General features: G+C 46.4%; 2 protein-coding genes across 2 annotated transcripts; one reads left to right on the top strand and one right to left on the bottom strand.

Annotated features, from left to right (window-relative positions):
- The first annotated feature begins 38,865 nt into the window (after positions 1-38,865).
- MNX1 (motor neuron and pancreas homeobox 1) lies at positions 38,866-42,176 on the top strand. Its single transcript, XM_075706255.1, has 4 exons — positions 38,866-39,004; positions 39,036-39,635; positions 41,580-41,740; positions 41,847-42,176. Exons 1-4 carry the CDS (start codon positions 38,866-38,868, stop codon positions 42,174-42,176), a joined length of 1,230 nt encoding a protein of 409 aa, XP_075562370.1.
- Positions 42,177-54,566: 12,390 nt separating this feature from the next.
- Positions 54,567-70,197, bottom strand: NOM1 (nucleolar protein with MIF4G domain 1). The gene is given in 13 exon segments (XM_075706133.1): positions 54,567-54,744; positions 55,769-55,878; positions 56,605-56,736; positions 57,107-57,239; positions 61,722-61,843; positions 62,455-62,622; positions 63,869-63,979; positions 64,507-64,830; positions 66,858-67,053; positions 68,013-68,137; positions 69,295-69,886; positions 69,888-70,170; positions 70,173-70,197. Coding segments are annotated over 13 exon segments (2,499 nt in total).
- Between the last annotated feature and the right edge of the window lie 1,527 nt (positions 70,198-71,724).

Here is a 71,724-nt window from a genome sequence, read left to right as displayed (position 1 = left end):
ATCCAGAAAAACATGCACACATGCACACCTATATGTGTATGTGTATGTATTGATATATTAATATATGGAAGCGTGTTTCTGCAGAAGTTCTCAGAAGAATTTAAAGAGGTCCTTCATAACAAATTACTCATAATTAAAAATGTTTAAGGTCTTGAATGTCTGAAGAATAAGATCCCAGTACATCCCAGCCTATGTTCATTAAGTATGAACACTCAGATGGGTTATTTGGTGTACAGGGCTTTGGCTTTTGTAACAGTGAAAAAAATTAATGAAAACACAGGCCAATGTCATGCCCACTCAGAAGATAAGTTTTCACCAACCAGCTCTTATGAGATGGAAGTGACCTTCAAAACCTACTGGGAACAGTGGAAATTAAAGGCAGCTGGTAAGCTCATACTGTGAAGACTCATCCAAAAATTATTTAAGGGGCACAAATTATGATCTTGTGAAACATGATTAAGAGAAAACAAGAAAAAAAAAAACATAAACCAATTCAGATAATTAAGAGGAAACAATAGTATTGTGATATTTTAAATTACTCTGAAAAATTTACTACAGTTACACCATGGGATCCTAGAAGATTTTTCTGACTTACCTCTGTGCATCATTCAAGTTATTCAGGTTAGTTTTCTGCATGGGTGTATTAGCTTAGTCCTAAATGAGCTGTATAGGTTCTTCTATAAACTTAGATTTTGCATGGCTCAGATCCATTAATTTAGCTTTGCAGTTGATAAAAATCAGTGTGGTTACACAGAATTCAGTAGGTGTGAAGACAGTTTATGCTGCCTTAGAATCAAGTTCCTGAATTTTACTCCTACCTACTCTTGTATTTCTTTATGAGTGAGGTCAGTGTCATTAATTTTAGCTGTCTAAATATTAGGCATCTAGTCTAACGTCTGCATCTAGACCTCTCAACACAGAGGCACTTCCTCTTCTAAACTTCTCTCTTATAATGTGTTCAGCTCACTGGATGTGTTTATTGACTGAAAGTTCATGATGAGAGTAGGCACTTGCCATGTGCATGGCTGAAGTTAGCTGGGGGGAGTTCACCTTCCATGTGACTGAAGACAAGCCACACAATAAAGAAGAAATTTATCCTTCATCCATAAAGAAGGAGCAATGATGCTTAGATACTTCTGAACAGACTTTAAGACCTAAATGATAAATGAGCAATAACATTGTTCAGGATTATTGTTAATGACACAGAGGGAGGTTGAGAAAAGTGCCAGAGACTGTTGAATAATTCCCATTTTACTTTGGTACTGATTTTAAAGGCTGTAGTTAACATCTGCTGTGGAAAAAAACACAGAAACAACATTTGTCTTTTGATGTCTGCCAGTAAATTTTGGATTTTCAAAATACCATTAAGAAGAGATGAAGATGCCACAGCCAGGATTCAGGAGATGTAGTTTAAATGCCCAGCACTTCCACAAAACTTCTATGTTATCGTGATCAAGTCAGCTAGCTGGAAAGCATCTTTTTTGCAGAGAAGGACCTGGGGTCCTCCTAGGCAAGAAGTTGAACATGAGTCAGCAGTATACCCTTGCAGCAAAGAAAGCCAACCGTGTCGCAGGCTATATTGACTAGAGCGTAGCCAGCAGGTTGATGGAAGTGACTCTTCCCTTTGGCGCTTATGAGACCGTATCTGGAAAGCTGTGTGCAATTTTGGGCTCCTCGGGGCAAGAAAGACATTGAAATACTGGAGCAGATCCATCAGAGGACCAACACGATGATGAGGGGCTGGACTGTATGATACAAAGAGAGGCTGAAAGAACTGGGTTTGTTCAGCCTTGAGATAAGAAGCTGAAGGAAAGACCTTACTGCAGTTTATAACTGTAACTAGTGCATAGAGAAGGTGGAACCAGACTTCTCTTGAGGCAATGGACACAAGTTTCAACAAGGGAAATCAGGGTATTTTCAACTAGATATTAGGAAGAAAATTTTCATGGTAGAGGTGGTCAAACACTGGAACAGGACCCAGATAGATACCTTGTGAAACCTCCATCCTTGGGGATATTCAAACCTACACTGCACAGGGTGCTGAGCAATCTGTTGCTCTGCTCTGCAGAGGGGGGTTGGACTAAGTCCACAGGTCCCTTCCAACCTCAACTGTTCTCTGATTCTGTGATTCAGGTCACCTAACTAATAGCTATCATGTGGTCATTTACATCTGAGCTGGTTGCTCTGGGTTCCCTTTGTTACCAGTGTTGTGACTCATCCAGCATTGACTTAGATAAGACATACCAGCCCATGCTCAGTATTGTTGTTCAATTGCTGAGACAGAGGGGGGGCCCTTCTAGGCCACAAAGACTTAATCATATCAGTTCCACACTTTTTACCTCTCTTTCACATTTGTAAAGCAGAGATACTCCTAACCTCAGTATTTTTTTGGAGGAACACATTTGTTAATATTTGAGCCTCACTCAGAGACTGTGATGTTGGCTGCTATATATGGAAAGAGAAAAAAGAAATAAAGTCTTCCAGATGATGACAGCTCTGTGGCTCCCTCCTCTCCTAAGCAATGCCAACAATAATTTTAAAAAAGCCTTTTATCTTCGCACGTATTTCAGAGCCACTTCAGAGTGAGAAGAGCTGCTTAACTTATGAACTTTCAGATGGCTGGGTTGAAGAAAATATGGAGCTTTCCTTTAAACAATTAGAGCCCATTTTCCTAATCAATTTTTTTCAGGCGCCTAGAAACATTTTTCATGATCAGATTCCAAATTGTCTTGAACAGTATGAACTAATGACCTTTTATCAGTCCAGTTTGGGGCACTCTGATACACCCCTGCTCAAATTAAATAAATCACAAGCCTTAATTAACAAAGACTGGCATGACTGCAAAAGCAATGAATTAGTTTGTACGCTATCTGAAAGATCACAAACGTACAGTAGTTACAATTAATGGATTTAATTTTAAATGCTGGGGCTCCTGCATGAAAGTGCCTGAGAAGTCCATCCTGGCATTCTTATTACTCTTTAATTATAATTGATGTACCTGGGAAAGATGTCAGCACTGTACATTTTAATACAGGTGCTAGTCTCCCTTAAGAGCTCATAGTCCTTGCTTGAAATAGTCAATGATATGCAACAAGGTTTTGATGAAATCCAAATTTATTAGGGTTATTAAAAGTCATTAATTATTTGGCACTGTAGAGATGTAATCTGGTAGTATTTTTTTAATAGACAGCTTTATATATTTAAGTTTGAGAATTGAGGTTTATTTTTACTTTAAAATACTTCTGTCCCTTTTGGCCCCCTTCTGCCATTCCTGTTTCTGGCAGATTTCTCTCTTTTTTTCCCTCCTTAGGCTGACCTCTTGTCTTCCAAGCAGATATTCCAGCTATTTTCCATGCTTTTTTCCAGCCTCAAGAGAGGTCTTCACTGCTCCACTATTACTATTCTTGTATGAAGCAGCAACCAGGAGGTTCAACCAGCAATGGACTGTTAGTCAAGTCTAAAAAATAAAGTCAGCTAACATCAGCAGAAGATAAATCCGTCTTCTGTAAAATGACATTAAGACCACTCACATTGTTTGAGGTGTCAAGCTTGATCTGAACGTGAGTGGCCTGATAAATATTTTCCAAGGATAGTCCTCTGCTTCCCTCCATCCCACGTGCAGCCCAGCAAGCCAGGTTGACCCCAGGCACAGATGAAGTCAACAGCTGCGTAGGGCAGACGGCTGTCAAGGGCAGGACAACAGCTCTGCTCTCACTGCTCACTTGCCTCTGCCATCTGGAGAACCAGGCCAGCAGCTCCTGTCTCTGCAGGAGAAAACGGGCTATAAAAAGTGGCAGGAACAAGGAATGGGGTGGACAGTCCCAAAAGTAGACAGCATTGCCCCAACCCGTCTGTCCCCTGAGAAGCAATGGCAAGGTCAGCTCAGCCGGGATCTGTGTCCCGCTCTCCCTCCCAGCTTGGTCCTTCCACCTTCTCAGAGCTGGCTGGACCACACTCCCAGCCCTTCATCCTGAGGGTGCTCCTGCTCAATTCGTCAAATCTCCTGTAAGACACTCTGCCCTCTTCCTGCAGAATGAGTTTAAAATATTTGCACTGCAGCTGACTCTTATAATTACAGCACAAACCTCATGATAACTTGTCCTCTTACTGCTTCAACTTCTGGAGTTATTAGACTATAGGAGAACTGCAGCAGTCAGTTAAAGAGGAAAATTAATTTTCTGGTTACAGAGACTGGAAATGGCAAGCAGGTGAGTCCTGAAGGCTCATAAAAAACAAAAGGCAATTAAAATTAATCCCATATGGATTTAATCATTGACTTTACAAAAGGTTTGTCATTGACTTCAATGCAGCCAGAATTTTCTTGATTCCTTTAAAAAAGTGTATTTTTTAAGAACGTATCATGACTATTGGGTTCTGATTCATCTTTTTGAATATTTAGAGTTGGCAATAAAATATTTTATGGAACTGTGTAACACAAGTATGACCATTTGCTAAATTTTGTGTATTATGCATCTCCAGAGCACAATTCTATAATTTAAATATTAAATTATGTAAATCAAATAACAGAAATAACATATAATCTGTGTTTTGTATTAATTATGTACTAAATTTCATCAGTTCCATATTCTATGCTTACCCATTAGTCCCTACAGCAATTGCAGTCAATAACAGTGTTCAATGGTGGAGAATCAAAACAAAATACTTTTAACTGTGAAATGGAAACTTGCCTACAAGCTTCGCTTGCTCTGCACTATCTGGTACCCTAGTCTTAAGCAAATAAATATCTTGGCCGAATAGGAACACTGGTTTGGTCTCTTGTGGAATACAGGACATGGAATTTCATCCATTTGCCTCTGCAGTGATCCATACACTTTGGATGTAGGACTTGAAAAGGCATCCTGCATCATGCACTCCAGTCCCCTGCTACCACAGGCTTCATACGTATAATCCTTTGCACAAATTTATGGAGCTCCATCCTAGGACCACTGGGGCTGTTTGAAGTAGAAACTGATGGGTTTCCCCTTCAGGAATTTGGCCAGTCCCAGTTTGAGTCCATTTATCCTTTTGGCCTCTGTAACATCCTCCAAGAGCAGAATCCTGTTGCTGCAAGTGTATAAATGCTCTGTGTGTGAAAAAGTAACATCTTATGTTTGGTTTTTTACTTGAGTGTTTATTGGTTGTCCCTCAGTGTTTATGCCTTTCCAATTTTCCTGACTAAACCCCTTAGAATCTGTTGAAGAATCTGAGTGATGTGGAGCCTAAAACCCTTCTAGTTTCTAGCCCAGCTCTGTTCATGGTCAGCTTATATCCATTTGTTCTTGCAACAGCATTGGCCTCTGTCTTATCTGGCTGAGGGTTGATAGACAAAATCTTTCTGCCCCGTCGAGTTTTGCTAGGCTGAGTTAGGTGCGGTTGCCAGAAACAGGCTGAATCAATCTATCAGCCTCTTGCTGTTGAAAGAGAGGATCCCTGATTTTCTTCTCCTCCTCCTCTCTCTCCTGGCCATGCGTATGTTTCCTGTGCAACCGGTTCTGGCTCTTGTCTGACCTTTCAATTTAGCTGATTAAACCAGCAGAAAAATAACCCAGCAGAAAACATGAAAAGTTTTCTGCTGGTTTAGTGAGCAGGATCAGTTCGGCAGGTGGTCAAAGCTAGGCTGGTTCAGGCCACTTCCAGGAACTGCACCCCCTGTGTCTTCTTCTAAGGTTGGCTCCCCACTCCCTTCATCATCCCGTTAGCCCTTCTTCACACTTCTTGTCAACATGGCTGACCAGAGCTGGCTGCTGTGCTGCAGAACAGGTCTCCCCTGTCACAGTGAAACTTTCCTTTCACCCTTTGAAGTACTTCTGTGAATGGATTGTTTCCATTTACCTTTCTCATCTCTGCATAATGTTGTTGTCTCCTGATAGTCCTGGTATTCACTGGCACATCCTGATCTTCCCTTTCCTGAGACATTTTCAGTTGATGAGTTCAATTCGCAGCAGCAGTTCTTCTGATGGTTCCCCTAAGGCAGGACACTTTTGAGCAATGAAATTTGGTCTCAGTTTTGGGTTCCGGTACTTTCGGTTTTTCAGTACTTTCTTTCTGATGGATATTCAGATTCACTTCAGTATTGACAGTGCCTTTCAACTTTTTACTACTGGCAAATTCCTCATGTGTGTCACAGTCACTGATAAAAATATTGTACGAGAGAGGCCTGAGGCTGGACAGGTGCTCTGGTGACACTTCAGCTTAGACAATTTCTGCTTGACTGAAGTTTTTCTTCACTAACCTGGGATTACAGTAATTTTCAGGAAAATGTAACGTTGCAAAGCAGCCAGATTATGCCAGACAACTTGACCTTGATTTTTTTCCTCACCATCCAAAGTACTGTAAAGCCTAAACAAGAGCAAAAGTAAATAAGAGAAAAGAGTAAAAGATAGACAGATTAAATACCATCAATTACTGTAGTCCTCTTGTTATTTTCATTTGTTTATATGAACAAATAGGATTTTTAAATAGAATTTGTTTCTAGGGTAGACTATCTTTGGAAGGCTTCCTGGAAATAGTATATTTTAAAGCTAACTTTAAGTGAATAGAAGGTCATTAATTTGTTTCAAAAGGAGCCTGGATCATGCCTCTGATCTCCTTATTGCTTACAACTGGTGTTCATAATTTTCAGGTGACTATGCTAAAGGATTTTAGGAAGTTTATTGTTAATTTATTTTGCAGCTAACTAAATCCCCTGCCTCCATTTCAATTATTTTTAAATTACAATGATGTGGCATGTTTAACGTGGTTGGGAGTCATCAGGTAGTATACCACAGATAATTTTCAGATATTTATTTACCTGACTGTAGAGACAGAACAATGAGATCTTGAATCTCATTTGCTGCTTGGTGTTAGTTGTAATGAAGTTATTTTTAGAAACTGTCATTTTGAAGTTTGATCTTTCTTCCTGACTCTGCACTGAACTGACATATTTCCTAGGTAAAGCTTCTGTCCTCAGGAGCCACACAAGCAAAAAAACCACTATGTGATGCAAAAAAATATACAGCCTTTGATATGTATTTGTTGGGCCTGCACTGTCCACTATCTATCTAGTACGCAAGACTGAAAAGGGAACCAAAATTTACAGATACGTTTAACTTCTGAACTCAAGAAAAACTGTTTACTTAGTTTCAGACTGTTGCTGCTAGAATGACAGTTTTGCAGAGCAGTCTCATGCTGTACTTAATACGCTAGCAGTATGTCACTGCTGGTATTTGCTAAATAAAGGATCTCTGGTAACAATTTCCCAAGACATGACATCTTTTGTAGATTGTATTTTGATTTTAAGAACATTAATCTCAAGAAGTCCAATAACAAGGCCTGATGGAAAGTAACATTTTCCATAGCATAACACTGGTATATAGAAAAAAAAAATTATAGCTGAGTGAATGCAGAGAAAGTATAATTATATTCAAAGAGCAGTTATTGCTGTACTTGCATTAACCTTGCAAGTCTCATGCCTAAAATGTCTATATAATGTATTTAACCTTGCATTTGATAATGAAATATGATGAACAGATCACTGCAGCAAAGTCCGGAAGATGATCAGGAAACGCTCACCAACCAGCACTGCTAGAACATGCGTGATCAAATGCTGCAATATGAAAACAAGAAATATGACTGTAAAAACATACAGCGTGACAGATAAGGAAAAACAAAGCAAGAGAGAGAAATGTCAAGAATTCAAGCTATTTTGATCATGGTAGATCATCTAGAGACTTCCTGAAATTGGAGTTTCATTGGTTTTGAAAAAGTAGTAAAAAGTAGCCATTACTTTTGAGAGTTTGGGTCTAATAGATGTGAGAGTAATGGAAGGCTGAAAGTATTTATTACTCTGAAGAGACCGGGCAGAGACCGCATGGGTTGCCCCGGATCAGGTAGGGAGGCACTAGCAGAGATCAGCAGAATTTGGTGTGGATGTCTTTTTGTCCTCTTTCCTGTAAACAAGCTGGGCTGCAAAGGTTTACTTTAGCATGGAAGTTTAACCTATAAAGCAGAAAATGCTGTCAGTAGTTTTGCAGTGAGGTTATCTATTGTTCATGTTCAAACATGCCAAAGTTATTGAATCCCACATTCATTCTATTTGTCAACATTTTACTTTTCATTGTTAATCCATGATCCTTCAAAAACACTCAGATTATTGGTGTTCAGGCAACCAAGTGACAAATTCTTTTGGAATCAAAAGAAAATATACATATGGCTGATATTTACAGCAAAGTTAGCTGGTGCTATCATTGAAATGTAATTTCTAGTCATAGTGAAGTTCACGCACAGAAGCTTTTAACCTGAGTGAGATAATGTGTTGAACTCAAGTTGGTTAAGCCACCAGGGGTAGAGATGCTGGAGTAGCCTGGTCCATGCACGGTACTTACACAGCCACTAGGTAGTATGAACCCAGACCAGCTCTGTTTGTCCAGGGCCTTCTCACTAATCCTCTGTGAACCCAAAAAGAAATATTCTTCCATGTTCACTGGGAATGAAGTTGCTGAGCAGGTCAGCTTTTGCCGGTGCCGTGAATTATAAAGCTTGGCTTTGTCAGACAGATGAATAAATGCAGAACATTGGGCACAATTTGAAAGTTAGTTTGCAGTGTAATTCAATTCAAGTGAAGCTAGCTCAGAAAAAGAAACATAAGAAAAAATAAATTGTGTTACCTCTATAGTGATGTTACCTCTATAGTGATACTAAGGCTAGATTAATTCATAGCAGTTATGGACGTTGAGCCCTCCTAGTATCAGACCATAGTTGGCAAATGGTGCAATTTTCTATCACCCAAAAAGCTAGAATGTTTGTGCTTAATATTTGAGCATTAAAACTGCATGAGGTCATTTAGCTGTACAAATTTTGCTTCATTCCTTTACAGTTATTAGTCATCTTGCACAGGGAAAAAAAAAAAAAATAAATCTAAGACTTGTCATGTTTTTGGTCTTGTGCATTTAGGTTCTATGACAAGATGACAGATACAGTTTTGGAGGCACTGTTTAATATGAAACCAAAATGTCTCTCCCTTGGAGGTTTCATTGAGGTATGCCCTTAAAGCAGGAATTCAGATATTTTTGTACTACAAAAAGTTGTAGTTGACTACAGTAAGTTTTCTGAAAATTTACAAATACATTTGTTGAACAGCTTATACAATCGAAGAAAATCAGCATTGTTCTTTCGGGGGTTTCATTGTTTTTCTTTTCTTAGTAATAGTAATACGAAGTTTTGGTTCTGTTTACCCTGTACTGAGGCCTTCATATGAAAAGCAGTGTTAAAGGTAAAAAAATACAACATTTCAGAGATTTACTGATGTGAAGTCTGGCTACTAGACTGTAGCAAAACAAAGACAGAAAGTACATTCCAGTTGTGTGAGTCTGCTGATGTAGCATCTCTTATTCCTTGGATTTGATGTTCCTTTTTCTTTTTAATTATGTTCGTGGCAATAGCAGTGTACTATTTTTAAATTTTGGCAGTTTAAAAATCTTATAAATTTGGGGAAAGATTGAAAGTTGGTTCAGTAATATCTTCTTGTGCCTTGCCTCTGCAATCTGCAGATCATCGTGTGAGTGTTGTCACTTAATGTTCCTCTGATTATTATTTTGGAAGAAACATTGTCTAATGTAATAATGGATCTGATCACAAATGGACTTAAAATTTGGAGGATTAATGGGTTTGATGACAAATACTTAAAAGGCAGCCCAGCACTTAGGGTTGCTTGGTCATTTGCATTTAATATAGGAATTAAATTATTTTCTAATATATGAATAATAAGATGTCTCTATCCCAAATTCTTACTCATAGGAAACCAAACCCATTAGCTGAAAATGTTAGATAAAGCCATTACATTATGTTCTAGCCATTTTAAAAGCAGTTCCTTTGGAAAATTTTATTGGCAAATAAAATTATTTTTTGGATATGTCTAACAATAGAGTTTCTGAAATCTGTAGGTTGAAAAATGACCCATTTGTAGATTATTCTAAAATCTAGGACATGGACTATTTTAAGGGTTACTAATGTGTAAATGTTGGCTTTAATAGAGTCACCACAGTTTTACATTCCAGAGCTTGCCATATAACACTCTTCCCAAAATGTCTATGTTGTAAATTACTTTCCAAATTAGTTTGTCATGAAGATTTTTTTCATGGCAAATATTACATCATACAATTGATTTTGTATTAATTACTTCTGATCAAGAATATGCTATGCACTGTATTTCTCCAGGGCAAGTCACACAGAGAACAGCACAGATAACATATTTTCTCAGAGGAGTAACTTCAGCTTTGCCAGTTGAGTGATTCAGCATTTCGCTGAGTTATAAACTCATCTCCTGCAGGGTGAGAGCCTCTTGGCTGAAGCAGCCCCTCGCTAAGGCCCCATCACCACAGTCTGAAGCCCAAACTTGCCCTTTTTCTGTCTCCCTGCCATTCTGCCAGCTCCTAGGGCAAGTGGCCCTGTGGGAGGCCCAGTTTTCACGGCCCTAGAGAAAAGCTTGAAATGCAAATCAACCAAGGATGTTCATAACCTAGCAATCAGAAGCACTCAACTATTTATGGATTTTGTTTTCATTTTTAAGCCGTACAAGGTCTTGCAAGAGATCTTTCAGAGTGACCCAGACTGATGTCTTCCTCCATGCCTGTGGGGGAGGGATTCTCCCATAGCGATTCGACCCCATCATTACTGCTTCAATGCGCCAATCTGATACAGCAGCTCCAGGTGAAGATGCTCAGCCACAGGTCTAAGGCCAGAGCACCATGAGAAATGGATCTGACCCCATGTAACTAAAACCAAGGAAATCCCTCAGCAATTCCACAGCAATCCCACACCTTCCCATGAAGGATCATTTACTCCACACTACTGGGAGGCTGGTGCCAAAAGTTCACACAGTCACACAGTGGCTTCTCCCAGTTAAGCCATTTCAGATGTATATGATCTCTGACTATTGTACAAATCATTCTGCGGATGCAAGCGTTACAATGACATGTATTACCATGCACACATAGACAGGAAAAGAGGAAATGGGATGAGACAGCCTGAATATCGATCAGGAATTACCCCTTTACAGGACAAAGATGACCTGAAAATTTTTCTTTTAAACCAGGCTTCTATCCTTTTTTGCTTCTTCATGACATTCAAGGAAGGCCTAAAATCTGTTGTATTTATGCAGTTTGGGCTTCAGGATAAATTTTTTTAGGGTATGCTTTTACTTCTTTTTTTAGACTTCTTCAGCCAGCTTCTGGCTGGACCAGAAATCCCTGGTGCATTGCAGTTGGTGAGTCAGGACATCACAAGAGACAAGCGACGACAGCTGTGGAGATGATCAGTCAGATGGCTTCCACAGGACTTCTGGGTGGTTTTGGTTTTAACGGTTGTTTCATTTCAGTTGCTGACGTTTGGGATATAAGACATCAGCTCTCTCTTTTGGAGACAGAATACTCCCACCCTGACACCTGTGGTCAGAGAAATCACAGCAGGCACCTTCCAAGTTACCCAGCCCCACCTAGGAAAACCAGAAATGACCAAGATAGAAAATCTCTGCTAATTTTAAAGCAGTAATGAAGTAGAAGAAACCTTTTATTTAAGAAAAGAGACAAACTCTTCATGTGTTCTTTATAAAGACCTACAGCAAAAGACACAACCTGTTCTTAAGAGTCATTTTCATGTTGCTTTTAAAGACAGAGCCATTGGGTGTTCTGAAAGCACAGAAAACCCTAGAGAAATTATAGAGGTCAATTTAACAACCAAATCAGTTATGATTAATACTCCATACTTTTATACTTTCTAATCCTCAGAGAGGAAACTTCAAATGACACAAATGTCTGATGAAAGATGGCCATCAGCTGGAGTTTCCTCCTCCTTACCTACAAGATTTTACATGGCAAAGATTAAATTGGCTGGCTTCACAGCCCTATTTCCTCTTAAGCTCATTGCTCCATTCACTCAGTTACTGCCCACCATTTGCTAACGTTATAGCTAGGAAATTCCCTGCAAAACCGAACAAGAACAACATATGAGAAACCCCACAAAACCCTTTCCTCAAAAAAAAAAACCTCAAACCAACCCTTTTAAAAAGCATTAAATGTCTTCCTCACTAATTCAAAAACATAGAAAAACAACAGTGTGGTACCAGTATTCGTCCATAGCCCTCTGCCACCCTAGTGCTGACCCACAGGAGCACATTTACACTGCACCAATGCACTCGCTTTCCAGGCAATACCCACACCCACAACAAGTACACCGTGAAGAGGCAAAATGTTGGGCTTTTCACAGCATGGGGAGGAGATGTTTTGTCCTTCCAGCCCCTTGGATGTCCATGGGATGAGAAACCCTCTGTCCTCCAAGGGGCATGTCTGTCCCCATCACCTGTACGCTCTGCAAGATGACAACACATATTTTAAAACATATATACATATATGGCTAATCTGCACCCACCGGTATTTGCCCTGTATTACTGAGAGAAACCTGTGCTAAGAGCTGTGGCCTTCCACTCCATATTTCCTTCTGCCTTGCCAGTACCTCTCTCCAAAATCCTACAGAACTCAACTGCTCCCAGTGTTATCCTTGGGATCATGGGAAGATGCAAGGAGGCAAAAGGAATGATGTTGTTCATGCTGGTTTCTGATCCTCCTGATAGTTCTCTAGATGATTTGGATTCCTTTAACCAATTTTGTGCTAAAACACAGGTTTTCAGTTTTGCAGACTCTTACTTGAAGGCAATCGAGCCACTTACAAAGTAATACTGTCAAATGCAATAAGGCAGGATAAAGTTTACAATATGTAAAATCATGGTTACAGTGTCATGGTGGTCTGGATTTTTTTTTTTCTCAGTTTCTTTCAAATCACATCTGGTACAGTTTCAACATTTTTTCATCTGCACACTACATGTGGAATGAGAACAATAATAAAGTTGCAGCTACGGAACTTGGGCTGATAATGAATAAACCAGAACAGAATCCAAGGATCCGGGATGGAAAGCATTGTGACTTTGTTAGCTGAGTTTTTATACCGACTTAGTTCCCAAAAGTTTAGAAGTTGGGCCTCAGCTTAATCCAGCAGGATTTGGGTCTTTTATTATTTTTACTTCATTATTTTTTAGGTTTTTACAACATGAAGCTGCCACTCAAGTTTCTCAGTTTGGGTGACTCACACAGGAAGAGTGAGCTGTATTTTGTCTGCCAGAAAACATCCCCAATTCCCCCAACTTCAAAGAAGGCAGGGCTGGATCCTGATGGTCTGCTTTGCTGCTTTGTCAGAAAACTTTGTTTTTCACAAGGTTAAAGTACTACTTTACAAATCCTGTTTGTACGTGATGATAGTACAAGAGGGTTGGGTTCTCCGGTCAGGCTGAGCTGTGTTCAGCCTAGAGAAGACACAAGGACAAAGGAAACCTGGACATGGCCATCCTAATCCTGGGACCACTAGGCTGTTCTTCATTAATCCCAGCTGCCCGTGGCCCCCAGGATTTATGGTTCACCATAATGGTGGGATTTTGCCTATATCCCTTTCCCTAGGAATGTATACAAGGGTCAGGGTAAAGCTGACCTCCAGGGTCTTTGTGATGTTGAATTGCTAGAAAATAATTACATAAAGTATAAAATAAAATTAATGTCTGCTCTCTCACAATGCCCATTTGCTTTGATGCCTGATGAAAAACTTGTCAATAGTTCTGATACTCTGGAACTAGTGTCTGTTGTGGTGTTTCATCATTTTTTGGTGCTTTCCTACCTATCCCTATTCTTCTTCATCTCTGAGGCTTAGAACTGTTTTGTCTTGGGTTTGTATAACACCTAGCACTTTGGGACTCAACACAGACAATAAATAGCATTGCAACAGTAATTAGAATTAGAGGCCAGTGTCCAGTACTGCCAAGGAATAACATCAGGTTTTCCCATTCAAGGCGTTCCTGAGAGAAAGCAAAAGCAAGATCCCTTTCCTTTCTTGGCACTGAGTCACTGATGTGACTATCAATTAGACATTTTAGGAGCAACAAAGATTGTGATATGAATGCAGTTTAATCAGTCATTTTACAGCAGCAACAGTGGCAATTAGAAGTGTTTTAGCACTTTTAGGTCAATATTAAAAATGATAGAATTTATTGCTGCTGATTTAGAGATTAACGTTGTGCCAATTAATCAATTACTCAGTATAAAGAATTGACAATTCATTGACATTCTTCTTCCAGGATGGCAAACTACTATTTAATAGTTGAGGATTTAAATATATATATTTATGGAGCTGGAACAACAGCTATTTCAGAAGAAAAGCAGCTGGGAAAGTATAGGCAAAATAAAAATAACATTTTGAACCTTGGCACTTTTCATCAACCTCTGTAGCCACAGGGTTATTTCAGAATGAAAAATCAGATACAGCATTTGATTTTTGTGCAATACATAAAAATACTCTGAAGCAAGCATCCTGGGCTGCGGTACACAGGCAGCCTAAGAATCGCCTCCTCTCAGCCCTAGTTCCGCTGCTGCCTTTCTTAATGAGTTGTCTGAAGGTGTTTGGGGGATGGAATGAATGAATAACATCAAAGGCAATTCTTCAGCTTTCTCATTGGGCTTGACCGTACAGACATTTCTTGTCTCAAAATAATCCAAACTGCATGTTAAATCAAGGCTCTAAAAATAGCCGTTCCCACCTGATGCCCTGCTTTGATGCCAGAAGTCAGAATCACCTGGAAAGCTATTTCTTATTTGGGCAAAAGCAGTCAAGCTTTAAATGGTGCCTCCAGACTAGTGTTTGTGCTGGTGCTAGAAGAACTAGCACCAAAGGAGTTACTTGGCCGTGAAATTTGTGTGAGAGAGGAATCTGTCCTGAGCTTCCAGTGTGATTCCCACCTGCCCCAGGAGGGACAGACATTATTGTTTCCAAGGTGCTGAGAAATCATTGTGTTGGGGGCTGGTGTACTCACTCTGGTTTCTCTACTCAGAAGATACTGTCTCAGTAGATAAATCATCTACATCAAAACAATGTGGCTGCTATGGCTACATAGGACTGTGCTACTCAACTAGAAGAGTATACACCGGTATCCATAAGGTGTATTTGCATCTGTTCATATTTGCAGGAAGGAGAAAGAAAAAGAAGAAAGTCAAAGGTCCAAACTCAATCCAATGTGAGTATTCATACACGCACAAAAATTGTATAAATGCAACATACCAAATTTTTTTTGTTATTTGCATGAAATCTACCAGCAGGAAATGGAAGAGTGAAAGAGGGCTTTTGCATTTAAATAACTTGTTAATGTCTGGAAACCAAAACAGTCACAGAGCAGCAATAAAGAAGCTGTTCAAATGTTGCTGGAGGATGTCCATAAAGAGGATATAATGAAAAGGACTGCCCAAATGTGCAAGGATAATATAGTTAATGTATTACTTCTTTTATTATTTTATCATCTTTCATTAATTGCTGGCATCTTTCCTGCAGGAGCTGGTTCCATGAAAAGGGCTTTTAGTCAAATGTCCTAAATGAAACAACCACTTAGAACCCGAGAACAAGGTTGAAACAAGGTTCACCTGACTTCTCTAAATCACACTGGAAGGGTGAGGGCAAAATACCACACTGGTTTCATTTTGTGGCATCCTAATGTCAGGATTGAACCAGACTCCACAGAACGAAGTCCCCAGGAGTACAGCTACATCTGTATTCCGGAGTAAAGACCAGGTCTGAGAGCACTAAAAGGTACGTCTACCCACCTTGCCGGCTGTCAGTTCACCTGGGCTGGGCTTTCACCGTCTTTACTGAATTCAGAAAGAATCAAGCCTGGGATAAATGCTGGCCAAGTAGGCTGTAACATTTTTTACTCTTCCTAGCCAAATGGCCAGGCCAACACTTAAGCATCGAGCAAGCTTGGACTCTCCCCTCCAGGGAACCCTGGGCTCGATTTTGAACAAACAAGAATGAGGCTTGGCTGGTGCAAATATTTCCCCTCAGTATTGGCTATTGAAGGTCAAACAGCTTTTCCAGAGACCCTATGAGCGCTTCACCAGGACAGCAGAAGCAGCACAGAGGCAATGTCCTTGTGCATAGATGGCTATAACAACAGGCAGATGGATCTGCAGATGAAACAACAAGGAGCAAAGGCTGGTACCCACAATAGAGTATGTTCTCTGACGTCACTCCTCTACATCTCCCACTCGCTCACCTAAGCCAGCAGAAGTCTACTGTGTAGGAATGCCGGTAATGAGCACAGAGCCTGGCTCCAGGGAGTAAGCGAGAGGGTCACGTAACATTTGGGAAGGCCTATTTCAGTTCTGTGCCATGAAGTTTCCATGTACGGGCACTTCAGAAATGGAGTCCGAGGAAGGGGACATACTGGCTGCTCTGAGCTCTGGGCCAAGTCCAGTGAAGTCCACAGAAACATTCCTGCTCCATCTCAGCAGGCTGTGAATCAAGTCCTTCATGCAGGAGGGCTTGGATCACTTCTCTTCAGAAGCAGCAGTGACCACAATTACACACCATCCTACTATCCGCTTGAGAATATCCCTGTCTCTTCTCCTGTAACTTTTAGGATCCACAAATGCACTCCCAAGTTCAATGGTTGCCCCCATCTTCTTTACTAGAGAAAGGTGATGAACTCGACTGCACCAGGGATATGGAAGTCACCAATCATATGCAGATGTCACCACTTTTGACTGACTGATTTTTATTAAAACTCAGTGAGAGTCAGATATGATATTTCCCAGCATTCAGCATGGGTACTTCCTTAATCACAAGGTATCATTTTTATGTTCCCATTGCAATCGTTTGCCATTCTTCTGTAGCAGAGACTTGCACTTGTCCTTTCTCCAGCTACCAAACATTCAGCTCACATTAAAAATGTAAAACAGCAAGGATATTCTGAAATTTATGGAGAAAATGTCTAGAGAGAAACCCATTTGCTAATACTGGTGTAGGCACCACAGAGACAGCTCAGCGAATCAGAAGGGGCCAGAAACAAAGGCAGATTTTCTTTGTCAGAACAAATTTTACAAAAATCCGGTGCTTTTGACCTTTAGACCGTAACAACTGATTTTAGTGAAATTGCTCCCAGGCTGCCTGACAATAGTTGGGAGGAGAATGAATCCATATGTCTTCACTTTATATTAATTTCTAACACTGCAAGTATGCCTAAAGGGCTGCTTTACTCTAGGCAGTGTGCGCAGAACAAAAGAACAACCCCTGCCTCTTGCACAGAGTGCGTTGCTGCTTCGCTTAATGACTCTAGTTAAGCTATACTTAGCTAACTGGATTTAACTATATGTAGTTAAACTGATACAACATATAAGGCCAACATACAGAAGTCTTGATTATATTGGTTAGGACTGCACCAGTGTGCAACCTTCTGGTTTGGGTCTGTTTGCATCCCACCGTGCTATCGCTCTCTACAACTGCCTGAAAGGAGGTTGTACTGAGGTGGGTGTTGGTCTCTTCTCCCATGTAGTTAGCGATAGGACGAGAGGAAATGGGCTTAAGCTGCGCCAGGGGAGGTTTAGGTTGGAAATTAGGAAAAATTTCTTTATGGAAAGGGTGGTCAAGAATTGGAACAGGCTGCCCAGAGAGGTGGTGGAGTCCCCATCCCTGGAAGTATTTAAAAAATGGGTAGATGTGGCACTTGGGGACATGGTTTAGTCTAGTCTACCCTTGATTGGCTTAGAGTAGACTTGGTAGTGTAGGTTAATGGTTGGACTGGATGATCTTAAAGGTCTTTTCCAACCTAAACGATTCTATGATTCTATGATTCTTGCTGAGAGTTTGCTGTCAGGATGCACCAGAGTTGAACAGAAACTTTTCAACAAAATCCTTTCCAATTAGCAAAGTGTTTTGCAGAAACACATTGGTTTAGAAGAAAATGTTTCCTCACTCCTGGTTGGAATTTCTGGCCAGAGAGAAATAAAAAAATTGATTTCAGGACTCACCTGCCTCACGGGGAAAGGGACCAGGTCTCTCACACCCCACACAAATGTCACCTGAGGTAGCGTTAGGACCATCAAGCATGTTACATTCCTGGGATCCCATCTGAACATTTTCTTCTAAACCAATGTGTTTCTGCAAAACACTTTGCTAATTGGAAAGGATTTTGTTGAAAACCTTGCCCAGCCCTGGCACATCCATTCCCCATCTTGTTTTGGGAAGGCTCTTGTGACAAGAACCTGCATCCCAGGGACCAAGACCTGTGGATGTGGGAAACCACCGTTGCATGCAGCCTCAGACATTGCTCTTTCCCACTCATCCTGCCCCAAACCACTCCTGGGCTCCCTGATGTGCTGTATCAGAGGCAACTGCTGCTCATAAATAACTGCTAAGGCAATTGCGATCTCACCTGAGGTAGCGTTAGGACCATCAGGCATGTTACATTCCTGGGATCCCATCTGAACCCATTGAAATGTAAGACTGTTCCATTAGTCAAAGTAACTTCAAAGCATGAAGTTACTGTCGATCCACAGATAGGGAAAGTGAGACACAGAGCAGCCGTGAGATTTGCCTGTTACAGAACAGGTCACAGGTAACATCCACCGTGCTTACAGAGAGTACTTCTGCACAAGGGAAATAAGAACCTGAAGGCAGTTCCTTGCTGAGCAGGTTTAACTCTTCTGGTTTATGCTGTTGCAAGATTGTTCACAATCACCTGGGAGCGGTAAGCAGTCATTAAGTAGTTGGGTGAGCAGTTCCAGCACGTTTACAACTTACGAAGTTATTTTTCATGGAATATTTGCTCTCTCTGACAAGCGCCACATGGTGATCTTCCTGCTGATTGATTGGCAGTGTGAAAACTTGGAGCATGAGAAATGTGATGATGCACAGTAAAGGCCGTTCTTGGTAAAGAAAATGAGGTTTTCCGTTGGCAAAGATGGACCATCATGTGGTGACTCAGAACAAGGGCAGAAAACACACTTGCTCCGCAGGCACAAACCATACACCATCCTGGCCCTGAAGAGCAAATTAAAAGAGACAAATACGCACCTGGATCAAACAGCTTCTGGAAATCTGCACAACAGTTCCCATAGACTGGTGTGTCCAAGCAGCTTCAGGGCTTCTGCGATGGTTTTTAGTTTTGCTTTTTAACTGGGGACAGTTGTGAAAGGAGTCTCTCTATTTCACATAAGACTCAGACAAGTCTTATGAGGAGCGGCTGAGGGAACTGGGGTGTTTAGCCTGGAGAAGAGGAGGCTGAGGGGAGACCTTATCGCTCTCTACAACTACCTGACAGGAGGTTGTAGCGAGGTGGGTGTTGGTCTCTTCTCCCAAGTAGTTAGTGATAGGACAAGAGGAAATGGGCTCAAGCTGCACCAGGGGAGGTTTAGATTGGATATTAGGAGAAATTTCTTCATGGAAAGGGTGGTCAAGAATTGGAACAGGCTGCCCAGAGAGGTGGTGGAGTCACCATCCCTGGAAGTGTTCAAAAAGCGGGTAGACGTGGCACTTGCGGACATGGTTTAGTGGGCATGGTGGTGTTGGGTTGATGATTGGACTGATGATCTTAGAGATCCTTTCCAACCTTAATGATTCCTAGTTTTTACTTTCATTAAAAAACAATCCAGCCACCAAGCCAGGAAACATGAAAATGCTACTCTACCCTTAATTGGTTTAGTGGTGGACTTGGTAGTGTTAGGTTAATGGTTGGACTGGATGATCTTAAAGGTCTTTTCCAACGTAAACAATTCTATGATTCTATGATTCTAAGTCTGTGTGAGCTCCTGTGAGATGGCCCGTACAGACCCAAAGACCAGGCATTTCTACACCACCCATTGAAGACCACCCAAAGGCAGCACTCCTGGCCAGATTCTTTCCATATAAAGAGAAGATCTTCAAGCACTGGTTGCATTGGGGCTCACTGGGGGCATGAGGAATCTTTCATATCCAAGACTTGGTCATTTAGCATCTCCCATAAGGAGATCTCAGCCAGGTCCAGGTAAGTTAGCTACAGGCACCTTGCAGGTAGTCTGCATGGGAGCCACATGGGTGGAAGATGCAGAGAAGGACGGAGTGGGAGAGTATGAATGAATGTGCAAGCCACATTATGTTGGGTTAATCCATCTATGAGATTAAAAACTCACCCTAAACCCAAAAGTAGTTAGTCTGCAGACAAATCAACAACATGGATTGCAATCAGATGATTGCTAGAGCTGACACATGGCAGGAACCCCTGGCTGAGGATGAGGAGGGATCACTTCTTCAGCAGCAGCATAACCTAATACTGCCTGAAGTCCACCAGGAAACCTCAGCTTTTTTCACTGAGGAGGTTCAAGGGGGATTTATAGCCATGGTTCCATTATAGACAGGCATAGGATTGTTGAGAGACTCTGATCTGGGTCTGGGATGGGATCGAACAAACCTAAGCTATCCCTAGATGCTGTGTTTTTAACCCTGACTGGTTTTCAGACTTCCATAGCATTGGTTTAACCTACACCCATGCTCCAGAACTACTTTCCATTAAGAAAACCAGCAGATTTTTGTTTCTTTGCATGTCGTTTGCTTGTTGTGGGGGATGAGTTAAGGAGGTGGCTATGAAAAGGTCTGTATTTGGGAAGGATTTTCTAAACATGTAAAAAATAAAAATTCTGCTTCCAGAAAAGAAAAAAAAAGGTTCCTTAGGTTGTTGAGGTCAGGGATCCAGAGAGATGAACTCTGGTTCCCCTTCCTCATCCACAGCAGCAACTTCCACTGTTAATCAGACTGAACTGGAGCTTTTCCACTTCATCCTTCAGATTTGATCAGTAGGGGTGTGCGAACATCCTTCTCCAGGGATTTGATTTCAAAGCTCTTGCAGTTTTTTCTTTCATGCGTACATTCAGTGATTTTCAACTATTTCCTTCTTTTTCTTTCCGCCCTTCCCATTTCAAGATCTGGTGGGACATCAGACCTTCTTCGGCTTCTGCCTTTTTAAGGGGTTGGCAGGCAGTCACCATCTTGATCCCTGTGGTCCCAGAGGCAGCTGGGTGATCCTCCTTCTGCCACGGCTTTTCCTCATTAGCAGAGGCTCCTTTTCACTGCAACTTTTTGCTGACTGTGTTGCTTGCTTTCTCAAGAGTTTAATAGTTGTAGGGTTTGATGATTTTTTGCCCTGCTTGCCAAAACCCCAAACATCTAAATGCTTGCCTTGCCTCTCACAATGGAAGGAACTTAGCATGCTGAAACATGGGTTTGGGAGTTCAAAACCCAGGCAAGACAAGATTGCCAATGTTTAAAGTCATCCAGTTCCAAAACAGAGGGGAAAGCAATTCTGTCATGATCTGTATTTTATTATCCATCTTATGATTTGTATGCCAGGAGGACAGAAGGGACATTTTCTGTCTTTTGGATTGGCCAGAATAACTCACAGCACTTTTTAAAATCAATTATATTACATAGCAGCTTTTCAGCAGTTCAGCCTGGAACTGCTGTCAGATCTTAGACAATAGGGTTGTCAGAGACCTTGAGAAGCCCTTGATCCAGCCCCAGGGTGTGATCAACAATATCTACATAATCTCTGGTTGATCTTGCACTAGCCTAATCTACTAAAAGTGATTTGGCTGCATTAGACTTCAAGCCCCTCCTGCTTCTGTATATATCCCTTCATGCTCTGCAGGCTGCTCATGCAAGAGGACTGACCTCTCTGATACAACCCAACCCATGATCAGATTTTGATTCCGTCCACCACCTTCTTAAATTCCAACCTTACTGCATACCTGGAGTAGGAGGTTTATTCTTAAGACTTTGGTTTCCTTTAGTGAAAGTGAAATACCCCAAAATACATATATCTGATGCTAGATAGTTGTGTTACCCCTATGGTTCTGTTTGGTAGTGGAGAGTTCTGGAGGTATAAAGACTAGAGCTACTCTTAAACTTTTTTTAAACAATGTTTTTTCTTTAGTCAGAACAGATGGTTTTGTAGAATCTGAAAGTCTGCACAGACAACAAATGAAGGAAATTTTCAAAGACATGATTTCTGAACTTCTGGGTAAGCCTCCAGGTCACTGCAAAGCTGCAGATGCAAAATGAGCCTTGCTTTGCTGCCTTTCTGGATGCCTGAGAGCAGATCCACTTCCTAGGGGGCAGCTACAAAAGCTCTGACTATGGGTTTAAGTAAAGGGCTGGTCTTAGTAATTCCTACCTTTCTTGACGCCTTTTTTCTTATGGGTGGGATAGAAAGAAGTAACGTAGCAGAGACTGGAGATGCGTTGGCTAGAAGGGCTCTCAGTCCTAACTAAGTGAGGAAATTTGTTCAGAGTGAACAACGTAGCCCTAGAAAGTGAGCCTAAAAACACCTATTTAGAAAGGAGGCAGTACTTCTATTGGAGTGGGACAGGTGATCTATAACATCTACTAACTAACACCTCCCCTAAATAAAACTTCACTAGAAGCTTAGAAGCCATCCTTTTTTTCTGCTCCTCGTGCAAGGTTTCAAAGTCCTGTGTTCAGTTAAACAGGCTGATTTAATTCCAGTGGTGAATGGCAGCGAAGGTGAAAGCTCAGCAGTGCCACTACGTGAAACCGTCGTGCCCTCGCAAAGTTGTTCCCTTCAGCAACCCCATCTCTCACTGTGCTACAGAGGCGGCTGCTGACAACGCGACGGGGGGGGTTGCAGTAGGTGGCTCTTCAGCCTTATCCACCTGCACAACAGAGAATTTGCTCAAGAGTCCACTTGGTTAGCAAGCCCAAAATACCTCCAGATAATCACTGGCGTCTATTTGTGTATAAAATCGTCATTGCATTATAGCCAGCAGTTCTGATAAAGGTTAATTACTTAGATAAATTGAAAAATCTATGTTCATTTACAAATGGACATAAAATGAAGTCTCAATTATTATAATTTATTTACACTGTCAACTTAGATGAAAGCATATTCAGAAATATTGCTGAAAGCTGGGGCCCTGGGGCCTGATTCTTCAAAGCCTTAACGGCACTAGCAGGTCCTACCCTCCGAGTGGCAGCGTTTGAGTCAAGTGAGTAAAGAGAGAATAGGGCTTTTGTTTTGCAGGGAAGTAAAATTGATCTTATTTAAGAATAAAGTGCTTAAAGAATTCCTTCATTGCCCAAAAGTCATGCATATTTGATTTGGATAGTCTAGAGCATTTTTGTGCTACAGTAAATTCATAGGAAATATAAATAGACACTTCCATATATTTATTACTCCAGAGAGACTTGTAGATGGATTTCACCTCACTTACCATACCACAAGCAAATTATGTTGAAATCCTTCCAAGATCTGAAATGATATGTTTATAAATTCTCCTTATTGAACTCTTGGCCTCAAGTAACTTTATTATAATAAAACATTTAGGTGTTTATTTTATTTATTTATTTATTTATTTTAAATGCATTCTGTTTACTGCAAGAGAAGTGGCAGCAGTTTGTAATTTCACATCCATCAGCTGAATTTTATGCTGCAAAACAATCATAAAGCGCAAATGCATCAAATAATAAAATAACACCCCATCGTATCAGATATGTAATGAATTTCTGCATGTGCTGTTGTTTTCATTATGCTGATTTACAGCCACTTTAATGTACACAGTCTTCTTAAACAACTTCAAGTCGATTGTTCTGGAACTAGACCGTGATTCAAGATAACATACTGACTCTGCCATCTTTTAGGAAAGTTATCTAAATCCCTCTGGGGGCAAACAATCTTGGATTAAAGAGTTTAGGTTATTCAACATAGGAATGATGTTCTAGCCACTGAAACCAATTGCTCAAATGCGGTGGAAGCAAAATCAACACCACTGGAGCTGGAGACAAGCAAGCAGTGAGGGACCACGGTGTCCACAGGCATATCAGTATCTTGCAAATCACACATCAGCCCTGAAACCTTAACTCAAGAATTCCTGGGGCATTCGAGGTAACTTTGCCGGAGGATTTTCCTCTGATGACATGATGCAATGCTAGCAATGCTGTGCATCGTTTGTATCCACGTGCAATAGCCTGGCAGAGTCTTTTCTGACAGTGGCACACCAGCTGGTATGCGCAGGCGGAAAAGCACGCAGTGTGAAAGCCTTGCCGAAGGACGACCGAGCGTTCCAGCAAGGTTAGGTTTGCAACCAGTGCCCCAGATCTCCGGAGCCTAGAGGAAGGAGACCCTCTTTTTAATAGAGCCAATATCAATGTGCCTACTGTGCTTCCAGGGGATATTTGTGTTCTTCGAATAACAGAGAAAAAAAGGCAAGTTTATATGTCCCAGAGACAAATCAATGTCACTACAAATCCCGGAGCCCTGCTAAAGAAAAGCGTTACCCCAAGCTTTCACTTTCTGTTCAGTGCCAGAGGTTTAGGCCAAGGGTGGGGTTTAATATTGGTTTTCCAGAGTTCCCTGCTCACCACTCCGCAACGCCCTGCGATGCCTGTACGTCCCCAGCATCGCTGCTCCGGCTGGAGCGCGCGCGGCCGCGGCTCCCCGCCGCCCGCCTGGGGCTGGATTCGCCCAGCCGGCCCCTCCTCGCCCCGCCGAGCTGCCCCTGCTCAGCGCCTCGGCGGGTCAGGGAGCGGCACCAGCGTCCGATCGCAGGCATGCTTCTTAAAATGTTATCCGGGGATTCCTCGCCCTGAGCGGCATGAGGCTAAGCCAGTAACAACTTGTCATAACCACGATTAAAGCAAATTTGCCAGTTTAGTGGCAAGGCCTGGGAAGCCAGGTATGGCACGTAACTAGAAAACGCGCCACAAAAACTCGTGAACCTCACAACGGCCACGGACCACGCCAGGAAGGAGCTCTGCCTTTTCCTCCTCGAGCATCTCCCTGTATCACTGCAGGCACACTCAGTCACCGAGTTCCTCTCCATCTCCCCATTTCCTCAAGACAGCTCTGAGCAGCAGCCGCTAACGCTGCACCACACGAAACAGACTGACGAAAGCTCTCCGATTCATTCCCAAAATCTGACTTTTCCTGCTAAAGACCCTCTGCTCCTCTTTACCACCCAGCGCTCAGCATCCTCGCAGGAGCAACCCCTGAAGCTACAAAGCAAGAAATGCCAGCAGTGACTGGAGCGGGAGTTACAGCAAGTGCTGCACTAGAGTTTGCTGCCAGAAATGTGGCTGGAATTACTACAACTGTTATCTCTTTTAATCTTAGCTCTTTTACAGGCTCTCTCACCAGCTTCCCAGTGAGCTGTAAGCATTGTAATAACATCAATTAGCTGTCCATTAGTATTGCAGATTTTACTTTTCATGCAGCATTATGGAGATACGGATGTATAAAATGTCAATATTTTCTTTCCCTGCATTATGTTAATCATGCTGTAAGTTGCCACACTAACGGTCTTCGTGGAGTCTGTGATATTTATGCTGATTTAACATTTACAAGCCGCCAGTCTGCCTGGGCGCTGCGCTCCACACAAACATATGTGAAAGGCTAATGGGCTGAACTGAAAAATGCGTCTGACTTAAGTAATTTTATAAACACTTTAAACACATTAGGACACTTACACCGCTCTGCAGACAGAAGGCCTAGTCCTATTTGCCATCAAACTGGTGGCAAAATTCCCACTGACTTCCCTGAGACCCAGCTCACTGTGCCTTAACTAAATAAATGTAAAATAGATGTGCAATAATGTGGAAAATGCAGAACCACTTCCCACGCGCAGTGGAGAACTCCCCAAGTACAAGATACACAGGCTGCCTGTTGGGAGCCAGGACCATGCCCGGGCTGGGCTGGGAGCCCGCGGTGCTGAGGAGGTGTTCACAGAACAGCAGCATTTGGAGCAGGATTTATTCCTCCCTTGTTCCCAGGGTGGGTGCCCACAGTACCTGCGTCATGTGCAAACTGCCTCGTAGATACTTAAAATTAGGTGAGATGTGTCCTGCCATCCAGTTACACATATTGTGACGCCCTCCTCGGCTTAACGATGGACTAAATGGACATCTGACGGCGCTGCTCAGCTGTGCTGCATGTGCAGCGTTGGACGGACAGGTGGCTCGGGGCACAGGCAAGAATCATAGAATCATAGAATCATAGAATCATAGAATGCTTTGGGTTGGAAGGGACCTTTAGAGCTCACCCAGCCCAACCCCCTGCAGCGAGCAGGGACAGCTTTAACCAGATCAGGTTGCTCAGAGCCCCGTCCAACCTGACCTGGAATGTTGCCAGGGATGGGGCATCTACCACCAATCTGGGCAACCTGTTCCAGTGCTTCACCACCCTCATTGTAAAAAATTTCTTTCTAATGTCTAGTCTATATCTATTCTTCTTTAGTTTAAATCCGTTATTCCTTGTCCTGTCACAACAGGCCTTGTTAAAAAGATTCTCCCCATCTTTCCTGTAGGCCCCCTTTAAGTATTGGAAGGTCGCAATAAGGTCTCCTCGCAAAGAACATTTCATGAACTTCAGACTGCAAGGAGGTAAGAGGGTGGGACATATCAAATCACCCCCTCAAACATATTAGTTACCTTCTTAAACCAGGGGTTACTTAGAAAGGGTGTTGAGTGACTTCACCACCAGCTTTTCCTTCCCATCAGCATCCTCTTGCCAACTCCCACTCCAGTTCTCCAACCACCCTCCCCTTCTGCTCCATGTCCGCATGTAGTCCCCGGAGCATCACCCTCCTCGTTCTTCACCTCTCTCCTTTGCCTACAGAAAATTCAGCAAAGCAGAGGCAGCTGCAGCCGCGCTGACCTTGTTGTCCTCTTGTCTCTTCAGACGCTGTCATGTCCCCTTCACAGACATCTGCTGTTCCGAATCTTTGGCAGCTTTCTGGGCTGGGAGAGGTTGTGTAGGTGTGCGTTTGCTCAGCACCAAACACTGCAGGACTTGATCCCCCACGGGAGCTCCCATGGAGCACAGTAGCTGCTCCTGCTGCTGACAAGAGTTTGTAACGGAGAAGCCTGTTGGTTTCTTTTAATGGGAGAGTAATTTCTGTTGACATTGTTTGGTCTGAATGTCGGTATCACAGTATCATTCTCATTTTGCAGCACTTATTTCACATAGTCTTGACATAATAACAATGTCCACTTAATCTTGCATGGAAATTTCCTTTCAGTGTCCATTGGTCTCCACTGATTTATGCGGACACTGCTTTCTTGTGTCACCGTGAACTGCTCTCCATACATTTTCTGTGTCATTGATTTGCCATCATCTCCACAATCCAATACAATTTGCCTCCACTTGCATTTGATATTCTCATGTTGACGCCAAAGACCTGCATCACTAATATTGTATTAACATCATTCCGACATAGGAACAAATCCTCACTCTAATAACATTTACTGATGATAACTCACTATAATGCAGTTACCAGTAATTTGCTTCCAGAGGATTCAGTCTTTGGACTTGACATCCAGACATCCTCTCTGAAGTGTTTCTGCTGATCATACCCTGCAACACAACTTTCTATCTAAACGAGTAATAATAACTGAGTTAATTCTCCCAACAACCTAGGCAAGAAATAAATTTCCCATTCCATATAAGAATAAGCTGGAGAGGTTTTTTAAGTTCGCTTTATGAAAAACCAGTAGAGGATCCTTGGAGTAAGCAATAGCCCAAGGGCTGTGTCAGTTATGTGGGAGACCCACAGTCCGTCCACTCCTCTACCTGACCCAGACAGGCTCCAGATGGCTGCCCTGACCTGTTGGCCATTCCCCACTCAAGGAGCTCATTTTTTGTTACAGCCAGAAATTCTGGCTCAGACCCTAGCAATCTTTCTCAACAAAATTTAATCAGTACTGATATATTCCCATGAAAAGCTTCAGTTCCAATAAATCAGCATTTTCCAAGGAAAAAAACATCTGGTTGGAAAACTCCCAGCCCACTCACATCTCTGCTATCAGCTACAGAAAGTCAATATTATTCTCCATCATTGGGACCGCCTCTACACTCCAATTTTTTAAGAAAGAGAAACTAAGGTCCTGATAAAGGAAATTATTTTTTTCAAAAGTGCCCAAATGATTGAAGACGCCAGCAATTTCATAGGGCGCCTGTTCCAAAGTCACTTGTAAGCTTTTGAAAATCCCACCCCAAATCTATCATTTTCAAGTCTGATTGATTTTTAAAGTCTGGGGTTAAAAAACACAGGAAAAGCTAAACAAAATCTTATTGAAGACCACACAGCAAGATCATACTGTCCACACTGTGATGAGAAGAGAAAGTTTTGAATGCTCTCCTGGCCAAGGTGTGGGTAGGGCAGCAAATCCAGGCTCTTTGCAAGCCACGTTGGTGGAGGCGGCTCTTTTTTCCCCTTAACAGCCATATATGTCACCCGGCCACAGTTCAACTCATTTACCAAAATAATTTGAAATGCCTGAAGCCACAGCAGGGCCCCCGCAAAAGGGAGATGTTGGGGCCATTCCCCACAGGTGCATTTTAGCAAACTTCACTGAGAAGTTTCCTCCAAGCTCAGCCAGCAGAAGCTACGGATGACACTGCTCCTCTGTATATTGTCTGTTAGCAGAAGACCCAAAGTAACCCAGTGCTAAGTTCCAGTAGCAAACCTGACGTACTCGCAGCCAGCTGAGAAAATTTGGGGAAAACAAAAGGATTTCCAGAGTTGCCTGCACCCCCTGTTCTACTTGCTGAACCAAACAATCTATTCAGCAGAGAGCTTTAGGAAAGCTCAGTATTAAATTGTCATTTTGTCAATAAAATGTCATTTCATCAATAGTACGTCCAGGTGGCCAAATGTTTCTGCATAATTAATTCAACTGATGCATTAAGGAATGTTATACACAATATTAATCAAAAAGTACTGTCAATATAAGGACCATATATAAACCCAGCAAAGAAAACTACAAACCTGTTTGAAAGCTAAGCTCTTTTTTCCAAGATGATCCTTCAATCTAGGGAGACGTGGATTCTGCTATTGAAAATGCAATTAAGAAAATAGCATGATGGTCTGTGGAAATACATTGTTTAATTCCCTAAACCATTTTTCCTTAGCAGCAGGGCTTTACTGGGACCTGAACTTAAATTGTACCGTTTGATACACAGGGATCAGAGACCAGAGCCTTAAAGAAAGCAGGATTTGTGGTTCTTGGGAAATTCTACAATTTTGATATTAGGGTTTGTTCTGAATAAAAATAAATTGCAAATGTTGCAAAACTTTCTGAGAAACTATGGCTTTGAAAATACACTACCAAAGCAAGTAAAAGCATTTTCTTGCAGTTTGGACTGAAATGCTTTGCCATGTAAAATTTCTACAAAGTCAATTCTGCAATGAAAACGAGAGTATTTAATCCCAGGACTGTCAGAAATTCCTCTCTGAGCAATCGCTGAGTGCAGCGGCAGCCGATCACGCAGGGTATCGAGCACCGCTGACCTCTCCCTCTCGACGCTGACGTCCTCTTTGCGTGGCGCTCTCCGGCGCTGCCTCTCACTTCCCCGCTACCCCTCCCCAATCCCACATCGCAGACCTGGACCCCTTGCCCATCCTCATCCTCCCCATCCCTCCTCACCGCCCACCACCCTCTCTCCCTGCACAGCTGTGGCTTTAGCATCTCTGGCTCTGGGGTCCCCCCTCCTGCCTCCATCATGTCCAGCTCTGCATTTCCCTGCACGCCCTCGTTGCAGGTGCGGTACCCACCACTCTCGGTGGGCATCACTCACCCAGCTCCGTGCCGCCACCGGCTCCTTCCTCGGCCCGTTTCCCGAGCCGTGGTCAGGTCTGACACGCCGCTCCTCCGGTACCGGCTCTTGCAGCCCATGGGAGGCAGAAAAAGCAATGACAGGGAGGGAAATCCTGCTCCCATCCTGACCAGGGTTATCTCCGGAGCAAAAGCAGTCGCTGGGAAATGCAGCTCAGGAGGCTGTGGAGCTCACGGAGGAGCCGCTTTCGAAAGTTTTATGATTTGGCCAAAGGCTGGGTTTGTGGGATCGATGACAGGAGGTGTGCCCCGTGCCAGGGGGGCCCTGATCCACACCAGCTGCGGCCGTAAATCACGGCTCAATGGGTATGCAAACACCCGCACGGGAAAGAGTTTAAGCCGGGCGAAACAATGACGTTATTTCTTAACCTGGGTCTTGGAAATGGCTGAGCCATTTTTCCTGATTTAAGGAAAAAAAAAAAAAAAAAGCAGGCAGCTATTTTAGCTCAGGAATTTCAGCCCACATTGATCAAATGCGGTGAAATTAGAAGTAAGTAAAAACAGGTCTTAGAAGGGGTATTTTAGGCATGTTTATTTATAGGCAAAATCAGCAGCTCTGCCAGTAGTAGCAATAATTCAGGCAGGGCAAATACACTATCGCTCTCACTCCTTAGAGAGATACCGCGGCACAAGGCTCAAGGGAACAATGCAGCAGCATCTACAGGAACTATGTTGGATTTTATATTGTCACTATAGCTGAACATTTTCAGGAATTTTTCAAACATTTTATTTGCATGAATCGTTCTACCACGTAAATATCTCCACTGTAATCAGCAGAGCTGCGTGAGCAAAGCAGATTAGTTCTGCTCTTAAAATTAAGCATTTTATTCTGAAGTTAATAATATGAACTTCAAACAATTTTCTAGCCTTCTATAAACAAGATCATGTTCTAGAAATTTTCATCAGAGATGTTATTAATTCCGTTACCTTCTTGTAATTATTTCCTATCCTTAAGACGGGAAAATTGATGCTACAAATTGTTATCTGTCCCCAGAAAATTATAGGTGCCACAACAACTTGCCATGTTCTGCACAAATAAGCCAGTAAAGCAAAGAAACCACTTAGATTTATCTATTTTATTTGTATTTGATATTTTCAGTGTGTCTGCATTTTAAATGTATTTTAATGTAAAGGTTAATGGAGTTTTAATAAAGGGCAGATGGCCACTCTAATTGCAGAACACCCAGCATACTCTCTTAAAAACCTCTTTAGCTGGCTAGACAGATATTAATAATTCTGAATGCCATTAGAAAAAGCAGAGGTTTGAATCAAATGATTCTTCAAACTTAAATTTATTATTAAACCAAAACTGCAATCATTGCATGCATTTTGCGAAGAAAAATTGTATTATCAATATATTTCCCATCAAGTGATCCTGTGAACTCTCTATTATCTATTATCTATAGCTAAATTATATATACGAAAACACCAAATGTTGAACTTCCTATTATATACTGTTTTTTATCCAGATGTCAACTTTCAGCCTTTTTTTTTTTTTTTAATTCTCTAAACATTTCGCTAGTCACGCAGTCTCCTCTCTGCTTCACTAATTTGATCTTTTTTTGCAAGAGCATGATTCCTGGGTCACATAACATTATGTATGCACATCGCAATCCCTGGTATGTGTCTTAAAAAAAGAAGGAAAAAAGGAAATAAAAAGCATGAGCTATTTTGTACTAGGCCCCGTGCCAAGCAGAGCCTCCTGCCTCCAGAAAATACAGAGAAAGCAAACTGTATCTATGAATATCTTCAGAGCAGCCAGTTCGCGGGGAGTGGAAGGTGGCAAAATGCTACGAGGGAGTGAAGAAGCCACAGGTACAAATCCTGTGGGTTTTATCACCAAAATAATTTGATTCTTTGAGTATTTAAAGTCAGGCACTTCAAAGTCCCAATTAAATCCTCAGGAGCTCTGATGTGAATCGAAATCACAGCAGAATAACCATGTTAACACCTGAAATAGTTTAAACCGGACAGCAATTTTCTGCTTTGGAAATAATTTCTATAACCTCTTCCTGCCCCCGCTGCAGACCCCTCCGCACAAGCCCATGTACGCCATAACCATCACCATCACCCGCTGAAATTAGCAGTTACATTAACAAGGTTTTGAAATATTGGCTGGAATGCGGTTTGGGGCTCTACGATGGAAGAGAAGTAAGTTTTATATCATTTTATGAATGGACATTAATCAATGCTAAATCACAATGAGAGTCTTATGGAATCACATATTACAATCCCCTAAATCGCACGAGGAACTTGCTGTGATTAATGTTACTACAACGACGTTTGATACAATTAATAGCGGGAGCGCTTCACGTTTAGGTTTTACCACATGAGGTGCTTTTTCTGAGCCCGCCATGGACGGGAGGGACCTTTAGAGCCCAGGCCAAGAAACAATAGCATTTGTCACATTATTAATCTGCCCTTATGATTCATCTGTTATCCTTCCTGACGTTTATGTCGTTCCTCTGACATGCACACCGGAGGCCCAAACAGTCCCAGAGCTGAACAGCGTGAAGGTGAAGGGAGCCTTCACGTGTCTGCTGGAGAGGTGGCAAGTATCCCACTCTCCATCCACATGGATCTGTTATTTCTCCAAGTCGTTCCTCTAAAATCAATTGCAAGAAGCCTGGTTGGAGAGGGGGTGCCACGGAGGCAGGGCTGGAGGCTGAGGCTGGGGCCACCTGCATCCCAAAAGCTCGAGGCAGCCTCCAAGATCTACGGACCCCAGATCCTCCTGGGACATTCCCATTTGGAGGAAGCAGCGACACGAGGTTGGGGGACAGCAAAGAGCAACTGCGCCTGCTGCAGGGGTGACTCTGAGCCCGGCCGTTCTCTGCCCGAGCCCACAGCTGTCAGGGAGAGGTTCAGCATCACCCCTGACGGGGGTGGCAGGTGACTTCTGTGTCCCAGGCGTTTAAGCACAAGTCAGCAAAGGGCCACCCTGAAAGCCCATCGGGATGAGGGATGTCCCGGGTCCCTGCGCGCAGACGTGGTGTCTGAGACACGCAGCCCCCACGGTGGCCCTCACGTGCTGGGGGGTCGGAGGGGGTGGGCTGGACCAGGCAGGAGGCACCAGCGGAGCGATGACGAACCGGGAGACCTGGGCAGTTTGCGTCCATCTGCACAGAGCGTGAGCGTGTCCCCCGCACCCCGACGCTGTCACAGCCCAGCCATGCTCGCCTGTCCCCCTCGGTGCTTCTGCTAGCCCCCTCCCTGGAGCCAGCCTGCTCCTGGGGGGCTGCTCCCTCAGCCTGGTGCGTGTTCAGGTGCCCTCCCGTGGGCCTGTGGGGTCCCCCCACGCCTCAGCCTGGGGACGGAGCCAGCGCAGCTCACGGAGAAGGTGGGACTGCGTGGAGTCTTGGAGGGGGCTACACTGGCAGCAGGATGACCCACACCGCCCACCCTCTCTTTTAGGGCAGCTCTCGGGGGTCTGTCCTACGGGGGGGGGGGAGCAGAGCAGGTGAATGAGCACCGGGCCCCCCCCCGTCTGCTTCTGATACAGGGGAGACGCACGCGTGCCCGGCATCCCGCACATCCCCCCGCGGTGCTCGGGGGGGCCCCGCAGACCACCCCAGCCAGGATGGGGCTGGTTATTTAATACCCCGTTATATGTATGCAATATATACATCTGTATTACCCCGTTGTGCCCTCTCCAGTGCCCAGCACCGGCTGCTGCGCGGGGGAGGCTTTGCGGGGGGAGCCCCAGGGCGTTTCGCAGCCCCCGGAGCAGCCCGGGGCTGTGCTGGGGAAGAAGAAAAAAAAAAAACAAAACCAAACCCCGCAGCTTTTCCCGCAAACCGCCCGGTCTGTCCGTCGTCGCCGCCCGTTCCGCCGCAGCGGCGGGAGCGGCGCAAGGCGTTTCCAGACACCGCGCTGCGCGCAGCCCCCGCGGTGGGCTCTCCGCGGAGCGCGGAGGGGCAGCGGCGCGGCCGGTCCCAAGCGCGTAAAATCCCCGCGGTGTTTCCAAATGATGCATTTAGGCGGATGCGTAAGACGTATGAGAGAGGAGTAGTTAAAACCCACATTATATAGTTCTGCCTCGTCTAAAATTGCACGCGCTGACCCATATATTTTAAACTGTAAACGGACTCCAGTCACTTAAAATATTGCAACGTCGATAGGACTAATTAATTGGAAATAAGAAACGAAAGAATACAATTAAACGAGGAGAGAATCATTTTCTAATTTAATAGCGGGACATTTATAAAGATCACAAGCTAAAAGGCATCGAATGATCCTATCGACGGAGTGCTAAATCAGCGCGGGGGGGGCGCGGGCGCGGGCGCGGCCCCGGCCCTCCCCCCCTCCGCGGGGAGCCCCCTCCGCGCCCGCGGAAGCCCCGCGCCGGGCAGCGCCGGTGCGGAGCGGCGGCCCCCGGCCCGCCCGCTGCCCCCAGACGCGGCGGCGTTTTATCAGCCCCCATTTCCTAAGAGTAATTTATTGCGATCCAACAGACACCCGAGGTCCCCTTAAATTGTCTTTTCATAATGAATAAATTTAAAGCGGCTAATTAATATATAAACTAACCCGATTTGTCAGGTTGATTTGTATTTTAGTTAATTGTGAAAGTAATTACCACATGGGCAAATTAACAGCTTTCTGGAAATGACCAAGGCAGGGTTTTTATTTCCTTCCTGGGTGAAGAAAATTCATTTTTCCCAGCTCTTGATGTGATGAATAAAAGTCATAAATCTGGGTGATTGGTGCAGGCAGAGTCTAAATGGCTTCATATTTCATTTTAGGTTTAATAGAAATATTCATGCTCTGTTTTAATGAAATTAAATTGAAGGGGGGTGGACTGAGAGGCTGTCGGTCGGGGCTTAAAGGGGCAGCGCACGTTTGGTGGGCTTTTTTTGTTGTTTTCTTGCGGATGAGCAAAAAACGTCAAGCTTTCGTTATGCCGGACAAACCGCGCCTGATGCGGGAATCGCAGCAGTAGTAGGAATAAATTTAAAATTTTTGCTTGACGTTATCCGAAGAGAGAGAAAGTCTAACGAGAGGCAGGACTTTGGAAGATGGTTTGTAGGGGCGGGGGGGGGGGGGGGGAGAAGCAAAAAAAAAAAAAAAAAATCCGGCCTCCTAACGCAGGGCCGGCTCTTTCCCCTGATGCGGGGGTTTGGGGTGAAGAAAGGTTTTTGGCAGCCCGTTTGCAGAGCGGCCCTTCTCTGCAGGACTGACACCCTGGGCCGCGTTAGCCGCCCTTTCCCGGGGAGGGGGGCGCAGAGGGGCCGCCCCCGAGCGCCCGGAGCGGACGGGGCGCTGCCCGCTCCCGCCTCCCCTTCCCCGGGCGACAGAAAGCGCATTGACATCGCAGGCGTTCTGCAAGTACCTGAGGCGGGTTATGCCGGCCCGAGCAGCCGGGGGGGCTCGTTTTGCCCCCGGGAGAGCCGGCAGACCCCAGGCCAGCGCCCCCCCCCCCCCCCCCCCCCCGGCCCGGGAGCCGCCGGCAGCCGGAGCCGCTCCGTAATGGATCTGATCTGTGACTTGTTGATTTCCCCTGAGCAAATAAGGCTTTGATGCAGTCCCGGCGAGAGTGGTTAGCTGATGAATTGACAAAAACTAATCAGCTTTATTGGGAAACAGGTTAAGGGCAGCAGAGTGTCAATAATTCTCCGGCTGACCCCCTCATCCATTAAGAGAGGCAGGCTGATTAGACCGAGGAGACCCTGTGCTTTTTGCACTGAAATTGCTTTCATAAACTCACCATTATTAGCAGTCAATGCAAGCGGCTAATTTAGAGGAGACATCCCGAGGATGTCACATTTATCAGGGAGGTTTATGTATCATTATCTCATTTACAGAATGTCGCAGCGTAATAAGTGTTTTTGGCAATAACGCTGGCCCCGCGCCTGAGGTCTGTAACGGCTTTGGAGAAACCGGCCTGCGTGGGGACACCGGGGGGGGGGTTCACGGTGCCCCCCCCCCCCCCCCCCCGCTGCCCCGTGGCGGGGCTCCGGGCGCTCCGCCGTCCCCACGGGGCAGCCCGCAGCGCCGCGGCCGCCCGGGGTTCACCCCACGGCCCCGCACCGCCCCGGCGTTTGTAAAAGGCGAGATAGGCATCTGTTTGCCCACGGCCGGGGGAGCGGGGGCTCTGCTGAAAGGGGACCACCCGGAGGCGTCGGGGCAGCGCGCTCCGTGCGCTATCTCCGCCGAGATAACCGCGCATTGTTGGCTGCCGGGCGGCGGGCTGGATCAACACAGGTGCGGGAGCCGCGGCCAGTTCAGCCGGCCCGCGTGCCCTGCGGGCCCTGGGGGGGCGAACACCCGCGAGGGAGCGGGGGGGAAAAGACAAAATAATAATGAAAAAGAAGGGGAAAAAAAGAGAGAAAAAAACAGGAAAAAAACAAGAAAAAGAGGAAAAAGAACCAAAAAAAAAAAAGGAAAAAATATTGGCACTCGGTTAAAAAAAAAAACCCAAACGTCTGAAAATCGAAATCCTTCTCTAAGCACCACAGATTGCGCCCCGGGCGGGAGCGCAGCCCGCGGAGCCATCGGGGGGGCCGCGGGGGCCGGGCTGGCCCCGGGGGCCGCTCCCGAAAGGCTGCGGGGGGCGGGCGGAGGAGCGCGGCGGCGGCAGCGCGGCCCGGGGCCGGCTCGCTGCGGGGCCGCGGCTTGCGGGTGGCGGGGGGGTTCCCCCGCACCCCCGGCTGCCCAAACGCTGCCTGCCCGCGGCGGGGGCCCGGCCGGGGGGAGCCGCCTGAGCCCGCCCCGGGGGGCGGCGACGGGCCGGGGCGGGGGGCGGCGGGGCGGCCCCGGGCCTCACGCCGTCCCCGCGCGGAGGAGCGCTCAGGGCAGCGGCCCCCCTCGTCCCGCGGCCGCCGCCGGCCGCGCAGCGCTCCCGGAGGCCACACGCGTGCCCCGCGCCCCGAGCGCACCCGCTCTTGCAGCGGGAGGATTCCCCTGCAAGCCCCGCTCCCCCCGCCCCCGGGCAGCACCGGGAAGGGGCCCCAAGCGGCACCGCGAAGCGGGCCCGTATGCGCGGGACCCCCCGCACCGCCGGCCCGGGCGCCGGGAGCCGGCAGCGGCTCTGCCCGGGGGCGCCCCGGAGGTGACAGCCCCGGGCCCGCCGTGCCCTGCGGGAGGGGACCCTCAGCGCTGCCGGGGTGCGGGCAGGGAGGGGCGGGCTCGGTATCGCCCCCGCCTTTCGGAGCCGGTCATGGGGCACTCTTTGGGACTGCCCCGCGCCTGGGCCCCAAAGCGGCGGTCAGGGGGAGCCGTGGGGCTCCTGGGGCCACCGCGCTCCCCGGGCCCTTTCCCGCGGCCCTCGGCGGCCCCTCGGCGCCCGGCGGTGGCCCGGCAGAACCCAAGCCGTTCCTAAAACCGCTCCTGCGGCTCGGTTTGCCCCGCTCCTCCCCGCGGAGCCCGGGGCAGCGTGTGTGTGTGGGGGCCCTGTGGGCCTGCGGGGCGCGTCCCGGGCTCCCCGCACGCCGTGCGGGCTCTGCAGGGTGCGGGTCGGCTTCCCCGGGCGGCAGCGGCCGCGGCTGGGCTCCGGGTGCTCTGCCCTGCTCCAACCTGAGCGCCGGCCTGGGCACGGCTGCGGGCGGCGGCTGCGCTCTGCCACGCGTGGGCACGGCTGCGGGCGCGCCTGGGCTGCACAGCTGCGCCCGTGTGCCTGCTGTGCGGGCGTCTGTGTGTCCGCCGGCTCCTGTCTGTGTGTCCGCCGGCTCGTGTCTGAGCGGCTGCTGTGCCGCTGCCTGTCTGTCTGCTTGCTCGTGTCTGTGTGTCTGCGTGTCTGCCCTGCTCGTGTCTGTGTGTCTGCCCTGCTCGTGTCTGTGTGTCTGCCCGCTCGTGTCTGTGTGTCTGCCCGCTCGTGTCTGTGTGTCTGCCCTGCTCGTGTCTGTGTGTCTGCTTGCTCGTGTCTGTGTGTCTGCCCTGCTCGTGTCTGTGTGTCTGCCCGCTCGTGTCTGTGTGTCTGCCCTGCTCGTGTCTGTGTGTCTGCCCGCTCGTGTCTGTGTGTCTGCCCTGCTCGTGTCTGTGTGTCTGTCCGCTCGTGTCTGTGTGTCTGCCCTGCTCGTGTCTGTGTGTCTGCCCTGCTCGTGTCTGTGTGTCTGCTTGCTCGTGTCTGTGTGTCTGCCCTGCTCGTGTCTGTGTGTCTGCCCGCTCGTGTCTGTGTGTCTGCCCTGCTCGTGTCTGTGCGTCTGCCCGCTCGTGTCTGTGTGTCTGCCCTGCTCGTGTCTGTGTGTCTGTCCGCTCGTGTCTGTGTGTCTGCCCTGCTCGTGTCTGTGTGTCTGCTTGCTCGTGTCTGTGTGTCTGCCCTGCTCGTGTCTGTGTGTCTGCTTGCTCGTGTCTGTGTGTCTGCCCTGCTCGTGTCTGTGCGTCTGCCCCGCTCGTGTCTGTCCCCGCTCGTGTCTGTCCGTCTGTCTGCCGTGTGTGAGCGTGTCCGGACGCTCCAGCCCGGGGGGTCAAGGAGCAAAACCTCAGTGCAGGGGAGCAGGGGAGTAGCAGGGCGCGGGGCACAGGGTGCGTGTCTGCGTGGGTCCGTGCGTGGGCCGGTGCGTGTGCGCGCACAGCCCGCAGCGCTGCGCCGCGCTTTCCGCCCACGGAGCCGTGGCGAGAAGGGGACCGGGAGCAAAGTTGTCCGGTATTTCGTGGGTTGTGTCGCACTCCGGTTTTCTTCTCTATTTCCCCCCTCTCTCCCTTGCTTTTCCCCTTCTCCTCCGCCCTTTTCCTCGCCTTTAGTTCTCCCACCCACGGCCCGGGGGCAGCGCACCCGCGTGGCGGTGGCACCGGCAGCCCCGGGGGCGCGGCCCCGCCGCCCCCGGGCGCGAAGCGGCCCCTGCGGGGGGCTCCCGGCGGCGGGGGCACCTCCGGCAGCCGAGCGCCTTCTCCCGGGGGCCGGCAAAGGCTTCTGAAGGGAGGGCGCGATTGCCGGCGGCGCTCGGTGCCGCGGCCCGACCCGCGGCTCCCGCCGCCCCGCGGGGACGGGACCCCGGCGAGGGAGCGACCCCTCGCCCCGCTCTTTCCCTTTGCTGTTCGGGCCCGTTTGCCTTAGATAGGCGGGTCTAATAACGCTGCTGACAGAGCCGGGGTTTGGTGGCGGGCTCGGCTCCCTGACCCACAGGTGTTTATTCTCTCCGACTCGTTAAAAAGCGGGCGGCGGCGCGTTTGCGGCAAATATTTGCCGTGCGCGGGAACGGCGGAAAAGTGTCAGTGAGCGGGCGGCGGGAGCCCCCTCGGCCGGCAGCGCCAGGCACGCCCGGCGGCGGGAGGGCTGTCCCCGCGGAGGGGGCCGGGTCCCCGCGGAGGGGGCCGGGTCCCCGCCGCCCCCCGCCCGCGGCCGCCGCCTCTCCCGGAGCCCCGGGGCGGGAGGCGGGGGGGGGAGGGGGCGGGCCGCCCCCGCGCCGCCGTGACAGGTGGGCGGCGGGGCCAATGGCGGGCGAGGCCGCAGCGCCGCCGGCCCAATGGGAGCCGCCTGCGGCCCTTGAAGGGGCGCGCCGCCGAGCGCGGCCGCACTGCCGCCCGCCGCCGCCGGGAGACGCGGCCGGCCCGGGGCCGCCCGACGCGCCGCCGCTCGCCCCCCCCCCGCCCCCAGCCCGCCGGCGCTCCCATGGAAAAATCCAAAAATTTCCGCATCGACGCGCTGCTGGCTGTCGACCCCCCCAAGGCGGCGGCGGCGGCGGGGCAGAGCGCGCCGCTGGCCCTGGTCACCGCGCTGGGCGGCAGCAGCAGCGGGAGCGGCAGCGGCAGCCCCCCGTCCTCCTCCTCCTCCTCCTCCTCCTCCTCCGAGCACCCCGCCGGCGGCCCCGCCGACTGCCTGCGCACCGACAGCCCCTCTCCGCCGCGCCTCCTGGCCGCCCACTGCGCCCTGGTCCCCAAGCCCGGGTTCCTGCCCGGCGCCGGCGCCCACCCGCACCACCACGCCTCGGCGGCCGGCATGGCCCTGGGACTGCACCCCGCGGCGCCCGGCGGGCCGGGCATGCCGGCGCAGGCGGCCCTCTACGGGCACCCGGTGTACGGCTACTCGGCGCTGGGCGGGCAGCACCCGGCCCTCTCCTACTCCTACTCGCAAGTGCAGGGAGCGCACCCGTCCCACCCCGCCGCCGACCCCATCAAGCTCAGCGCCGGCACCTTCCAGCTGGACCAGTGGCTGCGGGCCTCCACCGCCGGCATGATCCTGCCCAAAATGCCCGACTTCAGCTGTGAGTATTTGCCTCCCGCCGCCGCATCCCCTCCGTGCCCCATCCCGGCGCGGGCGCCTACCGGGGGCTGCCTCCTTCCTAGAGGGAAGAACCCCCTCCCTGCCCCAGCGTAAGTGAGCCGCAGGTTTAAACAGGCGGTGACTCTGATTTTTTTTTTTTTAAATTTTATTTCTATTAGAAGGAGGAAACGGCGATCCGCAACGGGAAGCGGGGGTCGCCTCGCCGTTCCCGGCCCCTGAGCAGCTCCTCACAGCTCGGGCTTCCATGGCAGGTTAAATAGGAAGGTGGGAAAGCGCTTCCTGCCGTGGCGAACGCCCCTTCCCGCCCTCCACGGGGTGCAGAAGCCGCCGGGGAGGGGAGACGGGGGGCGGTGGGGACAGGGCAGGGGCAGAAGCCCCCATGGTCTCCCCCAAAAAAACCTTTCGATGTTTCCCCCCCCCCCCCCCCCCAAAATACGGGTCGGCAGGTCCCATCACCCAGCCACCGTTCTTAATTTTCTTTCTCTTTTATCAGAAATTGGCTTATAGTAATTACGGCAGGCTCCTCTGAGCAAACGGCCATAGGGAGCATCTGGGGTTAGCCAAAAATTTGGGGTTCCGCGTTCGCTGGGGATAATGAGTAGATGTAAATATGGTCGGAAGTGTTGAGGTTTGGGACCAGGGAAGGCTGGAAAGGCTGCATTAACCAGGCAGTCCCGCAGTCCCAGCGAAGGCGCCTTGCTGAGCACTAGGCCTCACGGCGACGGGGACTTTGCGTGCATCTGTTTTAGGCAAAGATCATTTTCGGAGGTGTGAGCTCTCTGTGGGAATGGCCGATTTAACAATACCGGAGGTGTAGTTTTACGAAAATCATGCCAGGAAAAGAACTGCGATTTTTTTTTCTTTCTTTCTTTCTTTCCCCCCTTCTCATACTCTGCACACACATTCGCAGACAAAAAAGTCCATTGTTTTCTCTCGAATTGGGGTTGTTTAGACTGGAACATTCAGGAAGAAAAAAAATAATTAGGAGAGCTGTCAGAACCCTGCCTCTCAAACAAGGTGCGGGGGGCGGGGGGGGAATAAATAACCGGAGAGAAACGAGAATGGAGCCTCGGAAAATCGCACCGCGGTGAGAAAATCCCGGCGGCGCTGCGCCGGGAGCGGGCTCGGGGCTCTGCTCCCTGCCCGCCTCAGCGAGCGGGCTCCAAACGCGGCCGGGCAGCGAGAGCCGCCTCTTCTTTCTTCTCTGCTTTTTCTAAACCAAATAAGCCAAAGTGCTCCGAGAAATGAGCGGTGCTGCGGCCGCCAAGCATGCCCGGGGATGCCCGGCGAAGGGGCTCGGTCCGCCTCCCCTCATCCATCCCAGGGCTTTTTTTTTTTTTTTTTTCCTTTTTTTATGCAATCCCCGATTTTAATTATTATTTCTGACCACGGAAAACACGCCGTAATTTTTTTTTTCCTTTTTCGTTCAAAGGCGGTTTTCCAGCGCTCGCTGCCGAGGTACGCTCCCAGCCGGCCCCGGGCTGCCCGCCTGCAATCCCGTTAATTAAACGGGGGCGGGAGGGCGGCGGGTTTAACTAAAGCATTAAATGGAGCAAATTGCTGCTCCCCGGAGAGCCCGGTACCCCTGCGCCGCGATCCCTGGCTCCCTTTTATTGTCTCGCACTTGCTAGACCCTTGGGAAATCAAGAGACATATTTTTCTTTCTTTCAAAGATTTCATTTAATTTTTTTGTTTGCGTCCCTATGGGGGATCCCCTGACAATCCCCCCGTGCAAGCCGGGAAACCCCGGAGCCGGCGGGTCTGGCGGCTGGAGCAGAGCCCTCCCCCGGCCCCGGCCCCGGCTGTCCGTCCCGCTCCCGCCGTCTGTCCTGCCTCCCCGCTTCCCAGCCCGGTCGCGGGGGATGCCCGGCCACGGCGGGGCGGCTCCGCGCTCACCTCCGCGCCCCCCGCTCTCCCTCCCCAGCCCAGGCGCAGTCCAACCTGCTGGGGAAGTGCCGCCGGCCCCGCACCGCCTTCACCAGCCAGCAGCTGCTGGAGCTGGAGCACCAGTTCAAGCTCAACAAGTACCTCTCCCGGCCCAAGCGCTTCGAGGTGGCCACGTCGCTGATGCTCACCGAGACGCAGGTGAGGCCCCCGGCCCCGCGGGCGAGGGGCAGGCGGGGGGTGCTGCCGGGGGGGCGGTGGGTGAGGCGGTGTCTGTGTGCCCCCCCCTACTCCCCATCTCCCCCAGGTGAAGATCTGGTTCCAGAACCGGCGCATGAAGTGGAAGCGCAGCAAGAAGGCGAAGGAGCAGGCGGCGCAGGAGGCCGAGAAGCAGAAGGGGGGCGGCGGGGAGGACAAGGGCGATGAGGAGCTGCTGCTGCCCGCCCCGGAGAAGAGCGGCGGGAGGAGGATGCGGGAGCTGCCCGACAGCGAGCCCGAGGACGAGGAGGAGGAAGAAGAGGAAGAGGAGGCGGCGGCCGGGCGATGCTGCCCTTACCACTCCTCCGACTGCTCCGAGGCAGAGGAGGAGGACCCGCAGCCCCGGGGCCGGCACGGAGCCCCGGCGCAGCCCCAGTGAGCCCCCCGGCCCCGCTCCCTCCAGCCGGGGCTCTGCCCGTCCCGCCGCGGGGAGCCCCGCCGCCCCCGCTCCCCCCTTGTTCCCGCTTCTCCCTGCTTGGAGGGGGATGGAGAAGAGGATCCCCCGCATGCCGGCCGGGGAAGAGGATTTACAGTGAATACAGTGTTATTATTGACTGAAAATCAGTCAAAACTTGAGCCCCCCCCCCCCCCCCCCCATCCCTGCCCCCTGGAAGCGCGTTCCTTTCGCTGAGTATTGGAAATGTTTTGTTCTTACTACATATCGGGAAAACTGTTTATGTCATGAACGTTAAAACTGCTGGAAATCTCAATACTGTCTTTATTTTTGTATATCGTATTTATATAAAAAAAAAAAATACCTCTACTTATGCATGCTAAATTATTCCCCAGGCTCTCCCACCTGCGCGATGGGGTGGAAAATAAACGGCGTTTTGTACTTGAGATGTATGAGCGCTCTGTGCGGGGGGACGCTGGGCTCTCCGGGGGTCCCGGTGCTCTGGGCGCTGCCGAAGCGCCCGCAAAGGAGCGGGGAACCGGTTTCTAACCCGAATTTAATTCAGTGCCGCAGCCGTCGTGCGATAGCTGATATCGGCGGGGGTCTTTGCGAGAGGAGGGCTGCAGCACGGGGCGGGGGGGGGATCATAACAGCATCCCCCGGCTCCCCGGGTTTTGTTTCGCTGCTTTCCAGCCCCCGCTCCCGGCAGCAGAGCTGCGTGTCCCGCCCGCGTACCGGCTTCCCCTCCGCCGCCGGGCCGCGCTCCCGGGAGCCCGGGGCTGGGAGGGGGCGGCCCGGGCAGCAACACCCCCCTCTGCCCCCCCTCCGGGCTGCAAACCCGGAGCCAGGGCGTAAGCAAGGAGCGGGCAGCGCTGCCTTCCCGGGGCGGCTGGGCTCGCAAACGAGCCCGGGGCTCCGGCGGGGGGCGAGGGGCCCCCGCGCCCTCCGGGGACCGAGGACGGGACCCCCCCCCCCCCCCCGATGGCCGCCCCGGCAGCAAAGCGCGGGCTTTTCGATCACGGCGGGATTTATCTGGCCGATAAATTTGCAGATCAATTCATCCTTGTCACCGCCGCTCTTCCCCAAATCAATTATAGGGAATTTAAATATAATCACTGGCTCGTCCCCACCAGCTCGGGGCCACGTCTGGCAATCCATCCCCGCTAATGGATTCCGGCGGGGCTCCGCTCCCGCTATGGGCGGCGGAGGGGCCCTCCGGAGCCTGGGGGTCCCCGGCCCCCCGCAACCCCCCGCACCCCGGCTGCCGCCGCTGCCCCGTAGAGGATGAGGAGCTCCGAAATATGGAGTGTTCCCACTCCCGCATGCCTTAAAAAAACGCTTTCCCCCCATTTTTTTTTTTTTTTTTTTTTTATTTTAACAAACCCCCCCTTAACCTTTCAAACCAAGCAGCGCGGCCTAGACGGCTGCTGTACCACCTGCCCCGGACATCTTGCGGGTCCATGGGAGTGTGGCGTGAGGGTGCCCGAAGCAGAGCTCTCCCTCACGGGGAGCTGCGGGCGGTGCCGGCCGGGGTGGCATTTGGGGACAAGGGGGGGGCCGTCATTAGCTGGGCTGTCATTAGCTGGGCCGTCATTAGCTGAGCGGCCCGGCACACCCAGCGTGCCGGGGGCATCCGACGTGGATCACACATGTTTGTGGGGGTAAATCATAAATCTGGATGGATCCCATATGTCAAAAAACTGGATGGGGATAAACTTGATTTGGGCTTGATCGACTCCCCCCCTCCTTTGCATGGAAACGATCACGCCGGAGGCTCGGATTTAAATTTGTAAACGATTTCCTCTCGGCCGCAGGTTGTAGAGAATTTAAGGCGCTAGAAAAATAAAAGCGTTAGTTGCGCCGTGATTTTTCCACGCCCATTGGCTGCGGCTGCACTTTCGCGGGTGAGCGCCCGCGCAAGGGACGCGCAACTCCCGCGCGACTCCCGTGCAACTCCCGCGCAACGCCCGTGCAGGGCCGCAGCGCCTCCGAGCCACTCCGCTCCAGCTGGGTTTACCTCTTGCGTTCACCTTAGAATAGCTAAAGCACATCCATCTGGAGGACACATCGTTATCTTGAAAAAAAAAAAAAAAAAATTAACAATAAATAAAATAATACAAAATCGAGAGCCGCCTGAGATCACCTCCCCCCCCGCAAAAAGATCCTCCCTCAGCCATTAATTTTCAATTAAATACCCTCTAATTGAAGTGGCAGGCGTGCGCCACCAGGCCAGAAATTCCCTGTGTGCCCGAGAGGTCCGTGCCCAAACGTGGCTCAGCCCTGCCAAACCCGCCTTGCCGGGGCCGGGCAGCCTCTATCAAAGTCCAACCGCTGTATTGTGTCTGTCTCAATAAAATTAATCTCTTTAAAGCCCAGCGTCTCACAAGAATACCTTCAGTGTTCCAGACTACAAGGGCAAATATGTTTTTCAGATTCTGTTTTTATGGACGGATTAAAGTTTATTTTCCATAATAGGGCACCTAATAAAACTCATAAAGCTCTGTCAGTCTTACAGCTGGTGGCCTCATTTAACACTTTCACTTCGTAAATCATTTTACAACTTACCAGGTGTTTCCAAAACCGAAAGGAGAGGAGGGGGGAAGAGAGCAAGATGGGGGGGGGGAGGAGAAATTAAAGTCTCTTAAAATATAGATACGGTCCTTTGGCGGTGGGTGCGTTCGCGTTGTCGCTTGGAAGGGCTTCAAAGGCGTCGTCGATCCCGACGGGGCAGAAAAGCCTTTTCCTCGGGATTCCCACGCTCCCGCGAAGCGCGGATGCTCGGCCCCCCGCACAGCCCCATTGAAGGCTCCGGCGCGCCCGCGGCGCCCGCTGGCACCCAGGCCCCGCTCCGCGGCCCGCGGAGGCTCCGCGCCCGACCCCGGCGCTGGGACCCCCGGCCCCGGCGGCGCCCAGGCGGCCCCGCCACCCCCGGGCCCCGCTCGGGCAGAGGCCGGGCTGAGCATCCCGGGGACCCCCCTGGCCCCAGCGTGCCCGCTGGTGCTGGGGGCTCCTTTGCCTCCAGAGAGGCACAGGCAGGGCCAGCGAGGCTTTAACCCGAGCCCCTGTTTGCAATTTCATTATTCGATGGGGTCCCTCCCTCAGACACGGTAGGTAACGAGCCTCTTAAAACTTTCATTGCTCTACTTGAGAAGTGGTAAGTATGAACACGGACCTTTGGTAGACATTTTACTTTAAAAAGCAACACGGTTTAGGCATGGATGTCATTAACTGGCAATTTCATAAGCATTAAGTGCTAAAACAAAAGAACCAAAATAGGATCCATATGTTCGAGGTAAACCTGCTAAAAGTCTTTCAAATGGGAAACCATAAATATATAATCCCGCTCAAACGCTCCGTGAAACTGCTGGGAATGAAATGCTTCACTACCAAGAAAGACCGCTGGTTATTTCGGAAGTCCAAACTGTTACGCTCATCCAAAACTAAGGGATTAATGTCAGCTTTTTCTCTAGTTCTCAGCAAGACCCCATCCCGCGCTCCCTCCTCCTCTTACTCCTCTTCCTTTACGCCTGCGGGGCCGCGAGCGGGAGGGTTGCGTGCCCACCGCTCCCAAGGGATTGCCTGCGCCTGCTTCCATCCCGTGAATTCTTCCCGGCTCTGATTTCTGCTCCCAGCTCCGATTTCCCTGCCAGGGCCTACGCTGAGTTGGTTCCCCAGGTGCCACCTCAGGCACCAGACATCCCTCAGGGCAGTGAATCTCAGCGTAGATTCCCTTCTTTCTTTCCCAACTTTCCCCTTGCCTGCTGCAGGTGCTGGGATAACCCCACGGTGCTTCAGCTGTGAAGGTAGAAACATTGTTTTTTTAATTCTTCAACCATCCATCCATCATTCCTGTGATGTGCAGGGTGCTCCTTGGTTGCCTGTTTGAAGCCCATGAACAGCAACGCGGGACAAACGGTGGAAGGGAGGAAGCTCCCCGGGGCACCTTAGTCTCCCTTGGGCATTGTGTGCAGTGACCAGATTACAGCCCTGCTGCCCCCAAAATGCTGGCGTGGGTGGCCAGAGCTAAATGCCAACTGCACGTTACTCTGGGAGTTACTCAGTGGTTTGATTTCTTATTTTCCACTAATGCTCATGCAATCAGGGTCACATCTACGGTGGGCTGGGGTTGTCCCTGACCAATAGATTGGGCAGTTTTGTCTTTTCTGGGACTTTTTGCTTTATTTTTCTTGCCTTGAGGAGTGAAGGGTTCTGTAAGGGCTCCTCCAAAGAGTCCTCTGCCAGGGCAGAGACCCAGGGAGGTATTTACTCTCTTGTTCTCCCTGCCCTGAGGGCTGAAAATCTTTAGTTTAACTGGAGTCACCATCCCTGGAGGTGTTAAAAAAAGGGGTAGATGTGGCACTGAAGGACATGGTTTAGTCCAGTCTACCCTTGATTGGTTTAGAGTGGACTTGGTAGTGTAGGTTAATGGTTAGACTGGATGATCTTAAAGGTCTTTTCCAACCTAAACGATTCTATGATTCTATGATTCTATGAAGTCCTGGGGCTCTCCCTGTGTGGAAATGGAAGTGTCTGCATGGAAATGGGATCACCCGCGACGTGCAGGAGGTCAGAGTGGTTATCTACTGGTCTTTGATCACAAGCTACTATCAAAATCTGGCATTCAGCTTCCTTTTGGAAAAGAAACAGAAACAGGTTTTGCTGGGTTAAATCTAACAGGGACTGGTCTCTAAAATCAGTAGATGAGAAGAACCGCGTCCTTTTTCTTCTTGTAAAACCCAGCAGAGCCAGTGGCTTGCAATGAATTGTGTAGCAGGAAGGCTTAGCTCCATTTTACTGCTTGCAGGACATTTGCAAGCAGATCACAATTTCCTCTAATTAATCCATTATTTGAAATTATTATTCACAGGACTTCTGTTAACGTTCTTGGCTGATGGCAGCTTTTGGCAGGTTGGACCGGTGTCTGGAGAGGGAGCGCGGCTGGACAATGCAGAAGCCTCTAATTGGGCTGCCTCCCCTCTTGCCGCACAGAGGAGACGGGGACGGAGAATTCCTGTCCCCATCCAGCCCTGCTGGGCTGTGGGTACCGCTTCCATAAACGCAAAAGAAAGGCAGCCAGCATGGATTTTAACCTGGGGATGGGGCAGGGGAGCGATCCCAATTTAGAACAACATCTCAGGGGCTGGGGCAGCTCGTCCATCGCTCGCTATCCCCGGATGCCCTTTCTGGAAAGTACGTGAAAGCCAAGCGCAAGCCGCCGAGCCGCCACCGGCGCTAATTTCTGCAGTGTAACAGCGGCTGGCGATGCGCAGAGGTCTGCATAGACGATCTAATGATTCTTTCTGGACTTCAACATGATGAATCTATAAAGCATGTATTGCTGTAGCAGCTAGGTGCAATTTTAGAAATGTTAATGAGTAATTACATAAAGGTTGTCCACAGTCATTGATGTTAATCACTGTTCTTTTGCCAGGGATAATTAAGATGACACTTCAGCAGTGTCAGCCAGTGGTTCCTGCTGTCTCTGCTGCCTCCTTCTCCCTTCCCAGCTCCTGCTGCGGCGCTCACCCTCTTTCAGGGATCTTCTCGACTACCTTCAGCCCTCCTATGCTCTTAGCCCCCCAACTCTTCTGAAGGGCCTGACTGAGGCCCGAGGATTTTTAAGATAAGTATGAGCATTTCACATGGTCTTGTGAGGTTGAGCTGAGGGTGCCGGGAGAAGCAGGTTCAGGCGATGCGAGGCAGTGATCTGCCGCCGCTGTGCTCCTGCCCGGAGCATCGTGGCACTCAGCTCCATTCTGCAGGTAATTTGCTTAGACAATATGTGCACCTTTCTTTGGCCTCCACCTCATGAAACAGCTGGTCTTCCCACCTTTTTTGCCTTTTCGTGTGCCTTGGAGACCTCTGATGAAAGGATCATGGCCAGTATTAATGACTATGGGGGAGCTGGAACAACAGCTGTGTAAGTATATGGTTTGTTGTAATAAAACTTATAAATTTCATCCACATTTTCCGTCTTCAGCCCGAGATCAGACGCTGTTCAGTGTAATGCAGGTTTCAGGTGATGGAGAGCCCATGATGGGGGTTTTAGCGGGGCAGAGAGACCCCGACTGTGCCACTGAAACGCGTGGGTGGGTGGGTTGGGGTGTGAGTTCATCTCGCGCTTCTCCTGCAGATTTCCTGGGTAAATGAGGCGAAGTGCCTGCGTGCTGGTTCCCCGGCTGTCGGACAGCGAGGAGACGAGCGTGCGACCTGTTCACTCGCAGGGAGCACGGAGTCACGTTGAGGTGGGAAGGCCAGCCTAGGTGTCGGAAGTTGGATCACCCCCAGGGAGCAGGAGCTCCGGCACCGTGCCGGTAGCTGGCACTTGCACCACAAAAAAGATCTCCCATTCTGTTGATCCTGAAGCTGCCCAGAGAGGACACCTCTCTCATTACTACAGATCCTTATGGATGCTCTTTGCTTTGGGGATGGGAGGAAGAAAGCTCTTTCATCAGCTGAGGATGGCAAGACACCTGAAACCCTCACTCCTTTATGCTTCCAGATCTTCATCTTTAGGACTGAGAAATACATCTAGAGGTTACATTTGAGGGTGGATTTTAGCAGCAGAGGAATATGGGATAATGTTGAAAAAGCTTAATGTCCTCTTCTGCAAAACCTGTTAATCCAGTGCCTCCGACAGCTGCACGTCAGCCTTTGGGTAGCCCTGGCTCCTCCCTGGAGGAGGCCATTTCAGGGAAAGTGCTACTCCGCATCCGCGAGGGTGTCAAAAGCCTGGCCAGGAGTAAAGCTTTGCTTCTCCAGCCCTCAGCAGTCTGAAGGCTCCTTTAAACTCACAGACCTGGTGTAAGGTTTCACAAGAATAGGGCAGCCCAAGAAATATCGATGGGTCTAGTGTCTCTCCAGATCTGATTCTCACATTGCTTTTAGACCACAGATAAGAAAAATGAACTGATTCAAAACCCACAGCCGCTTTTGAGCCGACCTATCGCCTGCTGCTCAAATGCTGAAGCGTTGGTGAAGAGCTCCCTAGAGCCTCCCTCAACAGCTTTTATCATCGTAGGAAACGTTTATGATTCACAATTGCTGCCCCTGCCTTTCTGCACTGCTTCCTAATCTCTGCTGCACACTACCCGCATGATCCTTGGTGTAATAAAAATCTTCAAGAGACCAACAGGCTGAGTTTCATCTTCAGACGAACCATTCAGTTAGGGAATTTGGAAAGTAAACACCATCTAGTCAATGTTTTAAGGGTAAATTGTACTACAGAGTAAGGAAAAAAAAAATCCATCCAGAATATACAGCTTTGGCTGAGGAGGAGAGATGATTTTGTGAATAAGATGCGAGCCTAGAAAATGCAATCAAGATGACTTATTTTTCCCCAAGGTGACACTGAGTGTACCTTGACTTATTGTCTCTATACTAGAGAAATGTGTTGCTCCCTCCCCTGACTGTAACTGAAGGCTGTTCCCGCAGTGGGCTTCACTGCCTCCTAACAATATTCCCTGTTATTTCACCCCAGGGCTGTGAGTGCCGGCACACCCAAGAGAGATCTGAGGGTATTCTTACCGTCTGAACGGTAAAAGGCCCGTAATGGAGTTTTTAATGAAAAATGTGTCATGCTTGGAAATCTTTCACGTTTGAAAATGAAACCACCAGTTCACTGTTACTGGCAAAAGACTTTAAAGGAACTATTCAAAAAAGGTCTCTCTTTGCAATCTTACAGCGTACCTCTCAGTCTAGTTACGTTACTTAGTCATTTTTTAATGTATTCACTTTGAAGTCCTCCATTCGCACAAAATGAGCCGGTTTCAGTGTGTGAGCTGTTTTATCCTAGGACATGAGTTTTAAGGAATATTTGGTGCCAGCTGGCTCTTCCTAAACTTATTCTCGATAGACACTCATTTCATTTCCTTAAAGCGTTATTAGGGAAACCACGTGATATCCGATTCTGAATTGTGCATGCATTTCAATCAGTGGAAGGCTGCTGTGATTAGTTTTAAAGCAAGGCTGCACCTTGCACCAGAATTTGAGGATAGCACAGCTGTTTTATATGGGCAGCTGTGATGTCCATACCTGCGGGCCTCATGGTAAATTAAGCTTTACTGGAAGGCGAAGTTCCTCCAGGAGATGAAATCACGAAAAGTGGCATATGGTAAAAGAGTCTTATCTCTGCCTACAATTTCCTGAAATCAGTCCAACCCTAAAAGTCTCGGGTAAAACTTACACCCTGCCTTTAGAAAAGCGACCCTACGGATCAAATTGTCTCCTGAAAACAAAAGTGCGTCATCTACTGCAGGAAAAAAATCCCGTAGATTCTTGCACACACGGGACGCAGCCAGGCACGAAGCTGCTATTACACTCCACGCAACAAAAATTTGAGTATTAGGGTTGCCACTTGCGTATTTATTAAGCTGAAAGCACTGTCGCGCACATTTGGCACCGCGCTGCTGCCGGGCTGTAACTTCTCACGTGCAAAGTTCACCCGTAGAACAATGTGAATCAAACGATCCCAGATGTGCTTTAAGTACAGTATTGGGTTGCACACCTTCGCTAGCGCGAGGCAGGGCAGACCTGCTTGCGTCTGCGCTTTCGGAACACGACCGATATCAACCCGTCATCCCCGGTGTGCAGGACAATGGAAAAACGTCAAGTTAAAAAAGCCCTGCAGATACTTGGCCCATTCAGGTGCGGTGTTAAAACCCTGCCAAAAGGACTTGCGTATGATTTATCAGCGTAACACTCTGGCCAAAGCTAAAAACCAGACTTTACTGCTCTGTTAATTTTGATACAGAAAACAGAGAAAGTTTAAAACATCGCTGTCCAGCTTAAAAGAAAACAAAAATTGAAACCGTGATAATAGCTGGGAGTGGATAGTGCTGTTTAACGGGGGAATTGAAATCTTCTGCTGTATAGCTAAAAAAAATCAAACATCTGCCTTTTAGTTAAATGCATCTAAAGCAAAGCACGCCGTATTTTCCACTGCCTTGTCAGGCGTGAGGATTAGTGTTGCAACCATAGCTGCTTGGTTTTCCAGCGTAGTGTATTTTTACCAGTTCAAAGCTTTTTTTCTGCTCCTGAAGTAGTAACTCCCCCAAACCTCCTTTATGGAAGAATTTTGGACATTTTAAGTGGCATCTCTCTTATTGGAAAGATCATGGAATGTTTCTCATGGAGGTTGTGAGGTCAGCTAACAGTCTGATACTCGACAGGAAGAAGTCTCAACGTGCTGTATTTTGTGTTATCGAACATTTATTCCGCGGCAGACAAAGCAGAAGGGCTGCAAGCGCGGTGTAACTGCCCCCGCAGCCTCTGCCGGCAGCCAGCGCTTCGCGTGCAGCGTTGCAGGCAGCCGCGTACCAGCATTGGGACTTGCTGCTCTTCCAGAGAGAGCTCATGGCACCGACAGCCCTGCTAGAAGGAGGAGAGACTTTGGCAGGGCTAGCTTTGCTGGTGACAAGTTTGTTATCCAGGGTTACAAATATAATATATACTGTACATATATTATATATACACATTTATGAACATATACACATTTATACATATACACACATTTATACATATATAATATCTATGAAAAATATGATGTATAAATACACAATTTAATACAAACATATGTAAAATAAATACAAAATAATCACCGCTTTCCCTTTCACATGTGCTTTGTATCCTTGGGATGCGACCGGACCACGGAAGCGACAGCTTGCAGATGTGCACGTAGATCACCAGCGCAGTCCGACAGGCCTTCCATCTCTGTCAAGATGCGGTGGTTTGGCCAGCAGGACCATGGCAAAAATTGTTAGATGTGGCAAGATCCAAGACTCAGGAATTCATGTTTATCTTAGAATTGTCAGATTTCTGTTTGACGGTTATTCCCTCACTGAATCACAGCAAGCGGAGGGGACTTACTCCGAAACGCCCGCAGCAACTGTCCTTGTACCGTGACTACAGCACTGTGGACTGGCAGTGTATTTTGGCTGCTTTCTTTGAAAATCCGGTTTTTAAAAAAATTTATGTTTATACATAAACGTGACAAATGTAAAAGCTGCAGGCAGGTAAAATCTGTTTTCTTCAGAAACAAAGCAATGGCTCCAATAACTGTAAATTTGAACAAAACACACTAGCTCTTTGGGATAAATAATAAATAATGCAAGTCTCAGTTTAAAAAAAAAAAAAAGCAATTGTAATTCTAGAGCGTAAGGTTAAAACCATCTCCTCTAATTGCATAGCAACACCTGCACCACACTGCCTCGGGCAGCTGCAGCAAGTGAGTAGGCTCAGCCCCATAAAACACCAGGCAATCTTCCCACAGGCAGCAAAGGGTGGTCAACTCTGGTCACCACGCAAAGCATTCAAAGAAGGAACCGGCAGCCTGTCATATTTAATTTAAGGAAGATGTTTCAAGAATTATCTCGAGGAACAAAGTTGCCTCAACCTCCCAGCTAGAGCAATGTGTTTCCATTTTACGTATTATTAAACCACAAACACGTTGAAATGCTGGGTCTACCTAAACTCCTGCAAAAAAGGTAATTAATTAGGTGGCTGCTGCAGTCTAGGGGGAGCAATTTTTACTCACCGAGGTCCCATGCATTCCACTGCAGCCAGTTTCTAGGGGCTTGCGCAGATTTTCTCCCACATCCAGCCTCCAAAACTAAAGTACGAGGTTTGGTGCAGTTGTTTGCAAGGGAGCTGTTTACACGCACTCTTCAAAGTTGTGACTTTTGTTTCCATCAAAATACAGCGCAAATTCTTCTGCTGCCCATACGTCTGTTAATTGGTATGAATTTTAGAAATACTTCACTAAATTTTCTTCCTCTTCTGTCAGTTGCGTGTAAGATGCAACTGAGGGGAAATAACCGGTTTTGTACGCTTAAAAGCTGCCAATGGTATGAAACAGGCTGAAGAAAGCATCTTGCTTTGTTCTTTTGATAGTAATCTCTTCTGTGTTAGTTGTTACCATGCTAGCGTAACCTGGGATTTTGAAACCGGGTCTTCTCTGCTCCCAGGACACCTTGTTCCCCACAACTTGTCCTCTTCAACAGAGAAAAGGTGAGAAAAATACCTCCCTGGTTGCTGAGGGAAGCACTCTGCCACCTGAAAACATTACTTACACAACTGAGCAAGCAGAGTATTCTACATCCAACTCATTGATTAAAAAATTTAAAAAATTGAAAAAAAAAAAATTGTCCACCTCTCTTGCTGCAGAAATGAAAATCTTCTGGAGGATGCCTACTGGGAGCAGATTTTCCCAACAGGGACAGATCCAAAGCAGCAGAATAGATCATTTGGTACCAAATGCAATTAGGAGGCACCGTGAGCGGGCTGCTGAACACCAGAGGGCAAGCCTGGCTCTAGACACGGGGCTGGCAGCTCCAGCACAGGTAGATTATGCAGATGCAGTGCATATTGCGGGTGAGAAAGTGCTTCCCTCCCTCCCCCCAATTAAGGTCATTCCCCTGGTCTAGCTAGCAAGGCAGCTAGAGTAAAGCTAATACAAACAGCAGAGCCTTTAGAAAAATCGCAGTTTAATGTGTAGTGGTAAGGTGACAAAAGCAACAAACCATTAACACTGAGTGTTACAGAAAGAAACGTACGTGATTTTTTTTTTTAAACATCTGAATGGAAAATGCAAGCAAATTCTTAAGGAAGGTATTCTCTTATTGAAAGAGTCATATTGATGTTATCCTTTATGCCTAGAAAAATCTGACTAACACAAGTGATTAGGCAACTCCAATTTTAAAGCTGCAAAAAACAGGCTAAAAGAGCAATTAATCTATGCTGTGATCTCTAAACCCAATAGAATTGGGCAAACTCAGATCCTCAAGTCGTTTTACTACAGCTTTGAATCCAACTGAAGATCTTTTCCTGACCCACAGTCAGGTAAACAATTCACAGAATTAGCAGATAACTTCAACACTTTAAGAAAAAAGTTGATTTCTTCCAAAACTGACTCACCAGTACTTGTGCCATCTAGTGGCCGTTTCTTCAGGCAAGTCCGATGATCAGTTATCAAAAGCCTTTGGTTAAGGCTGCTTCTTTTAACACACAGTGGTCAGTATTATGCTATTATTTTAAACAAAAAGTTAGAATATGCAATGCAGAATGCTACTGCTGACTGGGAGTATCATAGGAGAGAAATTCATCCTCTTCTCCAGCCACTAACCATCAACCTGAAGTACTCATACTAAAAAGGGACATGACAAAAAATACATTTTTCCCTTTCTTCAAAAAGGCCTTGTATCACCTTCAATTAAACGTGTACTTGTGTGTAGAGCAAAGTAACTGTTTACATGAAAAAACGGAGCCTTCAGAGTAACACAGCTCTCCTCATTCTCAATTATTTGGGTCTGAAAGACTAATAAAGCTTTGCATCTTCATGCAGACTGTTTTTCTGTATGTTTTATTAGAAAAACGGAACTACAGCTTCAATTTGGGTTCTTTTGCTTGCAAAGCCTTGGTCGCTAGTTCAACTCTTTCCTTCAATAAGCTAGCTTCTTCAGCACTTTTTTGGGCTTGTACATTTTTCAGTAAGAAGTGGGTAAGGAAGAGTTTCAAGCCTTCTCGTAGCATTCCCAGTTTGGGGTTGTCAGATATCCTGTAAAGATACAGATCAAAAAGAGTATTTAGCCTTCTACTGTTTCAGAAGTTTCTTATTTTTTCTTTATCTGCTTCAAACAGAGATGCAGGAAAACCCCCAACCCCCAAAGGAGCTTTTCTGAAGAGGCTTTCAAATTACCAGCAAGTCTACATTGGTCTGGCAAACAGCCCAAACACACTCAACATACAATTGATCCTCAACAATAAAATGGAATATTGGAGCCTTAGACTTGCTTTATGTAAACAATTACATTACAGCAACGAACGAGGCAAACGCCATGTTTGAGCTTCCTTGTGTTACAGTGTAACGGCTGAAACATCATCACCGAATTTTTTCTCACTTTATGGGACACTGCAAGCTTAATACAACAAAATCATGGAATCACAGAATAATTTAAGTGAGAAAGGATGTTGGCAGGTCATCTTGTCCAACGTCCTGTTTAAAGCCAGACTGACATCCAGGTGCGGTCAGGTTGCTCAGAGTCTTATCCACTCAAGTCCTGAGCATCTCCAAGGATGGAGATTTTCCCGCCTCTCCAAGCAACCCTGTCCCATATATAAAATTAAGATTTTCCAGACAATGTTGATATAACACCCCCCCCCCCCCCAAACATCCCCCAAACCTTTTCCTCATTAGTATTTCTTTATTTTTCCTTCTTACACTAAAGATACCTTCTAGCAAAGACTGCTGGGAGAGTGAATCCCACTGCACGCAGGTGGTAAAGCAATAAGGAAAGCAGGCAATTACAAAGCTCTGCTCGTGAAAATCCTGTGACCAAAATGACACATTGAATATCTGAAAGCCTTATTTGTATAACACTTCTCACAGCTGTATCTATACCAGAGCCTGTACTAACAAACGATACATTTCCCCCTGCTCACCCAGATGAGCTTACTTTTTAAGGGATGGATGGCTGATCTTTGGCAAAGGCACTGTATAATTCCAAACAAAATAAGCAAACTTCTTATCTTCTTAATTACTACTCACCAATGGTTCCCTGGAGATCTCTCTGATCACTTACCTCACAAAAATGTCACTAAGTTCTTCAGCATCTGTTTTGATTAACAGCATGCTTAATACTTGTCGCAAGAAACGGACTTTGGGTTTATCTAGTTCGCTGAATTCAATTACCTAGTGGAGAGAGAGGGAGAGGGAGAATTAGATTAATTCAAGTATTTCAAACAGCTGAACTCTCTTCTAAATGAACAGCTTTCAGCACACCAAATGGCCTCCCATATATACCAAACCTGAAGTTTGGCACAGAAGAATTAGCTGAGAACACTGCCTCCAAAAGCCAACCGATAAGGAAGCAGAGAAGTGTCTAAGGAATAACCTGTCTACTAGTACCAGAATACTAGATATAATTTCTCAATTAGATAAATACTTCAGAAGTACCTAGGACAATCCATAACACTGCCTGTTTAACACAGTTCAATTATTCTTCTAATAAAACTCTATGGACACCCCATTCTGAAATCCAAGTGCCCAGTAGATTTCTTTCTGGTCTAATAAAAAGCAACATCAGCTAAAAAGCATAGCACAGAATCCACTGACAAAGCCTGTTTATGAAGGGGCCTCAGTTCCAACTCTGGATACTCGAAATAAAATTATCTTACAACTGCTCCAGATACAGAATTTTAGACTTTCTGTATGCCTGGGTCACCATAGGTTCCCTTTTCAAATGATACCATTACTGTAATTAATGGGATTAATTTGGTAATTTTAGAACAAGTTTTGTCTTAGGTTATGACCACAAACAGCTAAAGTACCAGCTAGCTAACAGAGAAAATACATTTTCCATAAAACTAGCAAATGCAAGGAAAACACGGAAATATTTTGAAAAGAAAACACACCAACCTTGAGAACTGAAAGTGGCAATGATTTTGTCCTTAATAAATGAGCCAACAGTGAAACCAAGTTGGAGATGGCAGTGGCTGACAGGTTTTCTAAGTCTCTGATTTTGTCCCAAATACTAAACTGAAATGTCACCTAGGTGTCAAAGGAAAAAAAAAATCCTACAAATCAAATGACTATTTAAATAAGTAACGACATAACAAAACCTTTCTGCCTCCTATTCTTTATGAGCCCTCTGTTAATTAACAGAGATGCTTGATCAGATTGTTCAATTCTTTTAAAATGCATGAAACAGAGGAAAGCAAACCTTCTGCAGCAGTTACTTCATTTCCTATTCATATCTGACCATGAGTTTGCCTTACTGAATGCACAGCTGCACCAGCAGAATTTTTCCTCAGGATCAAGATCTCAACAGGCATGCATCCATTCTCAGGTATTTAATAACTGTCTTCCTAACCACAATAATGACACTAAAAAAAAAAAGTAGAAACAGATTTTCCTTCACCTGAAATCGTCTTTCACATTCACAAAACTTGTTAGCCAAAAATGCATAGAAGGGGTTATATGTCTTCTCCTGTAAGCAGCAGTAAACGATAACATGAACAATTTCTCTCTCCTGCTGATCTTTCAGTCCAAGCCTAAAATTTAGCAAGAGAATGAGAATAATTTAGTAAGGAAAAAATTACTGCCACAAAGTAAGAGCTACAGTCAACATGCGAGAGCAATACTAAAAAAAAAAAAAAAAAACCAAAAACCAAAAAACAAAACCCTCCAACCACCACATTAAATTTTACTTGTTAGGAAGTTCTTACAAAGTCTTTAAAACACTGGATGGACTCAAACCTTTAAGACTGTGGGCTAAACCAGTATGCTGGTATGGCAATATGGAAATGCTACGGTATTGTTGGTGTTAAAGGAGTGGCTGCAAAAGCAAAACCTCAGACAGACAGAAATGGAATGATACAAGTATGATTACTCTCCGGGGAAGGAAAGGTAGCCCACTCCATGTTTGTAGCTCTCCATGAAGAAAAACAGAGGAGAGGGCCCTGTCATCACTGAGTCTTGTGCCTTTGAATGTAGCAGCAGTGCTGCAGCAAGCGTTGCTGCATGGTGTATTGATACAAAGGTTAAATAGCAAAACAAGAACTGCAGGCCCCTGTTGCGGTTATCTCACACTTGTACCTATGGTCATAAAGGAAAAACAGCCTTTGGATCAGTGTAAGACTATCCAGAGAAACATGTCCAGGGCCCTTCACTTCTGTGGTATTTACTAGGGATAAGAAAATATTTTAAGATATTTTTCCTACTTGGTGATAAGAATCTTTTCATCTCTAGGTCAACTCCATGCTACATAATACTTGTTTGACAGTAGCCTAAGAGGATGCAGTCAGTGATTTCAACCTACCTTAAAAAAAAAAAAAGCCTGAAGAAAACAGTCAGTATCAATGAGTACTTATGTCGGCGACCTCAGCATAAAGGCCAAGGACTGAACAGCCTTCCCAACTTGAACAGCTGACCAGTCTAAAAGAGGGCTGAGACGCTTTGGCAGGGAATGGTAACTAACTCGCAAAGCACCTGTTCTGTGAATAATATGATTTAGCTTCCAGGGCTGCCAAATGCTTGGCAGCATTAAAACCAATTAAAATGAAAAATGCTTCGTATTATAATCTGAAAAATGTCAAACAAAATTCTTTTCATTGTTTCAAGCTCAAGTTTCATACGGCATTAGTATAACTCAAGTGTATTTTCTAACTAAGTTTGACTCCACTGGAACTTGCTCTACAGTCTGTAGAGTACAGTTAGTCATTGCTTGAGTCTAATATCCCTCGTTTGTATACACCTCCAGACATCTGCCATTGCATTTGATCACAGACACATACCAGATTAACACAGAAAATACTGTCTTTCAGCCAAAACCCCCAAGAATTTAAGGTTTTAAAATATGAAAATCTGGGATGATTTCTAGGCTGATAGCTAATGAGTGGTGAAAACTTCAAAGTCCGCTTCTCCAAGAGACCAGCAGTAAGTATAAGTGCATGTCGGTGATATAATTCACTTGCTCTCCCATCAGCCAAGTTCTATCTCATTTTATTACAGAGCAACAAAAGTTTTTTTTAAAAAATACAGATTTTCAGCCACCGGACATATATTTAGTAGATGACTTGTCAAGTTACATTGCAATCACTAATTTGGCACACTCTCCTTTTCCTTTTTCATCATCACTTAGAATCATAGAATAGAATCATAGAATCATTTAGGTTGGAAAAGACCTTTAAGATCATCCAGTCCAACCATTAACCTAACATTACCAAGTCCACCACTAAACCAATTAAGGGTAGACTAGCAATTTCAGGTTTCCTGGCTTGGTGGCTGGATTATTTTTAATGAAAGTAAAAACCAGGAATCATTAAGGTTGGAAAGGATCTCTAAGATCATCAGTCCAACCATCAACCCAACACCACCATGCCTACTAAACCATGTCCGCAAGTGCCACATCTACCCGTTTTTTGAACACTTCCAGGGATGGGGACTCCACCACCTCTCTGGGCAGCCTGTTCCAATGCTTGACCACCCTTTCCGTGAAGAAATTTCTCCTAATTTCCAGCCTAAATCTCCCCTGGCGCGGCTTGAGCCCATTACCTCTCATCCTATCGCTAACTACATGGGAGAAGAGACCAACACCCACCTCACTACAGCCTCCTTTCAGGTAGTTGTAGAGAGCGATAAGGTCTCCCCTCAGCCTCCTCTTCTCCAGGCTAAACAACCCCAGTTCCCTCAGCCGCTCCTCATAAGACCTGTGCTCCAGACCCTTCACCAGCTTCGTTGCCCTTCTCTGAACTTCTATCACGACTTGCTCATTTAGGAAATATTCATGTTGCCAGATGGCTGTAACCGGGTAAATCAGCACCTGGATGTTCAATTTCGTTTGTACCTTCACTTCTTCACAGACCTAGCAGTATTTTCTCTTTTCAGACCTAGCATTCCCAAACATCTAAATTTAAGAGTCAAGATTGTCTTTCACTGCTGAGCTTTATCATAAACCTGTACAGATTTCATAAGCCTGATAATCTTAGATAAAGAATATGCAACCATCTCACCTATTAAATCATTCATGAGTTACAATATTCCCATGGACTTGTATGTCTTGATCACTTTAAGATTTTCCCCCTATATATGGGATAATTGCCTCTGAAGCAGATTATTTATCACCAGCAGAAGTCTGCCTCAACGTAGGTTAGTTATCATCAGCTGAAGCCCAAGACTATCATTGTCTTTAGATCAAACACAGCAATACTCAAACCCACCTTCTAAAAGTCAGTTCAAATGATTTTAGTAGATACAGTCACATACTTGCTATCCTGAATTACACACCACACAACAACAGTATATCTAAGACTTTTACAAGTTTCAATTTTTGTGAGATGTAAAGTTTCTCAAATTCTTCATCTCTATGAAACAGCGTAAGAAATTGCCTCTTCATCAAACTTAAGCAGCATTCATTCCTCCTCATATGTGAATCTGTGGTTTGTGAAGGAGGTGTGGCCTTTCAGCTGACAAAATAGATCAAGTCTCACTCTCTTCTCTTTGTCTCCAGTGATGTTCCCAGTCCTCCCTTTACATTGACACTTTGCAATCACAAGCTGAGCCACTTCAGGGAGCTGTTCTGGCTTCAAACTAATTACTTTCTTTTGATGTGAAGAGGAGCAAGACAAGCAGAACTACAGCAGCATGGATTTAAAATGGTTTAAATTACCATTTAACCACACCTCAACTCTGCCAGAGATCTAGCAGCAGATGAATCAATAAACACAGTTAAAATATTTCTTTATGTATTTCTCAGGCTCTTCCTCAGGAGACCGACATCAAACATACGAATATAAATTCCCACACATTCTGGAATGCATGTTCACATTAAAGTCAATTCCTTCACTGAAAATTCTGTGTTCTTTCCATTATACTCTGCCAAATGTGGGCAAATTTGAGAATTCCTCTCTCTGAGTTTGCTGTATAAAAACCAGTATCAACACACACCAGGCAATCTGCAGACTTTTTTCTGCCAAGCCTGTATGTATACAGATTTGTATAGTAGTTTAAATAGCATGGATGAGAGTCAAGGATCAATTTGCAAATTGAACTACCAGGTCTTGGCAAGAACTGCAGCAGCAGCAGCTAATTTCTTTTAATTGAACAGGCCATATTAAGATATTGGAATGACTCCATCACAGTCTTAAATCCAAGCTGTGTTTTGCAGAAGTGGCATTTAATCAAATATTAGTTGACTTTATTACAAACTCTGTTTTGGTTTGGTTAGCAAATTAAATAATTGCATGCCATCCTGGTAAGACAATTCCCTTGAATTACAAGGCTGCAATAGAAAAGTTCAGGGCTGATCTCTCCCCTCCCAGTTACTATAGGCTTACAATTAATATTCTAATAAACACAAAGAACAGCTTAATTTGAGCTTTTACCTGATCACATCTTCGTCTAAAGATCTGTTTGCCAAGTGGTAAGGAAACTGGTCTTAACATGAAATGTGACCCTGGAGCAAATCCAAAGCTAATAAATTCTGCAACAGGGAAGCAGAGGTGCTAGAACACTAGCGGGTCATGCAAGTACGGACGGAGACCTACAAGATGGCTTAACAGTAGTTAGTAGTATGGAAATCCAGCAGTATGGAGTAGTAGTATGGAAATCCAGTTGTATGGAAATCCAGTGACAAAACCAAGATGTTCTGAAGGGGCTTCTGGTCTGCCTCTGTAAGGAAGCAAGGCTGCAACAGACTTCCATCCGCTAGACCGGGATGCGCATCTTCAATGCAAAAAGATACAGGCTTCTTAAGTCAACGGATGCTGTAAATCACAGCTATAGACATGAGCGACAACAACAGGGGCTACTCCTTTCCTCAACTGCCAGTCAGTTCTGCCTGCCCCCTACGAGTCCTTACACCAGGGTTTTGTTCCCTCTCCTACCCTTTTACCCTATGTGGATCCCTAGCTATGCACTTCCTTAATTGTATTATTAATTAAATACTCTTAAGCCCAGACCAGCAATGTTATTTTTCCAATCCAGCTAATGCTATTTTTAGTTCTGGGCTATCTTCTGTGATAGTCTGTACTTACTTGAGAAGCTTTTCAAAGGCATCCAGGAAGTCTTCACTTGTCATCAAGACACAAAAAATACTTCTCCTGATATCAGTGTTCATTCTCTGCTTACGAGCAAGCTCCAGTATCTTTGAACTCACCTGAAAAAAAAAAAATTAAATGCTACTTTATTTATGCTTGCTTTAAGAAAGCTATTTCTGTGCAGCCTCTAATAAGACTATTAATGAAAATCTCCATTATGAAGCATCAATCCAAAGGTCCTGAGCTTTTGTCCAGAGGCACAGGCATCATCAGGAGCTTTTTCAACTAGGAAAATAAAAATTATTGGCACAATTAAAATGTAAGACATGCTTCTCTAATATAAGTCACCACAACCATCTCACCACACTACTTTTAGAATCAGCTTAGATATATGCCACCCACAGACAGACAACACTGCCTGTCAGAATTGATAGTAGCAAATCCACTTTAGGTCAAGTCTCTTCTTCCACTTGCATAACAAGTTACTTTTGCAATTCCACAGAGTAAGAAAAAACCCAAACTATACCATAATATTTCTAGTAACAGCTTTTATGAAGCGCATGAGTACATTTTGAAAAATGTAAGAGCAGAATTTACAGTCCAAAAGCTTATTCTTACAGAGTCTGTGAAGGTTTTTTGGTGGGCTCTGAAATGAACTTCTTCACCTGTATGAAGAATATTCAAAAGATCACACACACTTAGATTTATAACTGGCACTGCTTGGATTTACCTTTCCTATATGCAGTTTTTGTTGAGTCTTGCTGTTTGTATCATTGATCATTGGCGCTCCACTCCAGGATGACCCTACGATCCACCAGCGGCCAACCCGATCAGCACTGAGGAGAGATTCCAGGGAGACACGGAGCTGAGTTTCTTTTCCAGAACCACTGCTGTGAACCTTGAATAACAAAATATAAGAAAATCCCCAAAAGCTTTTATTTGAAGCTTTCTTTTTGTTTTTTTTTAAAGAAAAGGAAAACAACAAATACTTTAATGACTTAAAATTACTCTAAAACTAACTTAATCTCCATAAAGGTCTTCACGTTTCCCCCTCACAACCTTTAGTTTCAGTCAGCAACCTGAAAAGAATTTACCAATTTCCCATATGCTCTGATTTCTCAAATACAAGAAGTTGCTTAAATCTACATTTAGAAGCTCTTGATTTTTTTTTTATTTTTAAAAAAGGGACAATCAATTGTAAAGTAGCCATCTTCCAACCATAAAACTTTATTAGAATTCAGACTTGATGCTGACATTGAAAATCAGCTGCAGCATCTTACAGCCTGGTCATGATTCTCCTTTTGAACACCTGTGATCAAATAAAATTACATGACAAACTGCCTTAAGTTTTGTACAATTCAAACAACAAAAAGTTTAAACTCTTCAAACAAAATAAGAATTTTCAACAAAAGAGGCTAGAAGTATACTTAGAGGACTGCGAAAATTAAGAGAAGAAATTGTACAGAACTCGGTTACCTAGCTTATTTTTGCCTGGCCTATTATCACTGCTGTGCACATCCTGCACTTACAAATTTCTGAAAAGTAAGATGCTCTAGGTGTTGTAGACAAGTAGTGTAATTTTCAGGTTGGAGATACAGGGACTCTAAAACCAGAGTTCTCAATCCAAAGAGACAATTACTTTCATGCATTTTATACTGGGTTGTTCTAGAGAAACTGCCCTCTCTCTGCAGGAAAAAAAAAAACAACAAACACCCCCAAAAAACAAGAAAGAAAAAACATCAGGTTTTCAGAAGTGTTAGACTTCCAAAATAATTCTGGTGAAGTTAGGACCAGGTGCCGGTATCCAAAATCTATGGAAAAAAGAACTTGCCATAATGACTCATTTCTTCTGGACTATCATTAAACACCCCACAACCTCTTTTTCAAGTATAGAACTTTGAGGCAAAGTCTTTGGCTAAGTATATGCCCTTTCTCAAACTGTTCTGCAGAAGGCTGGTTGACTGCTGACTGAAGCTGGACACAAGAGATAACACTTAACGATTTAAGAAGTGATTTTTGTCCACAAGAGTTTCAGACTGTTAAATGAATTAAAAAATACTATAGCTCATCAAGCCAACGTACAATACAAATAATTACTTCTGGTTTAAGAACAGCTATACTACAAATGTCAAGAAAGATCTCACCAGTGTTCTTTGCAATTTGCGGAGTTTTTCAACTGGTTCAGGATCATAACCAGGAATCTTACGCATGTCATTATTCCTTAGTGCCAACATAGTCTCTAGCATAAAACGAACCTATTGGGAAAAGAAATATTTCTGTTGATTATGTGCTGTGAGTTTCTTTAATAAAGCAGAGAGTGTACTTTGAAATTACTATTCCGTGAGAATAAGCAGCTCAGCTGCCAATATACATCAAAATTTAGATTACATGAATACAGAGAAGGACATTTACTTTAACTGCTATTATATTCATTTGAGTTCAAGCTTCAGTTCAAAGCTTAATCTGCTAAACACCATGCTTCTGTGACCATTTTTTGAAGTGTACGGAGTATCATGAAACAGAAGCACTACCCATTGCATAAGACACAAAACAGTCCTAGTCTCAACCATGACAAGCATTTTGGTGTCTGTGTCCTAAGAACTAATGGAGAAAGACAAGAAGAATGCAAATAACTGAATGCAACAATTGAACACTAATGGCAGCTTAGAATCTAAATAGAGTGTAGCAGAAAACATCTTGGTAAACTAACGTATGTATCCAAGTGTTTATTAAAGTCTATTCAAACAGAACAGAAAATCTTTTAAAACACACACACACATACCCTAGTCTGATCCTGAAGTTTCTTCTCCGCTGTGTTTGCTTTCCTCTGGGCTTCAGTGATCAGTTCCTTCAAAGCCAATGCATCATCTTTTCTTAAGGAAAAGCCCACGTTTTTCAGAAGAAACAAAATCAACTCAATCTCTTTTTCAGTGAAAGTACTAACAAGCTTTTTCAGAATATCAAAGATCAGCAGGGAATGAACCACATGGAAGTTATACAGATGAGCAATCAAGGCAAGCAGATTTTCACATTCTTTCCCTTCAGCATCACTTTTACAGAGTTCATCAAATTTCTTCACCACGGCTTCCAAAAAGTGAGCACCGACCTGGCAATAGTCCCATTAAGGGGAGGGGAAATAATCCAGCAGTTAACCGTAAGTAAGATTTTAAAGACATCTGTAAAACATTCATTTTTGGGGCACTGCCACTATTAATTTTAAAGAAATATTGTTGCTCCTCTCAACCAATATGGATGTTCTACATTTACATATACAAATATCTAAGTGGCCTGACATTTTCTTAAAGTATATGTTATTTACACCTCATATATGCCATCCAGTGGCCTTTTAAGTTCTGTGCAAGAAAAGCAAGTGTCATGAACTTACAGTACACATACATCAGAATTTGTTTACGTAATTTTCATGGACACATATTAGCATCTTCCCAGCTGTCAGGCTAGCATGCTGTTACTGCTAGTCATTCATCCAGTAAAAGCTGCATGTCAAAAACCCAATGCATCAGAGAGTTCAGCATTCCAGAACATGCTTAACAGCAGGGTAAAAAATAATATTGTAAACCAACCCCCAACATACCAAGTTTTCACAGTTGCTGAGCATGAGCTTAGGCCGATTTTGAAGTAAGGATTAAGTCTTAGCCATTTGTCAGTGGTACAGTTGGGAAAAGATATTTTGGAATCTCTATATTTGTGAAGAGAGAACTGATGCTAAAGACTGGAATCAGAAAGCATACCAAAATACAGGTAGGTAATGAACACATTACTGCTACACAAGACCCCCCCACCATTATTATGGTGCTAACATTTGCTAATTGTTCTTATGAAAACCAGAAGTCCCAGTGGCAGTACTGACTTGCATTATAAGCCTTGACCAGCCCGGGTTTTAACTATCCAATGACCATATTGCACAAACATATAAACACAGCTATTGGAATCCCAACTTCTGCGTTGCTCAAACTAATCTTAAATGCAGCTGTGCTATCACACTTTTGTGTAATGCATATTCTACATTTATTTCACAGAAAAGACAACGGGGCTTTATAGTGTACTTAAGTATACTACAGTCAGATTCAAAGATGCTGTGTAACAGTCAGTAGCACAGAAGACAGCCTGGATATCATCTACCTTTAATACCTGTTATTGTATCTATATCCAAAACCTATCACTAGGTATTTTGCAAAGTTTCAACTTGTCAAAAGACTGCATTTCTCTTCTTAAAACAGCATTGTAATATTACGTTATATTTGCAGTCAGAACTGCCTTTCAAGCAGCAAAGAGAAACAAAAAAGAGTTTAATGGCAAGGCTGCATGGAGGAAACTGCTCTAATTGCATCCATCTGATATTTAATATGGTTTCAGAGACAGCATTCAGGTCACTATATGACAAACTGAAGAACGTGCATCCGTATATCTTTTGCACCGATTTGTAGAAAGAAAATGTAACTTGACGGGAAAATTGTGCTGGAACACCTCAGTTTTCTGAGTCATTTCAGTGAAATTAGCTCAAATATTCCCTTTGACATTAGTAGCTTCTTCTTAAGAGTAAGCAAGAAATAATTATGAAGTATTTACTTCGTCAGGCTTAAAAACACAAAAATACCCTCCAAAAATCTGCCATGCTTTTTTAAGTTTTTTATCATCTGGAGTCATTGATATACCTAGTTAATTCCACTGATAATTTGCATGATTGGGCTTTTCCACTGATGTAAAAGGATTTCTGTAACTGCAGTGCTTTCCTTATCTGGATACACATCCTTCAAGAACAATACCCTCATATACCCAAGAGAACAGAAACTGATTAGTGTAACTGAAGAGAAGAAAACTTGAAGCTTAAAAAATTCAGTTTTATCAATGCAGAAAGATTTTGATGAAAAAAAATGATGTTTTTGTATAAGTGACCAGTGGTAACTCACGGAAGAAATGAGATAAAGCAACAGACTTGGTCCCTTTCACTTGTGGACACCTAGCAAATAAACTACCAATACTGATGAAATTCAACTAGAGATGCTTTTTAGTGACACACAATCAAAAATTAAAAGGCAATTCAAACAAAATATCAAGAAAAACACTCTACAACACGTAGTATTAAACAAAATTAGTCCCAACCACAAGAATTACCTCAATTCCTACATTATGATGAAGAATGCTGACCAAAAGGACATGCTCCATCATCAACCTTGCAGGCATGGCAACTGCAGTAACACAAGCATTCATGAGAATATCTGTCAGAGTTTCATTCATGTCCTTTCTGCTGTTGGCCATGTAGAGCTCTTCCATCTGTCCACTAATGGAGGACAAATTCGGTTCACTCAACCTATTGAGAAACAAAACCCAATGTTGACATTTTCTTCTCTTTACAAGGTTCCACAATTTTCAATTTGCCCAAAAACCAACCTATTCTTTTTAGAGAAACTAGCTTAGCTTAAGAAGAAAGACTGAAAAGATGACTGGAATGGACCTTTTGTATTTTGCAGTGTTCACTAAACTAAAAAAATACAACATATATTTAATTCTGTTTTTTTTTTTTTTTAAATAATGTAAAAACAGGTTAGCAGCATCATTTACAAAGCACTGTCAATATGTTTACTGTCACATTGAACAGATTTATTAAGAAAACAGACTTTGTTCTTAGCAGTCATAACTATGGCACATCACAGTCTTTGGAGAAATTAAGCATGAAAATACCTTATTTTCTAACATGTAAGGTGTATCAAATTCTAAGCAACTGAACACACTGCATACTGTAGTCTGCATTTTACAGATAACATAGATAAAAGAAAATGCCAGCAGATTTCTTACTTTAAAAATACTCTAAAATTAAAACATGTGAAAGTGTTAATTACTTTCTCTGTTCTTCAGTACTTTAAGCTATGAAGTGTTGCTCCTCCTCAGTTGCAGTGCTGGAGAAATTTAATTTTATTTAATTAAAAAAATAAAATAATGGGGTTTTTTGGGGAGTTATAACTCACACTACGAGGTTTTTTTCTAGGTATACTCCAGCCGACAGAGTGAATTATACCTAGCACTTGCAGGCAACTGCTGTGTGGAATTCAGCCCAATCTTAAATTTATTTTCTAGATTTTTCAACTTCTGTAATGACCAACTTTGAAGAATTTATATCAACAAAGATAATTATTATTAAGGATAGCAGACATGATTGCCAACTTAAAATCAGTTTGTGAAGAGAAAAGTCACATCCTTGCCACTTTTCTTTGAATGATGAACACTGTCACATCGAACCAGAACGATTAATGACTTTCCTTATTACATTACCTATTAATGAGACCATTCACCATTTTCTTCAGTCTTCCCAATTCTTCTCTTTTCTTGTCATCTAGCGTCTCCTGAGCTTTCCTTACTTGAGGGGGAACATACTTTGTAGCACTGTGATTATGACTCTTACCAGGAAAACAGTAAGATAAGATACCAAATGAGACTAGTATCTTAAATATTTGAACACAAACATATGTTTTAAATTTCTATTTAAGATAAATATACCAAACTTTTAATTAAGTATATATTTTACCATCTAATAACTAATGCCAAAGGAACAACTTCATACAGAAAAGAAGCATGCAACAAGTTACCGCTTATAATCATAGAATCATAGAATGCTTTGGGTTGGAAGGGACCTTTAGAGCTCATCCAGCCCAACCCCCCTGCAGCGAGCAGGGACAGCTTTAACCAGATCAGGGTGCTCACAGCTCCGTCCAACCTGACCTTGAATGTTGCCAGGGATGGGGCCTCTACCACCTGTCTGGGCAACCTGTTCCAGTGCTTCACCACCCGCATTGTAAAAAATTTCTTTCTTATGTCTAGTCTAAATCTATTCTTCTTCAGTTTAAATCCGTTATTCCTCGTCCTGTCACAACAGGCCTTGTTAAAAAGATTCTCCCCATCTTTCCTGTAGGCCCCCTTTAAGTACTGGAAGGATCAACTTGACGGCCGCAAAACCCCTCATCCCTTTACATGAAATTTTCTTAAAGTTATTGTTATTAAAATCTGACATCTTAGGTCTCGGTTTTATCAGCTGCAGATGTACTAACAGTTTAAGTTAGTGCCATGCAGGCTAAATAACCCATTTGGCGTCCACCCACGCTACAAGACCTAGCACAGGCAGAACCTCTGGGATCATCCAGAAGTAACACTTCAGTTTGCAACAGATAGTAATTTTAACATAAGTTCTCTTTGCTCTTAGCAGAAGTGCTTAATCATGTTCTTAAACTCTAAAGCTGGGGTAGTTCCTTTTATTTACTGATCTTGTACAGAGAGACAAAGCCACATGCCTTGTGCTTCAGAGTATTACCTGCCAGCACCCTGACTTGGGGGAACCCTACCCTCCCCGGCTAACAGCTGTCCCTCGGGCTCGGCAGGCCTTGGAGTCAACACCTGCGGGGCCCGGCGCTCTTTTGACCCACGACGCTCTGCACGGCCTGACTAGACAGCAAACGCCTGTGCTTTACAGGGCTGGCGTAAACTCTGCCTTACGTTCAGGTTGTGGCATGGACCTTCAGAAGCAGGTTTGCGCTATCTGAGGCGAACGCCCTACCTCCACCTCCTCCTCCTTCTCCTCCTCCTCCTCGCCCGGGGGCTCGCTGGCCTCAGGCACCCCACCGTCCTCGGGGGACGAGGACGAGCTCTCGCTCTCCCACTGTCCTCCCACATCATCCCCCTCGGAGGGGCCTGAGGCGTGCTCCGGCTCTTCCTCGTCCTCCTCGTCCTCCTCCCGCGGCCCCGGCTGGCTCTCCCGCGGCCCCGGGGCCTCCTCCTCGTCGCTGCTCTCGCACAGCCTGCTGAGGCCGGCCCGGGAGCCCAGGGCGCCCAGCACGTAGCCCAGCCCGTCCCGCAGTAAGCTCTGCGGCAGCTTCTCCGCCGCGGCCCCCTCCTGCTTCTTCTTGCGGCGCTTGCCGAACCCCAGCCGCCGCTCCAGGCGCCGGATCTCCTTCTCCTCCTCCTCGTTGGCCTCCAGCAGGGCCCGCTTCCGCGCCCAGGCGGTTGCGGCGGCGGGGGGTGGCGGCGCGGGGCGTCGGTGCCGGCCCCGGCCGCTGCTTTCCGACTGCGGCAGCGGGGGAGGCCGGGGCTCCGGGGCGGGCGGCAGGGGCCGGCTTGGCTGGGGCCGGCTTGGCTGGGGCCGGCTTGGCTGGTGCGGCGGGGGCCTCCACCGGCTCCCCGCGTTGGAGGTGGCGGCGGCGGCTCCGCTTGAGCCTGCGCTTCTCCTTCCTCGCCTCCCGGCGGCTCCTGCGGTTCTGCCTCGCCGAGTCTTTCAGCAGGGGCATCGGCGGCTGGTCGCCGGCTGCCTGCACGAAGTCCTGCACCGCCTGCCGCAGCCTGTCTAGCTTCCCGCCGCGGCGAGCGCGGGCGGCCGCCGGCCGCTTCATCTTCCCCTCGGCCACGCCGTGCCTGGGCGCCGCCATCTTGGGGAAGAGCCGACCTTCCTCTTCCGCCGCGCGGCCGCCATTTCGGGCAGCAGCGCCCCCTGCTGGGCCTTGGCCGCCGGGGCGGCCCCAGCTCTGGCGAGGAGCAGGGAATCGTTTCGGTTGGAAAAGACCTTTGAGATCACCCGTTCCAACCAGGAGACGGTCCCCAGCGGGCTGGAGCTCGCTTGAAACCCGTACCGAAGCCGCTAAATCCCTTGAGATCTCCTCTTTTTTTTAAAATATATTTAAGGAAATGTAAGGCTTGTCGCTCTTCTTACAGAAGGGACTGGAACAATCCGTCCCTCGTAGCCCTGGCTGCGGTCACAAGGCCCTAAGGCCCCCTGGGCACGAGGCTCTCGCGAACGCCTCGCAAGGCCGCAGGAGCTGAGGGACGTCAGCGCCCCTGGCCTCCCCCCCACGGGCCCAGGCATAGAATCATAGAATCGTTTAGGTTGGAAAAGACCTTTAAGACCATCAAGTCCAGCCATTAACCTAACATTACCAAGTCCACCACTAAACCAATTAAGGGTAGAGGAATAATTAATTTCATGTTTCCTGGCCTTGTGGCTGGATTAATTTTTTAATGAAAGTAAAACTAGGAATCATTAAGATTGGAAAGGATCTCTAAGATCATCAGTCCAACCATCAACCCAACACCACCATGCCTACTAAACCATGTCCCAAAGTGCCACATCTACTCGTTTTTTGAACACTTCCAGGGACGGTGACTCCACCACCTCTCTGGGCAGCCTGTTCCAATGCTTGACTACCCTTTCCGTGAAGAAATTTCTCCTAATTTCCAACCTAAACCTCCCCTGGCGCAACTTAAGCCCATTTCCTCTTGTCCTATCACTAGCTACTTGGGAGAAGAGACCAATACCCACCTCACTACAACCTCCTTTCAGGTAGTTGTAGAGAGCGATAAGGTCTCCCCTCAGCCTCCTCTTCTCCAGACTAAACAACCCCAGTTCCCTCAGCCGCTCCTCATAAGGCCTGTCCTCCAGACCCTTCACCAGCCTTGTTGCCCTTCTCTGGACATGCTCCAGCACCTCAATGTCCTTCTTGTATTGAGGGGCCCAAAACTGGACACAGTATTCCAGGTGCGGCCTCACCAGTGCCAAGTACGGGGGGACAATCACCTCCCTGCTCCTGCTGGCCACATTATTCCTGATACAAGCCAGGGTGCTGTTGGCCTTCTTGGCCACCTGGGCACACTGCTGGCTCATGTTCAGTCATCTGTCAACCAGCAACCCCAGGTCCTTTTCGGCCAGGCAGCTTTCCAGCCACTCTTCCCCAAGCCTATAGCATTGCATGGTTCCCCATTTTAAGCCCCTTCCAACCCTGCCAAGCTCAGGTGTCTCTTCCTGAGCGTGCCAGCGACAATGTCCATGTCCATGGCCTCTGTCCGGCGCTAACTTCTCTTGGGGTGTTTCCATCCACAGTGGCATGCAGGACAAGGTGATGCAGCTGCTGGGACCGGTGGCCGCTGCCGCAGGGACGGGATCCTCACCGCTCTGCCTGGCCCGGCGCGCACAGCAGGTGACAACGTGTCTGTCATTTACGTGATC

This window comes from Pelecanus crispus, chromosome 2 (assembly GCF_030463565.1).
Source record: "Pelecanus crispus isolate bPelCri1 chromosome 2, bPelCri1.pri, whole genome shotgun sequence".
Classification (NCBI taxonomy): domain Eukaryota; kingdom Metazoa; phylum Chordata; class Aves; order Pelecaniformes; family Pelecanidae; genus Pelecanus; species Pelecanus crispus.
The sequence above is the reverse complement of the archived record's forward strand: the minus strand, read 5'-3'. Positions and strand labels throughout refer to the sequence as shown.

Coding starts and splice junctions, on each gene's coding strand:
- MNX1 (XM_075706255.1), top strand. CDS start 38,866: ATGGCGGGCGAGGCCGCAGCGCCGCCGGCCCAATGGGAGCCGCCTGCG. Junction 39,636..41,579: donor CAAAATGCCCGACTTCAGCT/GTGAGTATTTGC, acceptor CTCCCTCCCCAG/CCCAGGCGCAGTCCAACCTG. Junction 41,741..41,846: donor TGATGCTCACCGAGACGCAG/GTGAGGCCCCCG, acceptor CATCTCCCCCAG/GTGAAGATCTGGTTCCAGAA.